Genomic DNA, 72,089 nt, shown 5'->3' with positions numbered 1-72,089 from the left:
ATAAGGAGGATGTCTAGATAATGCCTGGATGTCGCTTACCCTACGAGCTGAGGTTAGAGCTACCAGGAAGGCTACTTTGAGGGACAGGTTCTTTATGGAAGCTGATGAGATAGGTTCGAATGGGGCTTCTGTCATAGCCGTGAGGACTAGGTTCAACTCCCACGGCATGAATCTATCTTTCGCTATTGGCCTGGATCTACCTGCTGCCTTAATGAATCTACTGATCCAGTAATTACCCGCGATGTTGCAGCTAAAGAGGGCCCCCAAGGCTGATACTTGTACTTTAAGGGTACTAGTGGAGAGCCCCATATCCAGACCTTTCTGAAGAAACTCTAAGATTTGGTTTACAGGTGCTGAAGCGCCAGCGACCACTCCAGAGTTCTGCAGGAATTTTTTCCAAATTCTGACATAGATTTTGGTGGTGATGACTTTTCTACTTTTAAGTAGGGTGTTAATCAGGTCTGGGGAGAAGCCTTTTTCTCTCAGCAGTGTCCGTTCAAACTCCACGCCGTCAGATGTAGGCCAGCCACCTGAGGATGGAACACTGGGCCCTGGGATAGGAGATCCGGAATGTCCAGAAGGACCCAAGGGTCGGACACCGACATGGTCCTGAGGCAAGAAAACCAAGCCCTCCTGGGCCAGAATGGAGCGATAACTATCACCCTTGCTCCGTCTCTCCTGATTTTCTTCATCACCAGGGGTAGTAACGATAGGGGAGGGAAGGCGTATGCTAGCCCGATGTCCCACTTTATCAGAAAGGCATCTTCCACCAGGGGATTCTCTCTGGGATTTAGGGAACAAAATTGTTTTAATTTTCTGTTTTCCCTGGTAGCGAAGAGGTCTATGTCTGGTTGTCCCCATTTTTGTACAATTAGGTCGAAGATGGAGGTGCTTAGGGACCATTCTCCTTGTTTTAGTGGATTGCGGCTTAGGAAATCTGCTGTGATATTTTCCTTCCCTTTTATATGTAGAGCTGTTAAAGATTGAAAATGCTGCTCTGCTAGCCGGAATAGCGGTTCTGCCACATTCATCAGGGGTTTGGAACGAGTCCCACCTTGGTGGTTGATATAAGCCACGGTGACCTGATTGTCGGAGAACACTCGCACATGATGGCCCTGTAGATACACAAGTAGCTCCTTAGCTGCCTGCTCTACCGCTGTCAACTCTTTCAGATTAGATGACATTTCTATCTGATGACGTTCCCATAGGCCCTGTACCAGAATCTCCCCCATATGAGCCCCCCAACCGGACGGGCTGGCATCCGTGGTGATTATGCAGGATATGTCATACTCCCAGGGGACCCCTTTGGATAAATTATCCTTGACTAGCCACCACTCTAGGGACTCCCTTGTGTTTCGGGACAAGGTTAGCTGGCCCTCTAAGTAACCCTCAAGGATTCTCTGATGCCTTAAGACCTCGCTCTGCAGTTTTCTAGTATGAAACTGTGCCCACTGGACTGCCGGGATACAGGACGAGAGGGAACCCAGAAGGGACATGGCTTTCCTGAGGGACATGGTAGGGTTATTGGAAGCGTTCAGGACCTGATAGTGTAGGCGAACAAGCTTCTCCGGGGGCAGACGGCATTCCTGTTTCTCAGAGTCTAGGATCAGGCCCAAAAATTGTTGGACTCTCACCGGCTGTAACCGAGACTTTTTAATGTTAAGCAGCCATCCTAACCCCTCTAGGGCAGACATTGCCCTTTGTAGTTGTTCCAGACAATGTTCTGCTGTTTTCCCTACGATCAGGAAGTCATCTAAGTAGGGGATCACAAGAATGTCCGATTCACGTAGATGGGCCATAACTTCCGCTACTACTTTGGTAAACACACGGGGAGTGACTGCCACCCCAAAGGGGAGGGCCGCATATTGGAAATGTTGGACTGACCCATCCAGCTGAACCGCCACTCTGAGAAACCGCTGATGAGCTGCATGAATGGGAATATGGTAGTAAGCGTCTTTTAAATCTAACACCACCATAAAACAGTTTTGAAACAGTAATTTTATTGTTGATTTAATTGTCTCCATCTTAAACGGGCGTATGACCAGGAATTCGTTGAGGGATTAAAGGTTTATTATAGTCCTGAAGGACCCGTCTGGTTTGCAGACCAGGAACAGGGGGGAGTATAACCCTTTCCCCGTTTCTCCCTCTGGGACCACCGTTAGGACCCTCTTACGGCAGAGATCATGCACCTCGGCCTCCAGGGCAGCTTGTTCTGGTGTGGAAGACCTGAGTGGGGTGACTTTAAATCGATCTTGGGGGACCCGGGCGAATTCTAGGCGTAGACCCGCAGCTATCACCCCCAGTATCCATTTACTATTGGAAATCAAGGACCAGGCTGGGTAGAAGGCAGCTAGTCTCCCCCCTACCGGGGCAACTAGTCATTGGGGCGGTTTTTTAGTGTCACGTGCTGGACCTTCTTGACGCCCCCCTCCTCCGAACATGAAACCTGTACCTCTCTTTTTGTCCTCCCATCTGCCCTGATCTCTGGACGGCCTTCTACGGAAATAGCCTTTCCTGGTAAAGGGACGTCTGTAAGAAGGATTTGGTAGACTGGGGAACTTCTTTTTATCATCCCCGGCTTTCTCTAAGAGTTCATCCAAGACTGGGCCAAACAGATATTCACCCTCACATGGAATGGAGCAGAGTCGTGATCTGGCCTGGATATCTCCCGGCCAGCATTTTAACCAAAGGGCCCTTCGAGCTGCGTTAGATAAACTCGCAGCTCTGGCTGCCATCCTCGCAGAGTCCGCTGAAGCATCCGCCAAAAAAGCTGCCTCACTTTGGATGATTGGCAGCGTTTTCCGGATAAAAGCTCTTGAGACTCCGTCCTTTAGTTCGGAATCCAATTGGTCTAGCCAGACTATCATGGATCTGGCCGTACATGTGGCAGCTATCGCTGGTCTTAGAGCACCTGCTGACATCTCCCAAGTTCCCTTCAAAAAGGAGTCTGCTTTCTTATCTAGCGGGTCTTTTAAGGAGGCCATGTCGTCGAAGGGAATGGAGGATTTTTTGGAGGCTTTGGCTACTGCCGCGTCCAGTTTAGGGGCTTTATCCCATTTGTTTACCACTGGGTCGTCAAACGGGTACCTCCGCTTGAAGGCCGGAGGTAAGGAGCCTCTTTTTTTCAGGTCTCTTCCATTCCCTATCTATTAGGCTCTGGACCTTATCATTTAATGGAAAGGCCTTCGGCTTCCTGGGATCTAGACCCCCGAACATCACGTCCTGAGCTGAAAGTTCCGGTTTTGTGTCTGCTACCCCCATGGTGGACCTTATTGCTTTAACTAGCTTATCCATCTGGTCTAAGGGGAAGCAGAATCGACTCGTCTTCCTCCGAAGAAGACGAAGTGGAGGCCGGGGAATCTGAAGAGTCATCGATCCTTAGGGCGGTCGAGGACTCTGAAGCCGAGAAACTACATTCTCTTACCCTAGAGGAATCCTTTTTAGATAGGGCCTTTATCTCTGTCCTGATTATGTCCCTCAGGCTTGTGGTGAAGTCCGGCGTTTCTTCCGCTACCTGTATGGATGGGGGAGAGTGTAAGAGCCTGTCAATCTACCCCAGGGCCGACGTCCCCTTCCACCCCTACCGTTTGTCTCACGCATGGCTGACAACTTTTTAGGGTGGCCATCCGGCAAGGGGCAACTACAGAGGGCACATTCCCTGTGCTTCTGTTTTCCCGTAGCTTTCCTCCCCGGATCACGGCGGGAGGCAGGAGGGTCCTTTAGCCTGGAGGAACTTCTGTGGCTTCGTTCGCCCGTCCGTTTCTTCTTCTGCTGGCCACTCGCATGTGGTTTCACTGTGGCCTGTTTCTGTGGGTTCTCCTGCACCTCGTCCTCCTGCCATTTAAGGCCTCCTTGTCCGGGTCAGCAGGGTTCTGGCGCACACCTCCCACCCGGGACCCCCCCCGCAAGCTCCGGTCATCCCCCCCCGCCCCGGCCGGCACCCAACTTCCGGTTTCGGCGTCCCCGGCCCTGCCCCCTCCGCCACGTCACTTCCGCCGCCCGTCTGAGGCCTGCGGGGACACGCAGAAGGAGCCGGCGCGGCGCCCCCGGCTCAGGCCTGGCCACAGCCCCCACACGCGCCGCCTGCGCCCGCCGACCGGGCACCACCGCCGGCCCGGTCCGGAAGAGAGAGAGAGCGGACTCCGAGGAGAGCGCACCAGGAGGGGCCCGGGACATACATACCTCCTGGCGCGGCAATATGGAGGCGGCTGTCCACCGGACCCCTGGCTCCACCTGCTCTCACCACCGTCGTGGAGACCTACCCGGCCCCACCGTGGCGCTTCCAGGGACCCGAGCTTGACCGAGGTAGGAGACCCCCTCGCTACCTGGGTCGGTCAGCCGGCCTGGGAATCCCTCGGCGACTCCATGATGGATGATCTGAAGGAAGTCCCGTCCTCTAGGAACAGGAAACCAACTGATGCGTGGGAGAGGTGCCGCCCTTTTGTATCTGTAGGTTTCCTGTTCCTGAAGGGCGGATTCCCTCTCTCAGGTGGTGCTGCCATGGACGACCGATAAAATGGTAACAATAAACATGTCAACTGGTCCTGCAAAAACAAACCCATACGTGACCATCGGCCGAAATATGGAAAAATTATAGCTCTGAAAATATGGCAATGCAAAAACAGTAATTAGACCTACCGGTAATTGTATTTCCAGGAACTCATGCTGACAGCACCATGGAGGATGTCCTTATCCTCATTGGGACAGGAAACAATGAGAGGTTAAAAGGACCCCCTCCCATCTGCACACTTCAGTGTCTTTTCAAAGTACCACATCTTGAAGAATGCAACAAAAATTTTATTAGACATTCTTTATACAAACATTAGTATAATAGAATCTTCTTAGCAGGGAGGGAACTAGTAGTGCTGTCAGGATGGAAAATACAATCACCATTAGGTTTATTTACCGTTTTACAGTTCACCAATCCTGACAGCACCATGGAGAATACCAACGTATGATAATCTCGGGCGGGACTGCTGCATGAAAAACCTTTCTACCGAAGGCTAGTTGTCCTGAGACTATGTCTAGTTTAATGTTTGGACAAGGTATTTTAGACTAGACCAAGTTGCGGCTCTGCAAATCTGATCCGCTGAAGCCCCCCCCCCCCTTTCTCAGCCCATGAAGTAGCTATGGCTCTAGTTGAATGGGCTCTAAGAGTATCCGGGGGAGATCTTCCTTGAGTCTCGTAGGCTAGACCGATCGTGGATCTGATCCACCTAGCTATTGTGGATTTGGCTGCTTGTTTACCCCATATTTGAACCCTCATACTGCACAAACAAGTTGGTGTCCTGCTTCCAGCCCTTAGTTGTCTCTAGGTATTTAAGAACTGTCTCTATAACATCTTGGCAATGAAAGGATTTTTCCTTCAGGCATCTAGGGTGCTGGCAGATGGAGGGGAGAACAACCTCCTGAATCATGTTTGGAGTTGAAACTAAACAACTTTAGGGAGAAATGCTGGGTCGAGCCTCAAGCCCAGTCGATCCTCAAACACCTGTAAGCATGGGTCCTGAACAGATAGGGCTTGTAGTTCCCCTAATCCTTTTGCCGATGTGATCGCTACCACAAAGGCAGTCTTGAATGAAAGCCTACTAATGTCGCTGTCATGTCATCTGCTGGTTCATGTAGGTGTTTACACAGTGCGTTTATTACTAGATTAAGATCCCACCGCGGGACCGACATTCCTACACAAGGCTTCAGCCTCTGTATAGCTCTAGAGAACCTAGCTATCCAGGGGTGAGAGAATAGAAGAGTAAAAAAAAATAAGCTAAGGGCCGAGATCTGTACCTTCAGAGTACTTGGTCTAAGGCCTTTCTTGAAACATGATTGCAGGAAGTCAAGGATCCTTTGAATGTCCGGGAGGGAAGTATCTACTGATGTCTGTCCACAATAACTGCAGAACAGTTTCCAGATCTTGTTGTAAATAGCGGAGGTCACCGGCTTTCTACTTGCTTGTAGGTAGATATTACTTTGTCGGACAATCCTTATGATTTCAAGACCTGCCTCTCAGGATCCATGCTGAGAGCTGAAGACTGTCTGGGTAATGGTGGAGAACTGGGCCCTGGTGGAGGAGATTCTTTCTTTTTGGAAGGAGGATGGGGTCTTCTTCCGTAAATTTCATCAGCAGAGGGAACCAGCTCCTCTTTGGCAAGAAGGGCACCATCAAGACAATCTTCCCTCCTGTACTTTCCTGAGCACTCTTGGGACCAGAGGAAGAGGTGGAAATGCATATGACAGTCCCTCTACCCATGGCTGAGACAATGCATCAACCACTGCTGACCCATCTAGGGCAGGGTTTCCCAACTCCAGTCCTCAAGGCACACCAACAGATCATGTTTTCAGGATTTCCTTAGTATTGCTCAGGTGATAATTGCTTCACCTGTGCAATACAAAGGAAATCCTGAAAACATGATCTGTTGGTGTGCCTTGAGGACTGGAGTTGGGAAACCCTGATCTAGGGGATTTAGGGAGAAGAATCTTCTGACCTTCGCATTCTCTCTGGCAGCAAACAGATTCACTTGTGGTACTCCCAAGCGTTAGCACAGCATACTGAACACTTCCTCGTTCAGTTCCCACTTCTTGGGGAATTACTTTTGTCTGCTCAAGAAGTCTTCCACTTGGTTTCTGGATCCCTGCAGGTGTACTGCATAGACGGATAGGACCGTCGCCTCCGCCCATCTGAAGATCTTCTTGGCCACATGTTGCACTGCAGGATACTTTGGTCCCTCTTGATGTAGAAATGCCACCAACACTGTGTTGTCGGACAGGATCTCTATGTGTCTGCCCCTGACCAATGACTGGACCTGGAGAAGTACCTTCCACACTGCGTACAGCTCCCTGAAATTTGAGGACTTGGATCCCATCTCTAGACTCCATTTTCCTTGGAAATAGCTCCCTTCCGTCGGTGGTGACCATGATGCACGGGGAGAGAATCCATGGAACTCCTGGCCAGAGGTTTCGGAATGGTCCACCTATATAAGGATTTCCTTACCGGGAAAGATAGGAGCATCACTTTGTCCAGCGACAGTTGACTTTTGTCCCAGGCGGACAGAACCACACCTTGAAGTTCTCAAGAGTGGAACTGACTCCACCGTATGCAGAGGATACAAGATGGCATTAGTCCCAAGATTCTCATTGCTTCCCTGATGGAGCAGCGGCTTCTTGTAAACTGGTGAATTCTTTCTACTCTACCAAGGCATGTTGTTTTTCTTCTGGCAAGATGTTCTCAATCGGGAGTCTAGTAGGACCCCTAGGAATTTTTTCCTGGGCTCTGGGACCAGGTCTGACTTTTCCCAATTTATGACCCATCCCAGCTTCTGAAGTGTGGAGATCAAGATCTAGCAAGGGTCCCCCTAAGCTGTTCCTCACAGCTGGCCATTATCAGAAAATCATATAGATAGGGTACTATGATGATGCTGCATATCCTTAGGTAGGTGACTACTTCTGCCACCAGCTTGGTGATTACCCTGGGTGCTGAGGCTAGGCCAAAGGAAAGATAACAGAACTGTAGTGACGGACCCTCCACTGGACCCTCAGAGCAAACCTTAGGAATCTCTGGTAAGAAGCATGGACCGCAACATGACAGTACGCGTTCTTTAAATCTAGGGTACACATCACCATATTTCTGTCTATAAGAGGAATCATAGATTTGATGGATTCCATCTTGAATTTTTTGTAACTTATCAATTTGTTTAAGGGCTTGAGGTTTATTATCGTTCTGCTCTCTCCTGAGGGTTTCTTTACTGAGAAGTTGAAATAACGGCCCCTGTATTTTTCATGCTCGGGGACCAGGACTTTTGTCCCAATTTTTAATAAGTCGTGGATGTCTGTACACATGGGGGAAGCAGCTGAGTGAAGGCGGGAGTTCATTATTATGAACCTCTCTGGGGGTAGACAGGAGAACTCTATCATGTAGCCCTGAGAGACGATCTGTAAGATCAACAGATTCTTTGAGAACCATCTTATATGCACCCCTTTGCTCATGGCATCACTTTCTGCCTGAGCCTGAACCAAAAAGAAGGGGTTCCCTGAGGAGAAACCAAAGAAATACCAGCCCTTTCGTAGGCCCCAACCTAGCCAGAAGTTAGGCTATAAGGGGAAAGGGAAAACAGGCAGATAGAGTTACCCCAAGGGAGGAAGGGGTAAGAACTCCATTTTTGTCTAAAGCCTTTTCCAAAATATCATCCAGAACAGGCCAAAACACCTTATTACCTGAGAAGGGAATGGAACAGAGCTTATTTTTTAACCGAGTGTCCCCCGACCAAGTCTTTAACCAGATAGCCCTTCGGGCAGCATTGGACAAACACCCATTCCTGGCTGCAAATCGTACTGATTCTGCAGATGTGTCAGCCATGAGCCGTCTGCCAGTTTTAGGAGGGGAAGGGATTTTAGGATGGTGTCCCTGGGAGTCTTAGATCTCAAATGTTCCTGTAAGTCGTCGACCCATAAGTGCATGGACCGAGACACCGACGTTGCCACGATGTTGGCTTGGATTACGGTTGTCGATGTTTCCCAGGTTCTCTTTATGAGACCATCTGCATTCCAGTCTATGGGTTCTTTCATGCTGGAGTAATCTACAAATGGGACTGAAGCTCTCTTCGCCACTTTGGCCACGGGAGCGTCTATCTTGGGGAGGTCTTCCCAGGCTTTGACGTCCTCTGGCTCAAAGGGTAGGCAGAGCTTAAAGTGGGATGACTAGCCTTTTCTCTGCATCCTCCCACTCCTCCGTGATCATAGAATGAATGTGGGCATTGACCGGGGAAACCTCCCAAATATCTTGTCCTGTACAGAGAGGGGTTTTGGATTTCCTCCACCTGCATGGTATCTACACCCGAACGGAGGAGTTCATCCGTGTCCTCAGAGGAAAAGAGGTAACTCTTCCCTCCCTTTGGTGGGTCTGTGTTAAATATTGATTATTAGTTATTGATTTACATTCTTATTTTCAGTTCCATACTGAGCACATTTCTATTAGCTGACAGGTTCCTTCTGTAAATTTAGCTCATAGTAAATGTCAACCCCATATATAGGGAGAGCACGTGCTCTGTGGGACGTATATAACACATGGCCTGCAGGAAGGAGGGGCACAATTTACTCTGACACTACAATGAATGGGCAGCTGTTATGTAAGTTAACCTAATCACGTGTTTCTTGAGGAACTTCTACGATGCTTTTAACAGAGACACATGTTATTTACCATTCAGGATCCCAGGAAAGAATCGTTCAAACTTTGATATGGACAAAGTAACTATTACAAAAAACAATATAGGAAAGGACTATGCATATGTGTAGGATCATCACGCAGAATACAATTTATTCAAAAAATACATATAATTTTATTATTTGCAAAAGAGCATCAAAAAACACCACACAATAAGTTAAAAGCATTAAAAACAGTCATAGGGACAAGAACGGGTCACCAAGAGATCACAAAGAAGGTGATAACATATAACCGCTGGCTGCAGAAAAATATTGCACTAAGGTAAAACCTTAACAAATCCTATAGTCAAGCTACTAATATAGCCAAGTATGGCTCAATATACACAGACGAAAATAGAGGCAAAACAATAATAAAAAAAAAATTATATAAGTATACACAATAGAGTGAACTGTATTGCTCAGACCACTAATAGTTCTAAACAATGTGTCAAATTCAAAAGGGCATGCACCATAATCACAGGGTCAGAATATTCCTGTTAAAGAGATCTGGGCTACAGATGGTGAAAAATTCCGAGCCCCACAAAATAGTCCACCGTAAGTTTTCATAGGTGTCTCAAACAGAGAGAACTCATAATAGTGGAGAATGTGTAGCGCAAACCCAAGTAATGAGTCCAATACCTCACCAAAGAGCAGTCAGTCAGATAAACAGTAACAGTCGCCCCTTCGTTTTTTGGCCTATTTACTTGCATGTGGTGATCCCCGTGGTATTATTTTCTCAATAGAAGTGCCCACTCATTTTGTTTTTCAATGTAACTATTACTTTACTGCAATGACCTTTTTTGGTGGACAATCCAATAAACCACTACATTTTTTTTATAAGAAACATCATGACATTTTCTTTAGCGTATCACCTCTGGTAACAAGTCCAGAATTAAATAAATATACGAAAATAAGTATATTTAACAGTCAGTAAAGACTTCCCCTTTCTTCTGGTCAGATTCATCCATTTTGTCTTCAGATGACACTTCCGTCTCCCTTGGTCTTTTATGGGACCCTCTCTGGGATTCGGATTGTGATGTATGAGAATACACTATCCCGGAGATGGATGCCTGGACCTCCTCTCTTATTATGGACCTCATGTCAGACAGCAAAGAAGTCTGTTCCTCTCTGATCAAATATAAATACAATAATACCGTACATTTTCTACGGACAAGAATCGCAGAAATGTTCCTCGAACAGTGATCCGTATGTCATCCGTGTGCAATGTGAGGATGCAATTTTCTCGCATTTAAGCATCTGGACATATAATGGATTCATGGCCTCAAATATTTCTGAAAACATATATACAGTCTATATATATGCGCAGCCTCAGTGACCATCGCTGACGGCACTTAGGCTGTGTGGACTCCCCGCCTGACCCGCGGTGAACTGACAGCATGGGAAAATGTTCAGAAAATTTCCCAGGCAAATCATCTCCGGTCAGGTGGGGAGGCTGCGCAGGCAGCTTTTCCTTCATTCTTCCGTGGTTTGCAGCCGGGCCGGTCGCATTAGCATGGCTCCTGGTTGTAAACTATTTAACCCCTTCAGATGGATTGCAGTATGGGACTTGACTGTATGGCGGACAGGTATAGATATTGTTGCTTTTTTTATTTTGGATTTTTTACAGAACGATGGCTTCAATTGGATAGGGAGTTAAATAAAGATGGAAAAAAATGTGTTTATTTCATTAAAAGTCTTTATTCTTAATGTGTGTGTGCTTTTTTTTAACCCTTTCAGACTAGTGGATTAATAGTGGATAGGTGTCTTATTGACACCTCTCCATTATTAACCAGGCTTAATGTCACTTTACAATAGCAAGGTGACATTAACCCCTTATTACCCCATATGCCACCCACTACAGGGCAATGGGAAGAGAGAGGGTAAGTGCCAGAATTGGCACATCTTACAGATGCGCCTTTTCTGGGGTGGCTGGGGGCAGATTTTTAGCTGGCTGGGGGCAGATTTTTAGCTGGGAGGGCAAAACAATGGTCCCCCTCTAGGCTATTAATTTCTGCCCTCAGTCTCTGGTGGAGAAAATTGCGTGAGAGCCCACGCAAGTTTTTTCCGTGAATTAATCCTTTAACACCTACAGCTCCAAAATTTTACACACAACTAACATTATTAGTGAGGGCCATATATAAATCTAACGGATATGCAATGGCTTACTGAATGTAAACCATGTCTCATATCCTGTCGGATCCTGTAATTATATTACAGATGCCGACAAGGTGTATACATGTATTTTATCTATTCTATTTTAACCTGTCAGTATGATTTTACAGAATAGAGCACTGAATTGCCAGCTTTTCTAAATGACACCGGTGCGTATTTCTCGCAAGTCACACATATAGTCCATGTGTAATCTTTTTTTCTCGTACCCATAGACTTGCATTGGCGAGTCTCGGATGTAATACGGTGAAAATCGCAGCATGCTGCAATTTAATCCGTACGTACAGTATAATAGAAAAAAAACGCATGATGGGAGCTGCCCTCTAGATTAACATTGGTCCGAGTGCTATGTGATTTTTTATCGCATAGCACTCGTCCATATTTCTCTCTAGTGTGACTCCGGCCTTAGTGGGATCCACCATGTCCGATTCACTGGTATGCAGTTCCAGCTTACAGTAGGGCAGCCCACACACACAGGACCATATTTATACGATACCCATGCTTGGTGTAGGTCTTCGCCGAATCCTCTTCCTGCATTCCATTGTGGAACGCACGCTGGAATGCACCCCCGGACGCGAACATGAAGTTCTCTGCCCGGCCTGCAGACATGACGCTGTTGTGGAACGCACGCCGGCCGCGACCAGGGCTTGTAGGACGCCAGAGGCATGAGAAACGGCAACACAAAAAAAAAAAAAAAGACAATTTCACCTGCTGTTGATTTGTTCAATCTACCTCCCAAAGATGCAAGCCACCAATTAAACGCAATGAATTGTCCAAAAAATTTCAAATATAAATATTTTATTAAATAACAAAAAGGTCAACGACAAACAGGGCTAAAAGTGACAGACGATAGCTGCAAAAGCCAAAGGCAGTAGAGACAGAACAATGGGTCCTGAATTATGCTATAAATGACCCCATCTACAGACCAGTACAACAGGAGTCTATGCTGAGGGTATACATCACATGTTCCATGTATGGACAAAAGTAAACATCCTATGTAAGTGAAACAATGTTGCACGCTCCACATAGACATACATCAATACAAATGGTTATACCTATATAGAATAAGGTCAAGAAATAATACACTAGCCATATCAGATATCAGGACACCCCGCTGTCTCCTGCCCACCCCGACGCACATTTTGGAGGTTTCCTTCCTCAGGGGGCGTGCCATGATGACAGGATGTGGCTATTTATAGTTACTAGAGCCGAAAACAGCTAACCGTGACAGCTGTCACCGCCCCATCCGCCGACACACACTGGGCCCCGTATGATCAGACGTCAGACAGAGGGCGGAAGTGCAGGAAGCAGGGCGGAAGATGGAATCAGCACATGTGCAAATAAAGCACAGCAGCCATGTTAATTAAGTGCATAGAAGTGGGCACTTATACAGATTCTAATAAACAAGGAGCCGCTATACCAATCATCACAGAAGATTACATCTCAGAAAATATACAGCGGAGTAACAAAATAGCCAAAGCAAAAATAAACACGGGAGACAATAGAAGATCCACACAAAAGATATAAGCTGGCGTGTCGTAAGTCCAACATAAATTAGTCCGCGTGGGCACGTAGCATAGTAAACAACTTATCTTGTTGTACATGTAATATGCTGTCTAATCTTGAAAAAAAGTAGGTGTTCTCTGCCGAGTATAATGGCTGGAGATAAGATGGTCTCTCAGGTTCTTAGCCCACCTGAGCGACATAGAGGTCTCTGAGAAATAAGTTTACCAATATTAGAGTCGACCCCAAGGGTCGGCCACGCATTCTGTAATATTGAGCGTACCCTATTGGACTGAGAGCTGAATGTGGTGACAAACCTCACCTTTTGATCAGCTCTAGACTTGATCGCAGATCTAGTTTTATATAACAAATCAGGTCAGGAGGCATGGTTGGCTCTATGGTACGCTACCTTAATCATCCTGCGGCTATAGCCACGTGATAAAAACTGTTGTCGGAGTTCCTCAGCTCTGTATTTGAAGTCAATATTCAAAGAACAGATCCGATGGAGGCGGAGGAATTGCCCAACCAGAACAGATCTAATCATGTGACGTGGGTGCCCTGAAGGCATGGAGTAGAGTATTAGCAGCTGTTGCCTTTCTGAAAATATCAGTGTGCAATATACCCAAAGGGTCCCTCCCAATAGTGACATCCAAAAAGTCCAAAGACAACTACATACAAAATTCAGGTGGATATTGAAGTCATTGTTCAAGGTACGGATAAGTTGCTCAAGGTCGGTGGGGGTGCCTTGCCAGACGAAGATGTCGTCAGTGTACCGCATCCAAAGGGGGACGCGATCCATTGACCCTTGTTCGTCTGACAGAGGTCCCTCTCCCACAGCCCCAGGAGGTTGGCATAGGTGGGCTCAAAGTACACCCCCATAGCCGTCTCCTGGAGCTGTAGGTAGAAGGACCCCTTAAACACAAAAAGTTGTGAGGGTGAACTCCAGTAGCTCCAGCAGAAGGTCCCTCAGACCAATAGACAAGGAGGTGCTAAAAAAGTAACATACAGCAGATATACCATCCTTGTGTTTAAAGTTTGTATAGAGGGACTCTACATCCGCTGAAACTAGTAGGAGTATCACCCTCAAGACACAGGCCATCGACCCTGCGCAACAAATCACCTGTTATCCCTGATGAAGGAAGGGAGGCTGGAGACCAGAGGTTGAAGACGGTAATCAATCCACCTACTGACGTGCTCAAGGAAGTTCCCTCTGCCCGAAATAATTGGTCTGTCAGGCGGTGAGGAGACACTTTTATGAATCTTTGGAAGGAGGTATAAGGTTCAGATAGTAGGTTCAGGAACCACCAACGCCAATACCAAATCCTTAGAGATAGTGTCGTCCTGAAGAGCCCGTTTCAAGAGGTTATCCAATTGAGCACAATATACCGAGAGAGGATTGTATGTAAGCCTCCTATAACAGATAGTGTTATTAAATTGACGGAAGGCTTCTCTCATACGTGTTTTTGGGCCAGAGGACGACATTACCACCCTTATCAGCCAGATTGAGTAGTATATCCGGCAGGTCCTGAAGAAATCTCAACCTATCCCTCTCTTCCTGTGTTAGATTATCATTAATGACAAATTTTGAGATCTTAAAAAGCTCCTCCGTCACCACCTGGACAAACAAATCAATATTGGCACAAGATGACAGAGGCAAACTACTGGAGCGTGGGCGGATCGAAGGAGGAATCTTACCTCCTTCATATGTATGTTCAGTTGCCAGTTCCTCTAGAACAGTGTTCCCCAAGTCCAGTCCTCAAGAGCCACCAACAGGTCGTGTTTTCAGGATTTCCCTTAAAATTGCACAGGTGAGATCTGCTCACATGCACAAGCAATAATTGCACCACCTGGGCGATACTAAGGAGATCCTTAAAACCTGACCTGTTGGTGGCTCTTGAGGACTGGACTTGGGGGAACACTGGTCTAGAATCTTCAAAGCCTCGTCCTCCTTAGGAAACAAGGAATTGAGATCATTCGTATAAAAATACCTCAAACAACAATGACCTCGCAAAAATATGTAAATCTTTGATAGTGATGGATACATCGAATCTGGCCGCAGGTGAAAAAGAGAGCCCTTTACCAAGGAGTTGCAAATCCATTTCAGAAAGTGTATATTGGCTTAAATCACCTTATCTCTATTCCCCAATGAAGACGCAACATTTCTCTTATATGGATGATAGGAGTGATCATGAAGCCTCGTGCTCTCCACAGACTCAGTTGCTGCAGATACCGAAGACAGATCTGAACGTCCACTTAATGATGAAATAGAGATGTTAGAGGAAGTTTCATGGAGATTAGAATTATTTCTATTTCTCCAAAGATTTACCCTTTTGGACTGATAATCCTTAAGTTCCCTATTATATTTGGTCATTTGTGTTTCTTGAATTTTCTTGACCATCACATCCATGGATTTGTCAAGCTCAACTTCAAAATGTAGGATTTTTAGTGCCGGACAACCAGAACGTAGCTCCGCTTGTACAGTATCAATTAATCCATCCAACTCATTGATATTTGTAGTATTACGATCAATAAAGGGCTGTATTAAAATCATTGAGCAATTATTACATGCCTCCTCCCATTTATCAATAAATACTAGATCATCGATTGGGAAAGATAGAATCACTAACTCTCAGACCTCTAGGGATCATTTTATTAGTCTTATATTTTTCAAGGAACAATCTGTTCCACCATAATCTAGACCGTTTATCAAGCATTGCCTTGATACCGGAAAATTTAACATCCCATGTAGAATCACCCAGCTGCTGTGCATCAGCCCCGCCACTGCGAAAAACCTGGTCCATCTGGTTGAGCCATGACTTCTCCCTGGCTTGAAAATCCATGGTGTTGACCAATATACCGTGGCATTAAGGTTCGGCTCACATTTATCCTGTGCTCTACGCCGAGCGCTTACACCGGGGTTTTCCATCTAAATCTCTGAAATATGTGATTCAGATGGAACACCTGGAGGAAGATTCCTTAGAATGAGGCAGATAGCATCCAAAGTGCCTCTATCTGGCCTATGACGAGAAGATGTCCATCCTTTTAGGCATGCGAGTGCCGTCGGCCACAGTTTTGTGCCCCTCTATATATATAAAAAAAAAAAAAAAAACACCCTCTCTTCTGAGCACCACAATGTGCCTATACCGCAGTTACCGTCCACATATTTGCATTTCTGTAGCAATGAAAGTCCACCTAAATTATGGGTGCATGAGCTGGGTACAATGGACTGGCACTAAAACAGCACTTTGCAATTTTCACTCAGCAACATCCACTGATCCTGTTTCTGGAAAACACCCATAGAGTAAAAAATGTCACACCTGTAGATAAATTCCCAAAATGGGGTTACTTGTAGGGTGAAGGGAGGGGGGATTTTGTGTTCTTCCGGCACTTAGGGGCTTTGTATATATAACACTCAGTCCCTCACGAGTTTTGCTGAATGGCTAGGCAGTACTGTAGAGCCACATAAGGGATATATCTACATTCAGCAGAAATTGTGGGACAAATTTTGGGGCCATTTTTACACATTTCCAACTGTGAAAATGTAAATCTGGGGTAAAAACAATATTTTGGTAGTAAAAGTGTTAAACTTTTTTTCTTCACTGCCCAATAGTATAACATTCTGAGATATGATCATTGCACCCCTAGATTTATGATCATTGCACCCCTAGATTTATTAATTGAAAGGTATAGTTTGTAAAATGGGGTCTCTTCTGCTGTTCTAGCACTTCAGGGGCTCTGCCAAAGCGACATGCCACCTTCAAACTAATCCAGCAAAATCTGAACTCCAATAAGGAGCTTCTTCCCTTCTGAGCTTTGCACTGTACTTCAAAAGTCGTTTGCAACCATATATGGGATATCTGCGCACAACAAATGTTGGGTCATTTTCTCCTATCCTTGTGAAAATGAAAAAATTTGGGGCTAAAAACATTTTTATGGGAAAAATATATTTTTCATTTTCACAGATGGGTGTGAAATTCTGTGAAGCACCTGTGGGTTCAAGGTGCTCACGACACATTTACATAAATTCCTCGAGGGGTCTAGTTTCCAAAATGGTGTCACTTGTGGGGTTAGCCCACTGTTTAGGCCTATCAGGGGCTCTCCATACAAGATATGATATCCGCTGCCCATTTCAAAGTCAGCGATCCAAAATGTCACGCCTTCCTTTCTTAGCCCTTTCTGATTGGTGTCACTTTGGGGTATTTTCTTTCATATAGACCCCTCAAAATCAATTCAAATGTAATGTGGTCCCTAAAAAAATGGTTTTGTAAATTGTTAGAAAAATGAAACATACGATAACTTGTCAACTATTAACAAAAAAAAATAGGTTTCAAAAATTGTGCTGATGTCAAGTAGACACGTGGGAAATGTTATTAACTATTTTGTCTGACACAGCGCATAAAAATTATACGTTTGAAAATTGCACATTTTTCGCCAAATATCCGATTTTTTCACAATATAACGCAAGTCTTATTGAAGGAATTTTACTTCTATCGTGAAGTACAATAAGTCATGGAAAAACAATCTCTGAATCAGTGGGATCCGTTAAACGGCTCCAGAGTTATTACCACACTAGATTATGGCCCGATGCTATCGCATCGGGAGAATGCGATAGCATCACACCTCTTGCCATGTTAACCCTCAACACACACACACCTCAACACACACTCCTCTCACCTTTCACCATCTCCACTCACGTCCATTCACTCCTTCACTCCACATAAGTCGCCGGAAGAACATGTCGCCGGCGTGGACGACATCGGGATCCAAAATGGCGTCAGCGAAATCTCGCGAGTTTTCGCCGACGCCATTTTGGATCCCGACGTCGTCCTCGCCGGCGACATGCTCTTGCGGCGACGCCATCTTGAGTATCACGGGATTTCACGATACTCAAGACGGCGTCGCCGCAAGAACATGTCGCCGGCGTGGAAGGACGTCTGGATCCAGGATGGCGGCGGCGGAAGATGTCAGGGATCGTGGATCAGCGGCGATGACGGCGTGAGTATGAGAGACGGAGTGAGAGAACGGGTCGTATGTGGAGTGAAAGAGTGAGTGGACGTGAGTGGAGATGGTGAAAGGTGAGACTAGTGTGTGTGTTGAGGAGGAGTGTTGAGGGTTAACATGGAAAGAGGTGTGCGGTGACGTCACCGGTTACAACTGGACGGAAGTTGTTACAACCGGAAGCTGCTTAGGGCATTTATTATTATAGATAAATGACACTGCTCAGAATTGTAAAATTTGGCCTGGTCATGAAGGTGAAAAAAGCCTCTTGGGTGGAGCGGTTAAAAACAAATTTGAATTTTGTTCTTATGTGGCTGTCTGCCAATGGATGGTCCTCAAAAATGGTGACTGCCATGGCACGGCAATGTGCCCTCTAAATGAAAGCGCCACCAGGATCATTTGTCCCAAATGCCACTCTCAAAGCAGTGATTGGAGAAACAGACGCTGGCTGTATCACACAGATGGTACCCATTGTGTATGGTGCAGGGAGGGGGAAAAACCCCTCAAGCAGCATAATATTTAACCCTTTAACTGTCAGCACAACAGTTTTCTCAAGATAAATCTAAGCTATTTGACTGTGTAACCCAGCTTGCTGCCATCACATTGCTTACAGGGAGGGAAATAGTTGACTGAATAGCCATAACCCTGGAACAATAATAGCTGGAAAGACTACTGTGGATCAAACAGAATAATGAGGTACTTTGTTGTCCCCTAAAGTAAGAAAAGACTGTTGCTAAGGAACAACGACCAGCAAGATATCACATTATTCACATATCATCCAGCAGAAACCACATTATTCAGATTAGAAAAAGACAGTACAGCTCGTCAGAACAAAAAAAAAAAAAAATGTATTATAAAAGAAAATGATGTCCCCACAATACATAAACAATATTGATGAGTGGAATAAGAAATCTGCCCACAATGGTTTCCAATCATAGAGAAAAGTGCTCTGCCGTGAGATCATGCTTCTTGCCAAGAAGACCTTGAGCAGGCTCAAACTCTAAAGGCACAGTATGGAATTTCTTCTTCATCTCCCTCTCGAAAAGCTGAAACACAGAAAAGGAATTCAATGTACACTCATAATATCGCTACCTTTGGAGGTCCAATCTGAAAATGCCAATATTTCTACAGCAAACAGAAATCCCAAAAGGTAGAGACCCTTGGTGAAGAGCAATAATGCAAAACAACTTTAATTGCTTCCCTTTTAATGGAGATTATGGACTCATGGCAGCTACAGAGCGGATGAGAGAGGCCAAACTGACTGCAGCCAAGTCCATTTATACAGCTCTTAATAGACCTCAATGTAAGCAAGACCTCAGAGGGATGAGCTGGGGACAGGACTGCACGCCCTCCCCAGCTCCTCCAGAGCTGCAGCACAAGTTTAACTGTTTGTATATTCCAGTGTGATCACTTTATCTGCGCCATTTACTATTACTGCACAACACCTTATAGGAAAACGGTGCTGAACTAACAGAAATGGATTAAATGGGCAGCAGAGGGATTGAGACCAGAGACCGATTACTTTAAACTGCTTGGATCGCCTCATTAGGGTCGATAGACCTGCCCAGTACACAAGTGTGGCATTTCACATAGGAAAGCAGTACCTGGCTTTATCCAGCTAACGCCTACTCATAAGGTTTGGCATCCTGTGCATGGATCTAAACATTGTTATTCTGGCATGTGTCCCTTGTGGCAGAGACCATTAGTCTCTTTAGACCTCATCAACTGATCAACTGGAATTAGTTACTGTGAAACGACAGCAAAGAGGTTAATATGGTAATTCCCAGTATGTGCACAGTTTTTCTTACCGCATATGATGACAGCTCCAGGAGTTCAGAGATGTCACTCTCTTGTGAGGACAGGGCCCGACTAATGACATTGGCAGCTCTCACAACGTTTGGATAGTAATGCTTCTGTAAAGCCTATTTTTAATACAAATGAGTTTATATTTGAAAAAAATAAATAAAAAGCAATGACTAGCAGAGCTGAGAAGGGGAAAAGGAACTGTAATTTAAAAGAGAATCTTCATTATTAGGCCCAAAAATAATGTTGCATTGATTTTTTCATAAGTCTTAATAGAGCTCTTTTTTTCCCCTCAAAAACAGGTCTCCTTATCTGTATATCCCAGAGAAACCAACAGAGGGCGCTTACTGCTAATAACAGAAAGATGTATATCTTTGTATCGTGTTAGCCAGTAGATAGAAAAATATTCAGAATTGAGACTCTCAATTCTGAATATTTTTCTTACTGCTAATAACGGAGTTCTACAGATAGCAGTTTGCAGTAAGCTCAAGCGCCCTCTAGTGGCTGCTGCAGAAAGTCACATGGTTTTACCGATATAAAGTACGACTACCACCTTTAATGCCTCTCTTGCAGTATTCTAGTAATTTCTAAGTCCCCAATTCCATCTGCATAGCACAAAAAGTAATTTAGAATATTCTCATACGGTGTAGTCTGGTTCAATCGGAGTCGCTGGTTTCACTTTGGCACCTCTTCTCTCGTCACGAGAATCATCCTCCTATCCTGCTTCATGTGGATGACATGTCCTACATCATCCACACAGTGTCACATCGTGCTCCTGAGCAGGCATAGTTCTGCTGATGGGCAGAGTAAAGTATTGTAGTGCATGCGCGCCGGTATTACTGCCAAGTATTACAGTACTTTGGAAGGCACACAACAGCCATCGTCCCCAACATGTATTCCATTCTCTTCTGTAACCTGCTGCTTTAAAGAATTTTTTCAATAAAGAGATTTGCAAAGTGCCTCGTCAGGGAGAAAGAGGACATGAACTCTATAGTGCCACCTGTTGGAAGCAGGTGGCGCTATAGAGTTCAAGTCTTCTTCCTCTCTGAAGAGGCAATTTGCATACTGAATTTCCCAGAGAAGCTTTGCACAGCGAATAAGTCTCCTTACCTTGACATGTCAGAGCTGGTATGTCACTGTCCACAAGGAGAAACGCTACCCCTTAGACTTCAATAAAGAGAAGACTTTTAAAAGGGACGGTGAGTGAGGCCTTATTCCTCCTACATCAAAGTACTTTGCTCTGCCTCAGCAGGGCAGAGTAGTTCACTTGTGCAGGAGCACGACTGGGGACACGGTGAATGAAGTAGGACGTGTCATCCACATGAAGCAGGGCAGGGTGACGATGCTTGCTATGAGAGAGGAAGCCCTGAAGCCAATCCAAAGACACTAATCGGACAAGACTGCTCCATATCGGGGTATGAGAAGTTATATTGTGCTATACAAAGGAATTTGGGGACTTACAAACAACTTACTAAGATGTGAAAAATATTCAGGATTGAGAGTCCTCAGTAGTTGATACCTTTTAATGGCTAACTGAAAAGATGGTAATACATTGCAAGCTTTCGAGACTACTCAGGTCTCTTCATCAGGCTAGACTAATACAAAATCTGAAGTCACATATTTATGCACAATACAGCCTAGAAAAAAATGCAATAGATAAGACAAGTGACGTGAAGCAGAACTATCAATATGGGAGAGGGAGAAACATAAATATAAACATTGGACCAGTTCATAGATAAGGAGTCTGGATGTTTTATGGTCCTCTGATTGGGGTCTAGTTCTGTGTGTGGCAAAACATTTCTGTATCCCTGATCACAGCAGCATGGATATGAAATTACTGGTATTGAAAGGTAACTTCACATCTCAGAGAGAGACGAGTTTGGGAGTACAAATTTATGACGAACTTTGACACTCTCAGTGCTGGAATGAATGTGTCGCATGGATTTATGTCTTTTTACATCAATTAAGGAATTTCCTTTTAAAACCTTGCGGGGCAACACAGAACTAGACCCCAATCAGTGGACCATAAAACATCCAGACTCCTTATCTATGAACTGGTCCAATGTTTATATTTATGTTTCTCCCTCTCCCATATTGATAGTTCTGCTTCACGTCACTTGTCTTATCTATTGCATTTTTTCTAGGCTGTATTGTGCATAAATATGTGACTTCAGATTTTGCATTAGTCTATGCCTGATGAAGAGACCCGAGTAGTCTCGAAAGCTTGCAATGTATTACCATCTTTTCAGTTAGCCATTAAAAGGTATCAAATACTGAGGACTCTCACTCCTGAATATTTTTCTATCCACTGGCTAACACGGTTAAAAGATATACATCTTTCCTGTTACTAAGATGTGGTAAAAGACGCTTTAAGGTGCTGATACTTTACATACGGAGAACCTGGTGACGGGTTCCCTTTAAGAGGACTGGAGCTCTGTAAAGAAAAAAAAAAAAGGGGGGGGTTCCCTAGATGTGAAGAACTAATCAGCAAAGCAGTTTGTTACAAAGCAGCTGTCTGGGAATTTTCTTAAGATACCAAATTAAATAGCTACAACAATTAGAAGGAGAACTAACTAAACTTTATTATTACGGGGGATTTTATAAAATCAAGAGAGCCCACCACTCATCTGCCTCTTGGCTTCTTTCATGCCAGATGGTAGTGTGCTCCTAACTAGAGTTGAGCTAATTTGTTCAGAATCAGTCGCCAAATCTGAGTTTGCCATATTTGCGTCCTAGTCATGCCGAATTTATGTTTGATGATTGGTTCTGAACATATTTGTTCATTTCTAGTCCTGTTAACTCCAATGACGTTTGGCTGTGTTCGGCAAATACTGCAAAAACAATAATCGCTGCCGATCATAATCGGAACAGAATTTTGAAAAACTTGCTCAACTCTACTCCTAACCGATATACAGTTTGGACCAATAAAATTGCTGTGCTGCTGACCTGATCTATGTGCTCTCCAGTACGGCAGACAGAGGTTGCCTTTCCTCTTCAGCTTTGAAGAAGTGCAGGTCAGTAGTTGACCAGATCCAGCAATCTGGAGAAGGATTACAAGCTCTATAGCCAAGAACTTATAAGTAATACGCTCAATGCCTAAGAGATCAGCTAGTGGTTTACAACATTAAAAATCCCTCCTATTGCTATCCTCAGAGATCTTACAGTCCTTTGTACCACTCTGTCATAAGGTGTGTTTATTGGGAATCCTTGATGAGGAGACCTGGACTCACTACTCTTGCAGTCTTCTCGGTGAAACATTGTTTTTTTGGCTTTAAGGCCACAAAATGGATTAAAAAAAAACAAAAACGAATTTCACACTGGGTCAATAAGGTAAAGTCTGCAGCTTCATATGTCAGGGTGTTATATAAAATAGGGATTTTTGTGTACTCACCATAAAATCCTTTTCTCTGAGCCACTCACTGGGGGACACAGACAGTGGGTGTTATGCTGCTGGCCACTAGGAGGACACTAAGTAAACCAAAAAAAGTTAGCTCCTCCCCTGCAGTATACACCCTCTCGCTGAGATTTCTCCAGTTCGGTGAAAAAAAGCAGTAGGAGCATAAACAGTCAATAATAACCATAACTAAGTCAAAGCCTAAGAATGCTACAGTGAGCCAATAGGCTAAACAGGGTGGATGCTGTGTCCCCCAATGATTGGCTCAGAGAAAAGGATTTTACGGTGAGTACACAAAAATCCCTATTTCTCCTACGCCTCATTGGGGGACACACAGTGGGACGTCCTAAAGCAGTCCCTGGGTGGGGAGCATACATCTGCTAATACCCCATGTACCACCGAGTCAACAGTGAGGTACTGCCGATTGCAGGCTGCATCCGCAGAGGCCTGAGAATGAATTAGGCAATGTTTGTAAAGGTATGCAGGCTGGATCAAGTCGCAGCCTTGCAGACAGGCCTGAGAAAGAAATTGGTAATATTTTGTAAAAAGTAAGCGGACTGGACAAAGTCGCAGCCTTGCAGACCTGTTCTGCCGAGGCCTGGTGCCGAATAGGGGCCCACTGACCAGGTAGAGTGCGCCTTAATCCCCAGTGGGACAGGCACGTTCCTGATACAGTAAAACTACTGAATCGCCAGGGGAATCCACCTGGCTAGCCCCTTCCTATGCCCCTCTGGAAGCATGAACAGGGCATCTGACTTGTGGAAGGGAGCCGTCCGCGAGATGTACCTTCTGAGCGCCCTAACCACATCCAGGGTGTGGAGGGCCTTCTCAATGCGATGGACTGGCGCCGGACAAAAGAAAAGGCAAAACAATTTCCTCGTTGAGCTGGAAAGAGGAGACGAAATTGGGCAGGAAGGACTTGGACGTCCTGAGAACTACCTTTTCCTGATGAAAAATTCAGGAATAGAGAACGGCAGGACAGAGGTGCCAATTCCAAAACTCGTCTGATTGACGTAATTGCCACTAGAACAACCACCTTCCAAGAGAGGACGGACAGACACGTCCTGCGGCGGTTCGAAAGGAGCCTCCTGTAAGGCCCTGAGAACCAGGTTAAGGTGCCATGATTCCAATTGCCTTCTATAAGGAGGCACCACATGGGAAACTCTCTGAATGAACGTCTTGACTTGAAGTTTGGTGGCAATTTTGCGTCGGAAAAGCACTGACAAGGGTGAAATTTGGTCCTTGAGCGAGCTAAGCACGAGGCCTGATTTTATACCAGATTGAAGGAATTCCATTATGGCCAGAATGGAAAAAACACCAGAGGTGATCGACCATGATCCTTGCACCATGAAAAGAAGGTTGTCCAGGTGCGCTGATAGATGCACATGGACACAGGTTTCCTAGCACTAATCATGGTGGAAATCAAGTCATGAGAGAACCCAGCCTGTGCTAAAATCCAGGATTCACCGGCCACGCTGTCAGAGACAGGGCCCCGGAGTTCTGGTGGTAAATCGGGCCCTGCGAGGGTAGATCCATGCAATCTGGAAGTCGCCAGGGGACGTCGGCAACTAGTTGTATTAGTTCTGCATACCATGCTTGGTGCGGCCAATCTGGCGCAACAAGGATCACTGATACTCATTCGCTTTGATCTTCTTAATGACCCTCGGAAGCAAGGGAAGAGGGGGGGGGGGGGGGGGGGAGATGTATGGAAGCCGGAACCGGTGCCATGGCAGAATTAGGGCGTCCACTCCGATGGCACATGGATCACATGATCGGGCAATGAACCGAGGAACTTTGTCGTTTAGTCTTGAGGCCATGAGATCCACATCCGGAGTCCCCCAACGATGACAAATCTGTTGAAAGACTTCCGGATGAAGAGACCACTTCCCCGAGGCAATGCCTTGACGACTGAGAAAATCTGCCGGCCAATTTTCTATGCCCAGTGGAGGATGTGATTCGCTTCGTGCACGGCCATTCTGCTCCGGGTACCTCCCTGGTGGTTGACATACGCTACAGCCGTGGCGTTGTCGGATTGGATCCTGATGAGACCTGCGAGGAGACAGTGGAAGTTCCATAGAGCTAATCTGATCGCTTGCATCTCCAAAATGTTGATGGGGAGGCTGACTCTTGGTTTGACCAATGACCCTGTGCCGTGTGGCGACAAAAGACCGCTCCCCAGCCGAGGAGACTTGCGTCGGTGGTTACTACCAACCATCTTACTGGGAGAAAAGACCTCCCTTGAGTCAGGGAGGACCTCAGGTTCACCACCTGAGGGATTGCCTGACCCGCAGGGACAGAGGGATCCAACGGTCCAGGGAGAACAGGTACTTGTCCTAAGCTAACAGCAATGCGTGTTGTAAGGGGCAGAGGTAGAACTGTGCAAATGGAACTGCTTCCATCACTGACACCAACTTTCCTAGAACTCTCATGCCGAAACGAATGGAGTGAGAAAACACCAAGGTTACTTACCGGTATAGCCGTTTTTTCCGGAGCCCATGACGGCACACATGAGAGAGGGGATCCGCCCAGTCAGGACAGGAACCCTACTGAAGATAAAAGGGCGGTACCTCTCCCTCGCTTCAGTTGGTTTACAGAGCATGAGAGGCCCCCCGGGTTAGTACACATGGTAAAACTATCACCACATTATATCTAACTAAAAAACCACCCAAATTATAGTGCACACCAAAGGAGTGAAAAGGGGGGGCAATATACAGGTGCCGTCATGGGCTCCGGAAAAACCGGCTACCGGTAAGTAACCTTGGTGTTTTCCCGTCTCCCATGACGGCACACATGAGAGACTTTTGTAGAATAAGACCTTAGGGAGGGACCACCGCTTGCAGCACCCTTCTACCAAAGGTTAGGTCAGTAGAGGAAGACAGATCAAGTCAGTGGTGCTTAAAAAAGGTCGAAGGTGAGGACCAAGTAGCGGCTTTACAAATTTGTTCAATTGATACCTCAGCCTTCTCTGCCCAGGAGGTAGCCACGGCTCTGGTGGAGTGAGGCTTGATGCCTTCTGGAACCGGAGCACCACTTGCGGAGTAGGATAACATAATGGCCTCCCTGATCCATCTGGCAATGGTACTCTTAGCTACCCCGTGCCCTTTTCTACTACCCTGAAAGGCTACAAAAAGGGACTGACTAGTTACTGACATATATTGTAATATGGCTCTTCTTACATCTAATGTATGGAACTTTTGCTCCCCAGGGTTTCTAGGATTGTTACAGAACGATGGCAAGGAGATCTCCTGAGTCCTGTGAAACTTTTGGACTACCTTGGGGAGATAGGCCGGGTCTGGTCTTAGAACCACTCGGTCCTCCAATATCTGTGTATATGGAGAACATATAGACAGAGCTTGAAGGTCGCTGACTCTTCGGGCTGATGTTAAGGCTACCAGTAAGACAGTTTTAAGTGTAAGTAGCTTTGGTGACAGCTCTAGTAGTGGTTCAAAGGGGTCTTTGGTTAAGGCCTCTAAGACTAGGTTGAGGTCCCAGGGTGATATCTTTGGGATAATGACCGGCCTTGACCTGCCACAGGACTTTATGAATCGGGACACCCACCTATTGGCTGCTAAGTTGCAGTTATATAGGACCCCCAAAGCTGAGACTTGGACTTTGAGTGTATTAGTGGCTAACCCCAGTTGTAGCCCCGACTGTAAGAACTCTAGGATAGGTCCCACTGGTGCTACATCCCCCAAGGGTCCCCCCAGGAAGTCTAGGAACTTTTTCCACGTTCTACCGTAGATTTGGGATGCTATAGGTTTCCTACTTTTCAACAGGGTGGAGACTAACCCTGGAGAGAATCCCTGGCGACTCAGTAGCGCCCTCTCAAATTCCAGGCTGCTAGATGAAAGCCCTTCACCTGAGAGTGGACCACTGGTCCCTGGGAAAGCAGGTCTGGAATCTCCGGTAGTATCCATGGATCTGTCACTGACATGAGCCTCAGAAGGGAGAACCAAGGCCTTCTCGGCCAGAATGAAGCTATAAGAATTATTCTCGCTCGATCCTCCCTGATTTTCCTGACCACTACTGGGATCATTGTTATCGGGGGAAATGCATAGGCCAGGATGAACTTCCAGGGTATTTGTAGGGCATCTACTGCGAAGGGGTTTTCCCTTGGGTTTAGTGAGCAGAACTTCCTGACCTTCCGGTTCTGTGCGGTAGCGAACAGGTCTATTTCTGGTTTGCCCCAGGCCTGAACTATTTGTTGGAAGACTTGGGGGTTTAGGGACCATTCCCCTTGTTTTAGGTGCCTGCGACTCAGGAAGTCTGCCTGTATATTTTCTGCCCCCTTTATGTGCAGTGCTGTGATGGATAACAGATGTTGTTCTGCTAGCTGGAAGAGTAGATCTGATATTTGCACGAGGCCCCGAGATCTCGTTCCCCCCTGTTGATTGATGTAGGCTACTACTGCTTGATTGTCCGTCATGACCCGGGTGTGGCGGCCCCAAAGTAAGGGAAGGAAATGTTTCACGACTTTTTCCACTGCCCATAGTTCTTTTACATTTGAACCGTGATCCCTTTCTAGCGAGGACCAGGTCCCCTCTATTGAGTGGGATCTCAGTTGTGCTCCCCATCCTGTGGCACTCGCGTCTGTTGTAATGATGTCCTCGACTGGTTTTTGCCACGGGACACAGGCTGTTAGATTCTTTTCTACCGTCCACCAGAGCAGGGAATCTCTTACAGCCACTGAGAGACATAGTTTGCCTTCTAAATGCCCTTTTAATTGTTTCTGTGCTGACAAAACTTCCCACTGTAGTTGCCTTACATGGTACTGCGCCCATGCTACTGCGGGTATGCATGATGTCAGTGAGCCTAAAAGGGACATTGCGTTCCTCAGTGTCATATTTGGTCTTTGTATTGCTGTGCGAGCTAGGCCTCTTATCTTGGTCACTTTGCTCTCTGGTAGGAGGCAGCGTTGTTGCTCGGAGTCCAATATCAACCCTAGGAAGGATTGCTCTTTTGCTGGGGTTATCCTTGATTTGGGGATGTTTACTATCCATCCTCGTCCTACTAGAATTCCTATCACTTCCTTCACTTGATGTGTGCAGTGGGAATCCGACCTCCCTATTACCAGAAAGTCGTCTAGGTATGGGACGATCACCATGTCCCTGGAACGCAGAAAAGACATTACTTAGGCCATCACTTTGGTGAATACTCTGGGGGCTGTAGACAGGCCAAACGGAAGGGCTGCGTATTGGTAGTGTTTCACCTGCCCCTGGACATGGAGCGCTACTCTCAAATATTTTTGATATTCCCGATGAATTGGGATATGATAGTAGGCATCTTTTAAGTCCATCACTGCCATGAGGCAATGCTGGAACAGAATCTTTGTGGCCGTATTGATTGACTCCATTTTGAAGGAGCAATTGTTTACCCACTGATTGAGTCTCCTCAGGTTGACAATGGTTCTCCAAGAGCGGTCTGGTTTTTGTATTAAGAGGGTGGGGGGGGGGGGTGGGGGAGTAGAACCCCCTTCTTTGTTCTTGCACTGGGACTTCCTGTAGGACTTGTTTTTCAACTAGTCCCAAGACTTCCGTCTCCAGGGCCAGTTGTTGCTCTTGGGCTTTCCTTCTGGGTGTTATTATGAAGGTATGCCTGGGCGGACGGATGAATTTTATTTTTAAGCCGTCCTTGATTATATTTAGGACCCATGTACTGGGGGAGATATTTGCCCAGGCGGAAAGGAAGAGAGAAAGCCTTCCCCCTACCTCCGGCTCAACGTCATTGGGGAGATTTTTTGGAGGAAGTGGAGGGCCCTTTAAACATATAGCCCGATGCTCTTCTTTCTTTAAAGTCCCAGCTTTTTCTATCTCCCGGGGGACGACCCCTGTTAAATCTCCTCCTCCGAAAGGGCTGCTTTTTGGGTTCTCCCGGAAATCGGGGAAAGCTCTTCTTCCTATCCCCCGCATGTTCCAAAATCTCTTCTAGTTTTTTCCCGAAGAGGAATTGGCCATCGCATGGAATGGAACATAACCTATGCTTCGATGGTAAATCTCCGGGACACCCTTTAAGCCACAGGGCTCGTCTTGCCGCATTTGACAGACTTGCTGCTCTAGCTGTCAACCTTGCAGAGTCTGCAGAGGAATCCGCTAGGAAAGCCGCTGTTCCGTGCAACAGTGTCAAATTAGACAAAATTTCGTCCCTAGGAACTCTATCCTTGATCTGGTCCTCTATTTGTTGCTGCCAGACCATGAGGGCACGAGCGGTACAGGTACCAGCTATCGCTGGCTTCAATCCACCTGCTGAAGCTTCCCAGATGTGTTTTAGGAAACCGTCTGCTTTTTTATCAAGCGGGTCTTTCAACACGCCGGAATCCTCTAATGGTAGGGATACTTTTTTTTGAGGATCTGGCTATGGCCCCATCAATTTTAGGGACTTTCTCCCAGGTTTCTGAATCCTTCTGCTCAAAAGGGTACCTCCTTTTTGATGTGGAAGGTAAGCCCCCTGACCTCTCCGTTTTTTTCCATTCCCTGTCAATTAGTGCTTTTATTTTATCATTTACAGGGAAGGTACGTTTTCGTTTTTCCTCCAGTCCTCCAAACATTACATCCTCTAATGATTTGGGAGCCTTTTCCTCTTTAAGGCCCATTGTAGCCCTAATTGCTTTGACCAGCTTTTCCACGTCCTCCGCTGGAAAACATGGACGGCCGCCTATATCGCTGTCCGAGGAGGATTCTGAGGACTGGGTAGAGGAAGAGGAGGTGGAGGGGGACAAGGGTCTATCCCGCCCCTTCTGCCTTGGCGAGGCCTCTGAATCGGAGCTCCTTCTACGGTTTCTTTTCTCTTTCTTTTTAAGGGCTGCCTTTAGGGAGCCTTTCACCTCCTGTTGTATTAACTCTTTCAGGCTAGCCACCAAATCAGGGGTCTCCTCCTGTATAGTTTTGTTTATACAGTCAGTGCAGAGGTCTTTCTGCCACTGATCTGCCAGCGGGTTTTTACATAGGGCGCATTCTCTATTTTTGGTTTTGCTGCTGGCCTTCGACCCCTAGTGATCAATCATAGAAAAGGGAACCCCGTTACTATAAGGGTGACATTCACGAAGATCACTCACCACCGCTGTCAATCAGGGGTACCGATCTCGGAGGCTCCTCAGATGTACACGTGACGTTCCTCCTGGACGTCTCAGAGTCACGCCGGTCGCGTTTACGACTGCCGCTCCCACCACTCGAGCGACTGCTCCTGGTATGCTGGCGGCTCGGCCTGGCATCTGGCGAGAGCTCTTGCTGCTGCTGACGCTGTTGCTCATCTTGCCCCACTTCCATCCTGAAGCCTTGGGCATGAGTGCGTCTTCTGTGGTCATCCCCCTTATGTAAGGGGGATCCACTGCACTCTCCGCCTCCTCCGGTTACCCCACAGCCCCTCCCCCCCGCCATGCCGCCGGAATCTCCTTTCGCCCGCTGGTGTTGTTCTCTATGGGCGCCGCCATCTTGGATCGTCGGCGCCGCCTCCCAACGTCACGCGGGCACGCCCCTTCCCAGCGTGCCCTGCGCGTGACGTCAGAGGGGCGCGACCCGGAAGCGTCCGCCTCCTGACGCTCCTGCGCCGCATCTGGGCCTGGCAGAGGGGGAGAGGGTGGCGCGTCAGCCACGGTAGAGCCCCAGGACCCCAGCCGTGCTGCTTCTGCGCCTGCTCGGACGCTGAGCCCCCTGGGGACCCGCGGACGACGCTTCCCCCTCCCGACGCGCAGCGCTCAGGAAAACCAGCCTGATCTTCAACGCCGGAACGGGAGAGGGGCAGGTACGTGTGACCGCCGTCTTCAGCACACGGGTCCCTGTCAGGACAGGAGACCCAACTGAAGCGAGGGAGAGGTACCGCCCTTTTATCTTCAGTAGGGTTCCTGTCCTGACTGGGAGGATCCCCTCTCTCATGTGTGCCGTCATGGGAGATGGGAAAACAGTCGCGCTGCCTGTTGTAAGGCTTGGGTCTCTCCTGGAGGGAGAATGACCAACCTGCGGGAAGTGTCCAAGATCATCCCTAAAAGGGAAATCTGCTGAGCCGGTTTTGGGAAAGACTTTTCAAAGTTTATCTTCCACCCCAGGCGACTAAGTGTATTTACTGTTATCCATGGATTCCTCGCAGGCTGGAAGGGACGGACCCTTGATGAGCAGGTCGTCTGGATACGATAACACCATCACTCAAGAGTGGAGAATGGCCAAGACAGCCGCCATGACCTTGGTAAAGACCCTGGGGGCGGTGGCGAGTCCGAAGGGCAAGACAACGAACTGGCAGTGTTCCTTGTGAATTGCAAAATGCAGGAACTGCTGGAAGGACGGGCAGATCGGAATGTGAAGGTAAGCGTCCTTGATGTCGATGAATGCTAGGAACTCTCCTTTTTCCAGGGAAGCTACAACTGATCGGAGAAATTCCATTCGGAATCACCGTACCCTGACAAACTGATTTAACAGTTTGAGATCCAGAATGGGTCACATTGTCCCGTCCTTTTTTGGAAACACAAAAAGGTTTAAATATAATACTCCGCCCGCCAGCCGCGGAGCCATAGGGCTCTTCTAATGGAGATCGCATTAGCAGCAGTTTGAGCCACGCAATTGGCGGCATCAAAAGAAGCGTCTACTACAAAGTCAGCTGCGTGAACTATCTGCCTGGCGACAGTGGTTGCCTCCGGAGGAAGACTGGTGCCTTGGAAGGAAGTAATCAGAACTTCTGCCCAAGCGGCCATTGCCTTAGTGACCCAAAATGCTGCGAAAGATGGAGAAAACTCTGCTCCTGAAGCTTCAAAAACGGAATGGGCAAGGTAGACAATTTGACAATCGGAGGGGTTTCTGACTGAGGAACCCTAAGAAACAGATAGGAGCCTTTTAGAAGCAAGACGCGATACAGGAGGGTCCACCGGAGGGGACTGTAACCAATGGTACATTAGGTCTGGATGAAAAGGGTATTTAGCCTGAGTAGACTTTTGCCCTGTGAACCGCTCATGTGGTAAATAACGTGCGCACCCGCTAGGTTTTCTTAAATGAGCTAGGGTGTGCTGGAGCAGGCATATTTTCCTCATCCAACCTCAGAATCCTGTTGACTGATTCTATAAAAGAATCAAGCGACTCTTGATCAGTTGGGGGATTCTGAGGGGCTGACGTGCCAGATTCGAATTCAGAGCTGTGCTCGCTGTGAACCTCAGGAGAGGGCAAGCGAGAGACAGGAGTCGCCGATGCTGAGGCGCTGACCGTCCCTTGGACGAGTATCGCCCCTGCTGGGGGATGGTTCCTGGCCGACGCCAGAGCCCTCCTCAGGAGATAAGGACGCTGTCTGCCTGGGTAAGAGACTCCACCAACCGTGACAGGGACGCAGCCCACTCAGGGTTACTAAACACAGGAGGCCCGTCAGCAGCGGCGGCAAGGGACATTGGAGCGCAGGTCAGGGCGCAGTGCAGGTCGCAGTCCGTGCATAACGGATTAGCCTGTGCACTGGATAAGGCAGACTTGCAGGTGGTACACACGGTAAAAAACGCAGTGGGCTTTTTAACAGCCCATTTAGCCTCCTTAAAATGAGGCATAGCGCTCCTGAAAGGGTTAACGGCAGAGTCTGTCTGCAGCTGCAGGGAATGTGCCGTGAAGGGGTTAAGCTTTAATCTGAGGGCAGATGCAGTTTACCCGGTCCTGTGCTGGGTCCCCCCGGTAGGAAAAAACAGTGGCCTTGTGGTGTCACCCGGTATCCGGCTGTCCAGAGCAGGCATAGCGCTCATGAAAGGGTTAACGGCAGCTGAAGACATGGCCCCCGAGAATAGAATTGCGCGTCTCATAAGTAAAAAGAGGCGCCGACGTTAGCGCAGGCGGCGCTAATCAAATTGCAGCCTAGTAGGCCGGGGACAAAATTTTTGGACTACCCGTGGTAGGCACTGGGGGCAGAGAGAGGGTGGCGCTAGTGGGCGCCGCCAAATTGCCCCCTAGCAGGCCAGAAATGCCGTGGACTAAGCGCCGGTGCACCGCCGCTGACGTTGAGTCAGCGCTTCTCCCGGGGGGGAGGGACCCGACCCCATACCTCCACTCCTGTGCTCAGGCAGGTCGTCGCTGTCCAGGGTCTTCTTGTCTCATCCTCCGGGCGATGTAGCAGAGCTGGAGGAGATCTTAAAGGGGTATGCTCAATCGATCCACCCTGTGGTAGGGGGGATGGAGAGCTCTGGGGCTGATTCAGAGCATCCGAAAAAGCGCTGCTCAAGTCCTTCTCCATGCACTCCTGTGCTACGTCCTGTTGCGCTTACCCTCGTATCCGTGGAGTACCGACCATAAGGGAACCATCGTCAGAGGAATCAGCTCCATTCGTCGCAGGAAAGTGTACAGGGAGGTATACTCTGCGTGCTTGCCTGTTGTTGGTTCGGGGGAGAGCGGGCCGTAGCAAAGAATCGTTGCCCCCTTCACTCAGTTAATTAAAAAATACAAGTTTACAGAACATTCAAAAATAAGAATAACGGTGGGGTCTGAAACCAGACCCAAGTGCCTCCTACAGACAGTAAGCAAAGAACTGGAGAAATCTCAGCCAGTGAGAGGGTGTATACTGCAGGGGAGGAGCTAACTTTTTTTTCTGGTTTACTTAGTGTCCTCCTAGTGGCCAGCAGCATAACACCCACTGTCTCTTTGTCCCCCAATGAGGCGTAGGAGAAAACAGAATGCCCTAGAAAATTTGTGTGGAAGCCTTGGTTTGATTTCCTCTTTGACTCACGATAGTCCATAGGCAATGATGTTTTTTCTCTCAGGATTAAAAAGTGTGTGAAATTTGTTGCCTTTAGTTTAAAGAAGTGGTCCACTACTAGGAAACCTTCTTGTTATGCCGTCACTTGGCCCCCCCAATAAAAGAATAAATCTTATACTCACCTCCAGTGCCATTCCTGCAGTGTCAGCAGTCGCTCTCCCCGGGTCTCCTGTGCTGATGTTGTGACAAGCATCTCCAGCGCCAAATCAGCGCTGGCATCACTGTCCCTGTTTTTGGACAAATCGAACATGAAGACAAAGTCCGGGATCAGACGCAAGTGGCCCAATACCGCACGAGAGCCACAGGGAGAGCAACTGCTGACACAGCGGGAAAGGCACCGCAACGGGAGGGGAATATAACCTTTATTATTTTATAAGGACCACTCATTTTGATCAAGAAGGGGTTGTCCTAGTAGTGGACAACCCTTTTAAGTTATTAGATCCATGGAATGTTAGAGTCAAAGTTAAAGGGGTTAAGTGGATTTTAATCAACAAGTCTTGGAAAAAAAAAAAATTAAGTTCAATAATTATATGTATTAAAAAAAAAACAAAAAAAACACCACAACATTCCTCTGCTGAGATAATCTTATATCTGTGCCCCCGCTGTGTACTGCGTAATGGCTGTGTCCGACCGAGCAGGAACAGGGTCCGACTGTACCACAGATCATGGGAAGGGGGGAGCAAAAGATTATACAGATATATGAGAATCAAGATTGTATTGATGAGCAATGCTGTTTTTTCTATAATGTAACCTTGTTATGTCGTATAGTCTTCAATAAAACAAATTTGGGGGGGGGGACTTTGTTTTTGAGAATTAAGAGGATTTTTAGTAAGTAAATTGAGAAGTTGGTTGTCTTTTTTACAAGCACTTTGCAATTTCACCCATTTTTTAGATTAAGCCTTTAAAACTAAAGTGAAATACATTATACATTCAATTTCCATTTACACACAATTATGTAAAACAGAGCAGTCTGTCTTGTAAGCATTCACTGTGTGCTTTCATTATCTTGTCTCTACAGCCGACATATCATCCAGAGATGCACGGTGTGAGATGTTAAACTTTGGGGGAAAAAAAAACAACGCAATTCAACAAAGGTAAAGGGTGGACACATGTACAGTCATATGTAAAAGTTTGGGCACCCCTATTAATGTTAACCTTTTTTCTTTATAACAATTTTGGTTTTTGCAACAGCTATTTCAGTTTCATATATCTAATAACTGATGGACTCGGTTATATTTCTGGATTCAAATGAGGTTTATTGTACTAACAAAAAATGTGCAATCTGCATTTAAACAAAATTTGACCGGTGCAAAAGTATGGGCACCTCAACATAAAAGTGACATTAATATTTCGTAGATCCTCCTTCTGCAAAAATAACAGCCTCTAGTCGCTTCCTGTAGCTATTAATGAGTTCCTGGATGAAAGTATTTGTGACCATTCCTGTTTACAAAACAATTCCTGTTCAGTTAAGTTTGATGGTCGCCGAGCATGGACAGCCCGCTTCAAATCATCCCACAGATGTTCAATGATATTCAGGTCTGGGGACTGGGATGGCCATTCCAGAACATTGTAATTGTTCCTCTGCATGAATGCCTGAGTAGATTTGGAGCGGTGCTTTGGATCATTGTCTTGCTGAAATATCCATCCCCTGCGTAACTTCAACTTCGTCACTGATTCTTGCACATTATTGTCAAGAATCTGCTGATACTGAGTTGAATCCATGCGACCCTCAACTTTAACAAGATTCCCGATGCCGGCATTGGCCACACAGCCCCAAAGCATGATGGAACCTCCACCAAATTTTACTGTGGGTAGCAAGTGTTTTTCTTGGAATGCTGTGTTTTTTAGCCTCCATGCATAACGCCTTTTTGTATGACCAAACAACTCAATCTTTGTTTCATCAGTCCACAGGACCTTCTTCCAAAATGTAACTGGCTTGTCCCAATGTGCTTTTGCCTACCTCAGGCGACTCGGTTTGTTGCGTGCTTGCAGAAACGGCTTCTTTCGCATCACTCTCCCATACAGCTTCTCCTTGTGCAAAGTGCGCTGTATTGTTGACCGATGCACAGTGACACCATCTGCAGCAAGATGATGCTGCAGGTCTTTGGAGGTGGTCTGTGGATTGTCCTTGACTGTTCTCACCATTCTTCTTCTCTGCCTTTCTGATATTTTTCTTGGCCTGCCACTTCTGGGCTTAACAAGAACTGTACCTGTGTTCTTCCATTTCCTTACTATGTTCCTCACAGTGGAAACTGACAGGTTAAATCTCTGAGACAACTTTTTGTATCCTTCCCCTGAAAAGCTATGTTGAATAATCTTTGTTTTCAGATCATTTGAGAGTTGTTTTGAGGAGCCCATGATGCCACTCTTCGTAGGAGAATCAAATAGGAGAACTACTTGCAAGTGGCCACCTTAAATACCTTTTCTCATGATTTGATACACCTGGCTATGAAGTTCAAAGCTCAATGAGGCTACAAAACCAATTTAGTGCTTCAGGAAGTCAATAAAAAGTAGTTAGGAGTGTTCAAATCAAGAAAATGACAAGGGTGCCCATACTTTTGCACAGGTCAAATTTTGTTTAAATGCAGATTGCACATTTTCTGTTAGTACAATAAACCTCATTTGAATCCAGAAATATAACTGAGTCCATCAGTTATTAGATATATGAAACTGAAATAGCTGTTGCAAAAACCAAAATTGTTATAAAGAAAAAAGGTTAACATTAATAGGGGTGCCTAAACTTTTACATATGACTGTATATATTTCTCTCACTACATAGTCTGCTCCCTTCCTATAACAATGTTCAAAGCTTGAATGAGAAGATGATTGTGTGTTTTAGAAGCTACAATATGTGGATGATAGGCTGCAGTAGCAGGAACCCGCTGCAGGCTGAGACCTGCCAATCTAAACTGCGCCTCAATTCAGTCTAGTAATTGATAAAGTAATGCATGAACCTGCAACATAAGGGTTATATGCATAGACAAATTAAATTGGACCTGGACAACAAATAACAGAGGTTTGGACAAGTGCAGTGCAAGAATTTTTTCTCTTTTCCACCACTCCATTAAGCTAAAAGTATACATCTTATGGGGCGTGGCCTGGACCTCATGTAGGGAGGACGTGGAGTGAGAGAGCTCCTGCCCGGATCCGACAATAAATCCTGATTACCGGCACTGCTGACGAGTCCCACTGACCTGGAGGGCTGCAATATCTCCCTGGGCGTTTAGACAGCGGAGGATCCTTGGGCCATGTCGAACCGCAGCAGTAAAAAAGATAAGGAGACGCCGGGGCGCACCTCTGCTACATCCAGGATGGCACCAGCAAACAACAAGTCGGCTGGTAGTGGAGCGATGGGAGCTGCTGGCAGGCTGGAACGATATGCAAGGGTGCCTCCTGCTGCTGCTCGATCGCCCAGTGCACAGACTGAGGCAGACGCTGGATGCAGCGTGGAGCTGGAGGATCATCTCTCCAGGGAGGGAACAGTGAGTAAACTGGGCCCCCCTTCAGCCCAACATGTGCAGACACAGGGGCCTGTGCTGGAGGAGGAAGGAGTGGGGGATGGGGAGCAGCCGGAGTCTGTGACTGCTGAGCCCACACTGGGAGAAATCCTCGCAGCAATTAACTCCTGCAATACCACACTGGCCACTCTAAGTAATCAAATGGAGATTGTCACCAAGGACATGGCCTGTATTAAACAAGAGCTGCGAGGGGTGACTGCCAGGGTGGGGGAACTGGAGGAGCGTGTTGGTGCGACGGAGGATAAATTGCCACCAATAACACGGGAGCTGGGAAAAGCCACGCAAAATATTACAATACTGCTGAACAAGGTGGATGATTTAGAGAACCGCTCCCGTAGAAGTAATCTGCGACTGGTGGGGGTTCCGGAGAGGACGGAGGGGACTGACTCACTTGGCTTTTTTGAAAAATGGCTAATGGACACCTTTGGTAAAGATGTTTTGTCCCCATTCTTTACTATTGAGAGAGCACACAGGGTCCCTACGCGTGCCCCCCCGCCGGGAGCACCCCCGCGTCCCATCTTGCTTAAGCTCCTACACTTTAAAGATAGAGATGCTATCCTGCGCAGATCCAGAGACATTAAGGAACTTGCTATTAATGGGAGGAAAGTCTCCATTTTCCCTGATTTTTCCCTGGAGGTGCAGCGTAAAAGGGCGCAATTTATTGAGATTAAAAAACGCCTACGTGACTTACAGGTGACATATTCCATGATGTACCCTGCTAGACTGCGGATTGATGTGAATGGAGAAACGCACTTTTTTGATACGGCGGGAATGGCGCTGTCCTGGCTGGATATTAATGAGAGGTCCATGAGGAGGAAGAATACTTGAAGTTCTCCCTTTTTTCGCCACCAGGTGTTGTTACTCCTTTTTGTCTAGGACGCTATGCTGGTATAATTACTACTGTTCATTCCATTTCGGATTCAGGGCGGGAGCTGACCGGATTGCTGTGGACACTCGTTACAGTGACAAGCTGTGGACCCTTCTCCCTGCATGGACTCTGGGCGAGTTTTCTAGCCCTGATTCTCTCTATTTGAGAGAAATGTGCAAGTTACACTTGTGTTTGGGGGTAGGGGCGCTGTGCACTGGTGTGCGGTGCTCCCTCTCCCTCCTTTGTTTTTTTCGTTTGTTGTTGTATTCCCTAATTGTTCTGTGGGATGTGATGTGCGTCAGCCGTGTCGCCCAATTCATTGTACTGAGGGATGGTGGAGATTGCCTCTCTCCCTCGGGAGTGGAGTATGTTCCGATTTCTCATTTTTTAGTCTGCTCTTATGGCGATATCACTTAATATTGTAGCGTGGAATGTTAGGGGGCTCGGGGATGCAAATAAGAGATGTGCTATATTTACTAATATGCAGAAGTTTCTCCCGGCTATCCTGTGTATGTCTGAGACCCACATGGTGAAAGATAATATTCATTGGCTAAGAAAGGGATGGGTTTCACATGAATATCATTCCACGTACTCGACCCATGCGCGGGGTGTCAGTGTGCTGGTGCACAGGTCCATCCCCTTCTCATGTACTAAATCAGTGGTTGACCCTGGGGGCAGATTTGTATGTTTGCTTTGCACGTTATACGGTATACAATTTATTTTGGTTGCCATATACATCCCCCCGCCCTATTCAGTCGAACCAGTAAAAAGAATCTTGTCTATTTTGGGTTCCTTTCCCCCTGCGCCGACTCTTCTAATAGGAGATTTTAATACATATTTGCATCCCTATTTGGATAAGTTGCATTCGGGAAACATATCAGAGGATGCAGCCTCAACCTCATTTGCTAGAACGTTAGTGGAGCTGGGTATGGTAGATCTTTGGCGTGTCCAAAACCCCACAGCCAGACAGTTTTCCTGCTACTCTAGCTCCCACCACGCTATGTCACGGATAGACCTGGCCATTGGGAATACACTCATGACCCCATATGTACGAGGGGTGGCCTACCTGCCTAGAAGTGTATCTGATCACTCGCCGCTACATGTCACACTTTCATGGGGACACCCCCTCACCCTATCTAGACCTATCTGGAAGCTTAATCCCTTCTGGATCCAGCTTATAGGGGGATCTTTGCATGATGCCATTCTAGAATATTTTCAACTTAATGAGTACTCTGCATCATCACACATAGTCTGGGATTCCATGAAAGCCTATGTCAGGGGCTTATATATTAGAGAAATATGCACACGGAAAAGCCAAAATAGACGCTACACCCAGAGTCTGATCCAGGAGGTGTCTGTTGCGGAGGCTGCGGTGATACTCACCCCGACAGAGGAAACTAAAAAAGCTTTGGAGAAGGCACAGGGAAAACCTCATGTCGGCGGCAGCAAATAAACGTTATTTCCTCAAACAAAAATATTTTATAGAGGGGGAGGGAGTAGGACATTTATTGGCCACGGTCATTAGAGCACAGGACGGATCTTCATATATCAATAGGCTAAAAACGGACTCGGGTGGTCCTGTGACAGACAGTGCGGACATAGTGAGTGAGATAAGGAGGTATTATATGCGACTATACACATCAGATTGCAGTCTCACGGAGACTGAGATTGAGCAGTACCTGGATGCTCTCTCTCTCCCTGCATTGGCTGATAGCGATAGGGATTCATTGGATCGGGACATCCTGTTGGAGGAGTTGGAGGAGGCGCTTGGTCAGATGCAAAATGAAAAGGCTCCAGGAATGGATGGCCTGCCTGGCGAGTTTTACAAAACCTATGCACCCTTACTGCTACCTAAGCTACTTAAGGTATTTGAAGAGGCTGAAAGGCAGAGGGTCCTCCCGCCATCTATGAGGGAAGCTTTGATAGTTTTAATATTAAAGCCCGGAAAGGATCCAGAGGTTCCGGATTCATATCGCCCGATTTCCCTATTATCAACAGATGTTAAATTATTGGCCAAGGTACTCGCCAATAGGATGTCCCGAGTTATCTCATCTGTTATACAGAAGGATCAGACGGGATTTATCCCAGGCAGAGCCACATCTATGAACCTTAGGAAACTATACTTGGGGATTCAACATAGTTCTGGGGAGTTGGGGGGAAGAGCAATTTTGTCCTTAGACGCCGCTAAGGCGTTCGATAGTTTGGAGTGGGGTTTGTTGTGAGCGGTACTTCGGAAAATGGGCTTTGGACACAGATTTATAAATTGGGTGAGGCTGTTGTATGGCTCGCCGGTGGCGAAGGTTGGGGCTAATGGCAGGGTCTCTGAGTCTTTTCCTCTTGGGAGAGGTACTAGACAGGGGTGCCCGCTCTCGCCCTTGCTATTTGCTACTGCGGTGGAGCCATTGGCAGTTGCAATTCGGAAGTCCATAGAAATAATGGGATTCAGATGTGGAACTGTGGAGTTGAGGATATCATTGTACGCGGATGATTTACTTCTATATTTAGATAAGGTACATTCCTCGATTTTGCCGGCAATGGAGGTCATTCGAGAATTTGGGCTGAGGTCTGGTCTTCGGATTAATTGGTCCAAATCAGCTTTAATGCCGATAGACCCTCTCCCGGCGGATTTCTCAGATTTGCAGATACCGGTCCCTGTAGTTCGGAGGTTTAGGTATCTGGGTATAATTGTTAGTCCTGCCCCGAAGGATTTTCGGGCTCTGAATCTGGAGCCCCTGTTGCAGCGATTTAGAGCAAAAGTACATACTTGGTGTCGCCTGCCGTTGTCGAATATTGGTAGATCTAACTTAATCAAAATGGTAATGATGCCACAATTATTATATTTGATACATAATTCTCCGGTGTGGATCTGTAGGGACTTTTTTGCAAAAATAAATACATTATTCCGGGAATTAATTTGGAAGAAAAAACAGGCTAGGATTCGCTTGGAGATACTGCAGCGAGGGAAGGAGGAGGGAGGATTGGCGGTGCCAAACCCATTCATATACTTTATAGCCTCCCAGATGCAACATCTTAAGGGTTGGGGTAGAGACGGGGCGTGTGACAATGGTGGTGATATTGTGAGGGAAGGATCGGTATGGAAATATCCAGGGTGCCGGTTGGAGGTGGGAAGACGGCAGATAAATGGGGCACGATACCCCACGTTGGCTATGATTTTCAAGGTGTGGGATAGGGGTAAGTCTCTTTTGAAGATAAATGGGCCTACGGAATTGTGGCCATTGTGGCGAAATCCGGATTTGCAAGAGATCAAAAAGCTGGTGGGGTTCGGAAGATGGGAAGATAAAGGGATTTATCTGGTGTCACAAATTTTGCAAAATAATACTCTTAAGAGTTTTGAACAATTGAGAACAGAATTTCACCTCCCGCACGTCTTCTTTTATCAGTACTTACAGCTAAGACATGCATTGGAAAAACAGAGAAGGACAAATCCGGTGATAGTGACACATAATCAAACACTACATATGCTACTTACATCTGAGTCTTCTAGGGGACTTATCTCTGAATTATATAAAAGATTATTACCTGCCCATCTGGAGACATATCCACTGACTGCTGCTAAGAATAAGTGGGAACGGGACGTTGGCCCCCTGACGGAGGACCAGTGGTCCGATATTCTAGAACAGGTCCCTAAAATGGCGGTTTCTGAGTGCCAGCGGCTTTCGCAAATATATCTCATTCACAGGGTATATAAAACACCCAGCTTATTATTTAAAATGGGACTTAGGCCCAATACACAATGTGTTAGGTGTGGGCAGGATGATGCCCACTTGATGCATGTTATGTGGGAGTGCGGGCACATTGGGGATTTCTGGAGGCAGACCCTGGGACTCATAGCCCAAGTATACCATATCACAATACGACCGTCACCTCGTCTATGTTTGTTGAATTTGTGGGAGGAGGGGGTTGACCCGGACTCTGCAGTGGCCCTGGGAATAGCACGCATCCTGTATCAGGCAAGAAAGATACTTGCATATCATTGGTTGGATCCTATGCCACCAACATTGTCAGAGCTTAAAAATAAACTAAATAATGTCATCAGATTGGAAAGGGGGGCTTATTTAAAAAGAAATGCATTAAGAAAGTTTTACAAAATTTGGCAGCCATGGATGGAGTCACCGGGTCTCCCCTCGGGCGCACTGGTACGGGATGCGATGTTGGACCAGTTGCTGTTGTGCTTGCGATGAGGGGATGCTTGGGGGGTGAAAATAAAGTCTAGTGCCCTTTGTGGCGAAGTAGATTTTGAGTGGCGCGGTGGGAGGGAGCTGGGGTGGATTGGACCTGATATCCGTGGGGGGGGGGCGAAATATGATGCGGAGTGGCGCGGCTGGCGGGGATGGTTTTCCCGCTGAAATGAGGCACTGATGTATAATTTTGATTTTTGTTTATTTGTGGAGCCATGTTGTTTATAGGCTCAATTTTATGCAAATATCTGTGTTTTGAGATTTCTTCTTTTTATTTATTCTTACACAGGAAGAGTTTTACCCTTTAAATAATATTTGCTCTCAATGTAAATTTTACTAGCTATATAAGATGTCATATTCTTTCTGTATTGATTCCTGAATGTTTAATAAAAAAGATCTGATTCAAAAAAAAAAGTATACATCTTATAATAATTTGAGTTTTGGCAGGATTGTTACAGAGTTAGAAGGCTTACCTCCAGCTCCCAGAGAGAAGATTCCAAAGCGCAACTTTTAGCTGGATCTTGCTCCTCCATGACAAATGGATCTGATGTCAAACCTAAAACAAGTGAAACATAAGATCATTTCTATGCAAGAATCCTCCATATAGCTTACCCATATGACTAAGTGTTAAAAAACACACAATATTCATCATATTAACCCATGATTTTAGTCTAGGGTTGCAAAAATCAAACATTCACTATATGACGTAACAGAGGCCTTGTGCAACCACGATTCCAACATTCAAGTACCGGCAAAGAATGTTCACATAACACTGGTCTGACCACCATGGAGTCACAAAGTGGACAATGGTCCATGGGCCTGCAAAGCTTTTTCTCAACTCCCAAACGGAATAGTCGCCTCTTTTTTTCCCACTTATAAACCATGTCCTTCATCTTTAAGATCATAAGAAAGAGGATCCTGCAACCCCTTATATCCTCAGAAGTGCCCCTGCATACATCAGAAAGTGTGTTCTACTTGTCCCGCATTACACTGCGCGGTCAGGTCCAAAGGGTGTTTCCAAATTGTGATCAGCGCCGCCTCGGTCACTTCAAACGCCACCTCCTCTAACATCCACGTAGTGCTTAAAGGCTTGCGCCTGCGCAAAGAAGTCAGAGCTTTGCAGACGCGCCTCACTGTGCCCTATTGAACAGCGAGTGATTCCACTGTGCAGGTGTGAGACTTCTGGATCACAGAGAAACATCATCCACTTACACGCAGTTAGAAGAGGTGGCGTTGGAAGGGATTGAGGTGCCGATTACAATTTGGAATTACCCCAGACAATTTACATGCAGTGCAGGACAAGTATAAAATACTAAGGTACACAAGGGCACTTCTGAGGATATAAAAGGAGTGCAGGGTCATCATTCTTCTGATCTTAAGAAGTGAGGGACAGTTTAAAGAGAAACATGGATTTTTGTGAGTACTCACCGTAAAATCCTTTTCTCCGAGACGCTCATTGGGGGACACAGAGACTGTGGGTGTGTGCTTCTGCCGTCTGGAGGCTGACACTAAGTATACAAAAAAAGTGTTCGCTCCTCCTCCGCCGCATACACCCTCGCCCCCAGACCAGGCGTAACTCAGTTTAGTGCATAAGCAGTAGGAGAACGCGCCTTAAACTCAGGCAAGAAATTATACGTCTGAAAAAGGGACCACCCTGATCCTTACATAAGGATTTGTATAATTCAAAATAAACAGATGCCAACTGGCTAATAGGGTGGGTGCTGTGTCCCCCAATGAGCGTCTCGGAGAAAAGGATTTTACGGTGAGTACTCACAAAAATCCATGTTTCTCCTTCGTCTCATTGGGGGACACAGAGACTGTGGGACGTTCTAAAGCAGTCCCTGGGCGGGATCTTAGCTCACCCAATCCATGCTATTTTGCGCCCCTGATTAGAGGTGCGCAACTGCTGCCTGGAGAATCTTTCTTCCCAGGCTTGCATCCGAGGATGCCTGGGTATGTACGTTATAATGTTTGACAAACGTATGCAAACTGGACCAGGTAGCTGCTTTGCACACCTGTTCCGCTGAAGCCTGGTGTCGCAGTGCCCATGAGGCACCCACTGCTCGAGCCGAGTGTGCCTTGATCCCTGCCGGAACCGGCGTGCCACTGATTTGATATGATTCTTGGACTGTCAGACGAACCCATCTGGCCAAAGTCGCTCTGGACGCAGCGAGTCCCTTCCGCCGCCCTTCTGGAATCACGAATAGAGAGTCTGTCTGGCGGAATGGCGCTGTCCTTGTCACATACCTCCTAAGGGCTCTTACCAGATCCAGGGTGTGCAATGCCTTTTCTACCCTATGCACCGGTGCCGGGCAAAACGAGGGTAAGACAATGTCTTTGTTGATATGGAATGCAGAGACAACCTTCGGCAAGAAGGGGGGAGCTGGCCTTAAAACTACTTTATCCTTATAAAAAGTCAGGAACGGCGGTTTACAAGATAAAGCCGCCAGTTCCGAAACCCGCCTAATAGATGTTATCGCTACCAGAAAAACGACCTTCCTGGACAGGTAAGGTAAGGAGACTTCTTGTAACGGTTCGAAGGGAGGCTCCTGAAGGGCCCTGAGCACTAAGTTCAGGTCCCATGATTCCATCGGTGCCTTATAGGGGGGTACTAAATGTGCGACCCCTTGCATAAACGTCCTAACCTGCCAGACCGAAGCGACCTTTCGTTGGAAAAGCACCGACAGGGCCGAGACTTGCGTTCTGAGCGAACTCGGAGCCAATCCCGCGTCCAGCCCTGCCTGCAGAAAAGCCAGTACGTTGGGGATCGAAAAAACCAGAGGAGCCACTCCGCGATCCCTACACCAACGGAAAAACACTTCCCAAGTCCGATGATATACCTTCGCCGAGGAAGGCTTTCGGGCACTCACCATCGTGGCCACCACATCGCGCCTGAATCCTGCCTGTGTTAACAGCCAAGATTCAATGGCCACGCCGTCAAACACAGGGCCCCCAAGTTCGGATGGCAGATCGGCCCCTGGGACAGTAAGTCCGGCCGATCTGGGAGACGCCAGGGTACGTCCACCACTAGTTGAACCAGATCTGCATACCAGGCCCGCCGAGGCCAGTCTGGGGCCAGCAGAATTGCTGGAACCTTCTCTCTCCTTATCTTTCTGATGACTCTTGGAAGCAGAGGTAGCGGGGGGAACAAGTACGGGAGCCGAAACAGGCTCCACGGAAGCACCAGAGCGTCTGCTGCGATTGCCTGCGGGTCGAGGGATCGAGCGACGAACCTTTGAATCTTGGCGTTCTCTCTGGATGCCATAAGGTCCACGTCTGGTGTCCCCCACCGTTGGCAGATCTGTTGAAAAACCTCGGGGTGCAGGGACCACTCCCCTGCCGCGACCCCCTGTCGGCTGAGAAAATCCGCCGCCCAGTTTTCGATTCCCGGAATGTGCACCGCTGAAATTACCACGTGGTTTTTCTCGGCCCAACGCAGTACCAGCCCGACCTCGCGCATGGCTGCCTGGCTGCGCGTGCCCCCCTGATGGTTCACATACGCTACCGCTGTAGCATTGTCCGACTTAACGCGCACCGGCCGGTTTGTCAGCCAACGCTGAAAATGTTGCAGGGCCAATCGTATTGCCCGTATCTCCAGAATGTTGATCGGGAGAATTACCTCCCGAAAGGACCACCGCCCCTGGGCTGTGTGACTCTGGAAAACTGCTCCCCAACCCTGCAGGCTTGCATCGGTCGTCACCACCAACCACTGTTCCGGGGGGAAAGGGTTTCCCCTGAACCAGAGACGAGTCGCGAGTCCACCACCGGAGTGATCGTCGGACCGGTGGAGACAAACTGCACCGATGATTGAGGGAAAGCAGCCTTCGGTCCCATGCTGACAAGAGCGCATGTTGAAGCGGACGGAGATGGAACTGGGCAAACGGGATTGCCTCCATCGCCGCCACCATTCTGCCCAACACACTCATGCCGTACCGGATGGATCTGGAGCCCGGCTGAAGAAGGTTCCGTACCCCCTGTTTGATCCTTTGTGCCTTGTCCTGAGGGAGGATCACCAGCCCCTGGGAGGTGTCGAAAACCATGCCTAGAAATACGATTCTCTGGGCCGGAACCAAGGACGACTTGTTCCGATTGATCAGCCAACCTAGGCGGGCCAGGGTATCCAGAGTGATACCGACATTCTCCTGGCACGCCTGAAACGACGGCCCCTTTACCAAAAGGTCGTCCAGGTAGGCTAGTACCGTTATGCCCCGAGCATGCAGGATGGCCATAACCACCGCCATTATCTTTGTAAAGACTCTGGGGGCAGTGGCCAGACCGAAGGGCAGAGCAACAAATTGGAAATGTCGCCCTCCGATCGCAAAACGCAGGAACCTCTGGTGTGGAGGAAAAATCGGGATGTGTAGATATGCATCCTGCACATCGATCGAGGCCAGGAATTCCCCTGGATCCATGGCTGAAATGACCTAACGGAGCGATTCCATCCGGAATCGCCTGACCCTGATAAATTTGTTCAGGATCTTTAAATCCAGTACTGGCCTTACTGTCCCGTCCTTTTTGGGGACTGAAAACAGGTTGGAGTAAAAACCTTGCGTCTCTTCGCTTTTCGGCACTGGGACAATGACCCCGTTGCGCTGTAGCGTCATTATAGCCTGCAACAGACCTTCCGCCTGCGATTCTGTTCCGGAAAGCCGGGAACGGAAGAAACGCCGTGGCGGGAGTCCGACAAACTCTATCTTGTACCCGGACGATATCAGTTCTGCCACCCAAGCGTCGCGTGCCACTGCGACCCAAACGTGGCTGAACCTTAGTAGGCGTCCGCCCACTCTGTCGTCCGTAGGTACGAAGTGCCTCGAGTCATTTTGCTGGAGGCTTTTGTGATCTGGCCCCCCTCGCTCTGGGCAAACGGCCTCGGCCTCTACCCAGCGGATTGGCCCTGTAAGAAACTTGCCTTTCCCTAATCTGACCATCATTTGCGGAGGTGGATGCCCTGGCCGAAGTCCACCTCCAGGAGCTACGAAAGGGCCGAAAACGCCTCTGCGTCTGCCGGCCAACTCTTCTGCTGCGGTAGAAAACTACTCTTCCCCCCTGTGGCTTCTGAGATAAGCTTATCAAGCTTTTCACCGAACAACCGATTGCCTTGAAAAGGCAATGAGGTCAAGGATTTTTTAGAGATAGAATCCGCTTTCCATAATCTCAGCCATAATGCTCGCCTTACGGCGATCGCATTTGCTGCTGCCACAGCAGAACACTCGGCCGCATCCAGAGCGGCGCCGACGAGATAATCACTCGCTCCTGATATCTGATTTGTCACCTCCAAGATTTCCGCGGGCAGATCCCTGTCTTGGAGGGCCCTATGCAGAGTGTCTGCCCATGAAACCATGGCCTTAGCCACCCAGGTAGCCGCAAAGGAGGGGGCCAGAGCCAACCCTGCTGCCTCATACACTGAGCGGGCAAGCCCCTCTATGAGGCGATCAGTTGGGTCCTTAATAGAAGAACCGCTGGGTATCGACAATAGCGATCTTGATGCTAAACGTGACACCGGTGGGTCCACTACTGGCGACTCCACCCACCCTTTATGGAGTTCAGGAGGAAACGGATACTTTGCTTGCAGCGCCTTTTGCATTGCAAAGCGCTTATCCGGGTGTTCCCTATGTTTCTGGACTAGCTCCTCGAACTCCGGATGTGTGGCAAACCTTCTATGCGGACGCCTGGTTTTTTTGAAGGAGACCTTGTGACCTGAGGCCGTGGACACATCATCCTCGATCTCTAAAGTCTGGTTGACCGCCTCAATGAGGCTGTCCACCGAGTCCTGGTATCCCAGGCTTTCTGGATTCCAGGCTTCCTCCTCCTCGCCCTCGTTCTGATCGCTTCCTGAGCTTGGCGACAGGGAACGAGATGCCCTAAAAATCGCCGCCGACTCCCCAGAGGGCCCGGCCGACGGAGAACGAGCTCTCTTACCATGAGCTTGTCTGGTGCTGGAGCGGCCCCTAACGGACGAAGGGTCCTGAGACGTGGACGAGCTGTCTTCCGCTGGCAGACCACCATCCTTGACCCTGCCCGGGCCCCGAAGGGACTCAATTGCCTTCGTAAGGGACATCATAGAATGCGATAAAGACACTGCCCATTCTGGGGGGTCCTGACCCCTGGGCTCTGCAACAATGGGGGGCTCCTGGGCTCGCTCCGACTCACAGGCTTCGCAAAATTTACCCGGCTGCGCCTTAGGCAGCCTGACCCCACAGGAAACACAAACAGCGTATAGGAAAGAGTGAGCTTTCCCTTTGCCAGACATATTGCAGGGTAGGAGGAGGAGGGTAACCCCTTCCTTGACAACCAGTGCGGCACTCGAAACGGGGTTGCACTCACCCACCGGTAACATCCCACCTCTTCCACGGGGTGCTCTGGACGCAGCGAAAACCCTGAGACGTGGACGAGCTGCTTCACGTGCCGTTACTCGCCGGGGGCACTGCGGTGCACTCTGGAGAGAGGCGGCGGGGCTTCCGACCGCACTCCGGCGAGGAAATGCGAGGAGGGGGAGGGGGGCGGGAGCCTCCGGTCACTGTGCGCGCCCGCCGCGCTCCCCGGGCCGCCGGAAGTCAGTGGGCGGGGCTTCCGGCCCCCACCGGAAGCGGCGGGCGGAACTCGCGGCCCTCCCCATACAGCGGGGACCGCGGCCGCCGGCGGAGCTTCAGCCGTACTCCGGCGGGGACCTGCGAGGAGGAGGAGGGGGAGGGGGAGGGGGCGCGCGCTCCCCGGTCACTGCGCGCCCGCCGCGCCCCCGGGCTGCCGGAAGTCAGTGGGCGGGGCTTCCGGCTACCACCGGAAGGGGCGAGCAGGCCTCGCGGATCTCCCCATACCGCTGGGACCGCGGCCGCCGGCGGGACTTCTGGCCGCACTCCGCATGTGGCACTACTCGCACCGGGTTCCACCGGGGAGAGAGTCGGGCCCCGTGAGAAAAAGTAACCCCGTCGGGCGGGGGAACAGACAGCCCTGCGGCGCATTCTGGGGGGTCCCATTCCGGGGGGTGACCCTACAAAAAAAGGTGAGCCTGGCCGCCGGGAGGGCTCTCTTGGGGTGCTCTCAACCCCATCCCTGGGCGGGGAGGGGGAGGCTACTGGGGGTGGATGCTTCGATCCCCTGGCTCACCTGCGCCTCCAACTGCACCCCTGGTGTCACTACCTAGGGGTGGAAGGGGCAACCTGAAATCCCGCGTTGCAGGAGAGGAACAAACGTGGAGTCCGTTGGGGATCGCCCATCGCTCACACGTGCTCGCCCGTTGTAGTTCATGGGGAAATCGAATCCTCTTATCAGGATGCGTTGCCCCTCTTTACAAAATAAAAAAGAAAAATGGTTGTCTGGGGAAAAGTCCCAGATGTGTCCCTCGGTGCGGGAGAGAAAACACGTGGAGGACTACTCACACGTGGTCGCCCGTTGATGATTTGGGGAGATCGGACCCTCTCTATAGGATCTGTCGCCCCGTCTTATCTTCAAAGAAAGGAAAAAAAAAAAAAAAAAAACCTAGTCTGGAGCTCCAGACTGCGTGTGCCTCCATCAGACACTAAGCAAAAAACTGAGTTACGCCCGGTCTGGGGGCGAGGGTGTATGCGGCGGAGGAGGAGCTAACTCTTTTTTTGTATACTTAGTGTCAGCCTCCAGACGGCAGAAGCACACACCCACAGTCTCTGTGTCCCCCAATGAGACGAAGGAGAAAAACAAGTGGCAACAGTTCCCTTTAATTTGAACTGCTCTGACCTTCAGCTGATGGGCGATGAATGAGGGGTCGACAAGCTGGATGTCTTCGGATCAGGTTACAAACCAATGGAATAATCATCATCAGGACTTGGGGTGGTGCAGTCAGACACAGTCGTGAGAGACGTTTGACAAAAGCAGCAACAAGGTACACAGGTAAATGCCTAGAAGAATATATAAAGCAAAAGAAATTGGAAAAGCATTTAGAAAAGAGTTCCTGAGTAACTGCCCAGTAGAGTTAACCCCTTAAATAAAAGGTGGCGTAAATCTTACGTGGATGACAAGAACAAGTCGGCCAAATTAAAGAAGCGGGCTCGATATTTCACATGAAAAACTGATGGATCCAGCAGGGAGTACAGTTTTTTATAGAAGTCAGGGTATTCTCTGAAAGATCAAACAAAATATAGCACATCAATGATAGACTTCTGCCTATGTGAAGAATGTGGGTAATGACTGAATGTTCTGCACTAATCTCAACGATACTTGTGAAAGTCTACAACTGCAAAGACAAGGAACGGTGTAATACAAACACTGCAAAGACTTAGAATATTAAAGCCATTTACTTACAAATTGTGCTCGTGAATCAGGAAAAAAAGCCCATTTAGTGCAAGAAGGCTTATGGCTCCACCTGAGCAAGTGTTTAAAAGATAGAAAGGGATTTGTTAGCAATTACGGCAATTGTAAATTCTAAGAAAACTAGAGATTGCATTTCTGCTTACCAACATCATATGCCACTGTAAGAAAGTCTATCATCAAAGCAGGTTTACACATGTGAGGCAAAATGGACTCATGGAGGATCAAGAGCACCTTCTTGTATAGACTCGCTGATAGCTGGAAGAGAATGGTAGACATGAGGATGAAATGTGACAGTTAATCGTAATGAATAAAGCATTACTCCCAGAACATACTTTGTGCTTGAGGAAGCTCATCCAGACTCTCTCAAAGGTCTTCTTATGTTCCTAGAAGACAAACCATGAGCTATCACTGGCAGGTCAACAATCTAAGAGGACAGATACACAAAAACTTCAGGATTTACCTTCAGTTTTGCTGGCTTCCAATCATCCACTTTTTCTATTTAAAAAAAAAAAAAAAAAAAAAAAAAAAAAAGTTATGCAGACAAATCATAAGAAACACTTCCATTCACAGCTAGTAAAAACATAGGTATAAAATACCGGTACACAAAATCCGCAGCTCAATCAGCAGGGAAGACATGTTTATAGAACAGCACAGCTTCAAATTACAGATTTTTTTAGGGGGGGAAAAAAAAAAAATATATATATATATATATATATATATATATATATATATATATATATATATATATATATATATATATATATATATATATATATATATATATATATATATATCCTCAGCCATGATTGTTTCCCCCACTAAACAGTCTCTACAGCTGCATGTCTTGCGGCTGTTAGGCAATCCCTGCACATGTTGCAGCCGTTACAGCCGCGAGACATGTAGTTGCAGGACCTTGAACATATTATTCGAGCACGCCGAATACACTCGGTTAGCACTCGAACATGCTCTGATAACACCTTATCTGCGCACATTTGCTCATCACTAATCCTAATGTCTTTCCAATGTTCCCAATAGGGCTCCATGCACTTAGCAAATGTCAAAAGTGTGTTTTTGGCATCTATTAGGCCAATATGTGTCCGTGTACCGGATTATAATAAATTATATATCTATGTCATGTTTAAAGGTACTGTCACACTAAGCGCTATCGCTAGCAATATTGCTATAACTTGTGACATTATAGCGATATTGCTAGCGACATTGCTGTGTCTGATACTTACCTCCGACCCGCTCCCCCGCCGGTTATCGCTGATCGAGCGAGAACGTCCTGGACTGTTTCTCGTCGTCAGCTTCCTGTGGAGAGACGAGCGTGGAGCCGGGCGGGAGGACGTCAGGATCGCCTAGTGTAGTGACCACTTAGCGATGTACCAGCGATCCTGACCGCGTCATATCGCTGGTACATCGCTAAGTGTGACAGTACCTTAAGTTGGAGCCTTTCATATAAAACAAAACTAGGTGAGCAGAGCTTGATACGTAGTGTGTGTTGTAAAGTTGACATTACCTTGGTACTCGTGGGAAAACATGAAGATCTTCATCATAGTAATAGCAGGATTTTGCTATTGCATACAACAGAAAAGTGATGGTGTCGCCCACAGCAATCAATGAGATGCCAGATAAAGAGGAAAATGGTGACTTAATTGGTCACTATGGTGAAACCCTGCACGCTTCCCCTCATACTAGTTTTCATAAATCACTGTAACATACATCGATCACTACCAAAGGTCTTCTACAATGACAGAACTTTCATTGTTTAAACTCTACATACAAGGTATTCTTACCTTTTTGAGCTATGAAGAAGTTTGATAATTCACTCTCTGCTGGCATGTTAATAGATGACAGAAGACCAAAAACATTGTTCAGAAAAAAGGATGGTAAAGGCTGAAAAGTAAAAGACAACATATTTATTGTTAAATATTCACTAACTTAAAGGGGTTGCTTCACCGCAGAATTTCCCTGTAATTACCCTCCCGACTTTAAAGTAAGCCATCATGAGAAAATTCCATTAACCAACGTTACAAAAAGAGAAGCATTAGCCACAATCCAAAACATTGCACATTTCTAAAATTTCACCGTCAAACAAGTTCATTAAATTTGTAAACAAACTGCTTTTCTTAATCTTAAGATCAGATGTTACAGTCAGTATATCCGCCTCAGCAGTGATTGAAGATCAGAGTTTCCCAGCATTCCCTGCTCGTTCAGTGCCTGTATGAAACTTGCCCACTACCAAACTGACTACTATTAAGGCTGTTTCCTTATGGTTTTTACATTGATTTCATGATATTCCAGTTAAAACAGAGTGCTTCTGCAGCACATGTGGAATATCAGTGTTAAAAAAAAAAAAAAAAAAAAAAAAAAATGCAACTAAGTCAAACTTTTGAATACAGCAAGAATAAAACTGCTACCAAGGCAAATCTCCAGACAACTTACCTCTTTGGTGTTCGGGTGTACTTGTGAAACTCTTTCATTGATAACAGACATGGTGTAGTATCGGACATCATCATATTCCAGATATTCTTGGAAACGAGATATTAAAGGGGAAGAATCCTTCTCCTCTTGGAGGAATCTATCTACAGTGAGCTACAGTAGAAAAAAACAAAACATAGATCCACATATAGTATCAGAACGACATGGAATACAGGGGGTGAAATAAGTATTGAACACGTCAGCAATTTATGGAAGGAACTAAAGCTCAGAGTTCAAAGAACGAGCCCACAGAACCTTCAGGATTTGAAGAATGTGTGGAAGAATGGGCCAAAATTACACCTGAGCAAAGCAAGTGACTAGTTTCTCCATACAGGAGGTGTCTTAAAGCTGTCATCACCAACAAAAGCTTCTATACAAAGAATTAAATTTCAGTAAGCATTTCAATACTTTTTCCCTGTGCCATTTCTCAGTACTACACGTAACTTCATTTATGGACATCTGTGGTTTGATTTATTTGCCTGTATGAATTGGATGGGTTGTTACAGACATCTGGGGAGAATTTCATGTCAATAGCACATTTAGAAATATATTTACTTAGGAAATTGGTGACATGTTCAATATTTATTTCACCTGCTATATCTTTACCAGGGCTATGGAGTGGTAAGCCAAACCCTCCAACTCCTCAATTTCCCTGACTCCCGACAACACAGCATTGGCTCACTACTGAGCATGTACATAAAGTGCAGCACAGATTCTTCTCCACTAAAATACTAGATCCTTAGATCAGGAACAGAACAGACTTTTATAGGACTTTTAATAACTTTCCTAAATTCTTATGAAAACATTTACAGCACATCCTGCAATGTACTACTGAACCCAAATTATTATACATTTTATGATATGTTCCCACGCTCAGTAAACACTGCGGGTTGGATGCTGCGTATATCCGCAGCGTCCACCCTGCTGCGGCCAGATGTTACAGCATAGTGGATGGGATTTCATGAAATCCCATGTCTACTATGCGTGCAGGGACGCATCTGGCATCCCTGCATACATGACAATGTGGTGCGTCTTTCCAGACCGCAGTCTATTTATCTTGCGGAGATGCACCGTCTCCGCAAGATAAGGGTGAGTACACACGGTGCGGATTTTTCCGCGCGGATTTGCAGGTAAAATTACCTGCGGATTTGCCTGCGGTTTTCCCCTGCGTTTTGACCCCTGTTAAATGGAGCAGGTGTCAAACCGCTGCGGAATCCGCACAAGGAATTGACATGCTGCGGCTTTAAAACCGCAGCAAATCCGGGCGGAGAAATCCGCAGATTGTGCACTGCGGTTTTTAAATTCCATTGATTTACATTGTACTGTACATGGCTTGCGGATCTGCAGCGGGTCCGCAGAGGCAAATCCGCTGCGGATCCGCAGCAAAATCCGCACCGTGTGCACATACACTAATGTCACCCATACAATGTATAGGAGTGGTGATTCCGCAAGGTTCATTGAACACATGCGGAATCACCTTTGTTAAAAAGCTGGCAGCGCTTTGAACGGAGCGGACACATGCTACGTTCAAAGCGCTGCCTAATACTGACCCTGGGAACATACCCTTAAGGGGGCTTTACACATAGCGATATAGCTAGCAATATCGCTAAAGCGTCACCGATTTTGTGACACAGCAGCGATATTGCTAGCGATATGGCTGCATGTGATACTTACCTCCGACCGGCTCCCCCGCTGGTTATCGCTGATTACGCGAGATCGTCCAGGTCCATTTCTCGTCGGCGGCTTCCTGCTGGCGCCGACGAGCAACGCGTGGACGCGGGAAGGAAGACTTCTTCATCGCCGCGTCTGAAAGGTAAGTAACGACCGCTGCTGCGTCGCTATATCGCTGGTGAGTCTGCCTGTTTGGCAGCTCATTAGCGACCATTTAGCGATGCACCAGCGATCCTGACCGGGTCATATCGTGGACGGGATAGCTGGTGCATTGCTAAATGTAAAGGGGACTTTAGGAGTCAGAGTCGGTCCATTTTATACAGACTCCACCAAAATGATCCCGAAGCCCTGATCTTTACAACTGGCTTACCTTCAACAAGCGACGTGGAAACCGATAACTATCCCTCCAACTGGTGCTTTCCAAAGGGAACTTTCCTTCAAGCTGAATAACCTTCATAAGCGTGCACATTGCCAATTCCTGTAGTAGGACATAAAGAGCAGTAGGAGCTTACTCTATTACATTAACAGACATGCCTATTAACATACTTTATGATATCACTAAAGTATACAACAGAATAGAACAGTGGCCTATAACAACTTATTCTGCAAGTCTCAAACTAAGTCTTTGTGGAGAAAAAGTAAACTCAAACCCATCTGGGATTGTGATGGGGTTATAAAAATGAATGAAACAAAAACACATTTCAATTTTAGGCCCCCACTATTTTTATCACAGGACATGGCATGCATTGGCCTCAGTTACACTGATCACCCTTGACAAGTGGCTTCCGTTTTTAATGGAAATCAGAATGCCCCTATGCCTCTGCCCTTTGTTGAGTTACAAGGTTGCTGTGGTTACATCACAACTAAAATTGTAGCACATGACCACTGCAGTCCATCACTAGTATTTGTGGATGTAGAGACAAGGGTTAGCCAACAGAAGAACAAAAATGAAGATGGAAAACCCCTTTAGAAACCTTACTACTGCTAGACCTTCCTTAAACAACAAGATCTACACAGGCATACTGACCTGAACCTGGAAAGAAGCAGCATGAAGAAGCTCCACTAGACAGGACACACAGCTGTTATAGCGGTGCCGTATCCACATCTTGTACTTCTCTTCTGCACTCAGCGACTCTGTCCATACAAAGATTTCCAGAATTAACTTACACAAATATATTATAAACCAAAAATATTTTGATAATAAAATAAAATCAAAACATTTAAGCATTCAAACTCAGTCTGGAAAGAAATAGACGCTTTGACGAGAAATGTTAAAGGAGTTGTCCGGTCCAGACCGATAAGTCTGCAGTCACTGTGTGACTGCAGACTTATGAATTCCCCCAGCGCATGCTGCCGTTCTATACACTCAAGAGCGTGACTGAACCGGCAACACCCCGCCCCTATGACTGAATACCAAATGCTGGCAGGGAGATTAAAGATCATTTTCTCACCGCTGCATTTGGCTACGTGCAGGCACCGGGCAGAATCATAACACTGTGAACCTGCAGTTTAACAGCGTTATGCATGGTTCTCTTTAATAGGGAACCTGTCATCAGGTTTGGCCGATATAAGATTCAGCCACTGCCTTTCAGGGCTTATCTACAGCATTCTATAATGCTTTAGATAAGCCCCCGATCGTACCTGCAAGATAAGAAAAATAACTTATTACATCCACCCGGGGGGGGGGGGCGGTCCAGTCTGATGGGTGTGGCAGGTCTGGGGCATCCCATCTTCTTGCAATGCCACCCTCCTATTTGCTTCACAGGCTCCCCGGAATTGCGCTCCTGCGCAGGCACAATTGTCTGCCCTGTTGAGGGCAGAGTAAAGTGCTGCAGGGCCTCTCTGACTTTTCCTGGCGCCTGCACACTGCAGTACTTTGCTCTGCCCTCAGAGTAGATAAGTAGGCCTGCGCAGGAGCGCGATGATGGGGAGACATGAAGCAAGCAGGAGGGTGGCGATCATAACAAGATGAGAGGTGCCAGACCCGGACCTGCAACACCCATCGGACTGGACTGCCCCCCGGGTGAGAATAATAAAAGGTACTTTTCTTATCTTTCAAGTTGGATCGGGGGCTTACCTACAGCATTATAGAATGCTGTAGATAAGCCATGAAAGGCGGTGGCCGCATCTTATATCGGCCAAGCCTGGTGACAGGTTCACTTTAAGAAAGAAAAATGTTTTAAGAAAGAAAAATGTTGTGAAGAAGAAACGGAGAGTGGTGGTCATGGGGGATTCCCTGTTGAGAGGAACAGAGGCCGCTATCTGCAGACCGGATATAACTTCAAGAGAAATGTGCTGTCTTCCAGGTGCAAAAAATAAAGATGTGTCTGACAGGATATCAGGACTCTTCAGATCTACAGATGACTACCCATTCCTGCTACTACATGTGGGGACAAATGACACCGCAAGAAACGACCTGGAAACCATCTGCAGAGACTTTGAAGACTTAGGCAAGAAAGTGAAAGAACTGGGAGCGCAGGTGGTCTTCTCTTCCATCCTCCCAGTGGATGGCCATGGAACAAGGAGGTGGAATAAGATTCTGCAGGTGAACAACTGGCTACGTCGATGGTGCCGTCAGCAACGATTTGGATTTCTGGATCACGGAGTGAGGTACCTTTACGATGGACTACTTGCTAGAGATGGGATGCACCTTACGAAGACTGGAAAACATGTATTTGGAAGTCGTCTTGCTACACTTGTAAGGAGAGCTTTAAACTAGAACAACATGGGAAGGGAAGCAAAAGACTAGAAAAAGCCATACACCTGACAAATGCTATTGAGAACTCTGCTATTAGAAGTGGAAAGGAAGAACATGAAGAACAAAGACAAAAGAATCTAATTAATAAAAATATTGGAGAAAGAGAAACCAATCACAAACTAAAATGTTTTTATACTAATGCACAAAGCATGGGCAACAAACAAGGAGAACTGGAACTACTAACGCAGGAAAAGAAATATGATGTCATTGGAATCACTGAAACTTGGTGGGACAATACACATGATTGGAATACAAGACTAGAAGGATACAACTTATTTGCAAGAAACAGACTTGATAAACGAGGAGGAGGTGTCGCATTGTATGTTAGAAACGCGTATATCTGCACAGAGATTGAAGCTTCAGAGACTGGGAGTTCTGTGGAAACTGTTTGGGTAAGAATACAAGGACAGAACAATGGAAAGGACACCATTGTAGGCATTTACTACAGGCCACCTGTGCAAGCTGAAGATATGGATGAACTCTTTATGCATCAAATGGCCAAGTTCTCCCAAAAATATGACATAGTTGTCATGGGAGATTTCAACTATCCAGACATTTGTTGGGAATCTCTCTCAGGCAAAACTAACAGGTCAAGGAAATTCTTATCCTCTCTTGCTGACAACTTTATCTTCCAAAAGGTAGGGGAGAAAACAAGGGGAACTGCTACCTTGGATCTAATCCTTATAAACAGGAAGGAAATGGTTGAGGAGGTAAAAGTGGCTGGGACCCTAGGAGGTAGCGACCATTCTATTTTAGAATTTTGGATAACTAGAGGAGGAAGACCTGTGAAGACTCAGACGTCAAGGTTAGATTTCAGAAAGGCAGATTTTAAGGAATTCAGAAAGAGAATTGGAGGGATCCAATGGCTGGATATCCTTAAAGACAAAAATGTCCAGGAAGGATGGGAAATCTTGAAAAATGAAATTCTCAAAGCACAATTGTTAACAATTCCGAAAAGAGGGAAGAATAGGAAGCATTTAAGGAAGCCAGGATGGATGAACACAGAACTTAAGCACATGCTAAACAGGAAGAAAAAAATGTTTATAAAATGGAAAGAGGGAGGCATATCTAAAGAAGAATATAATGCTGTCTGCAGAACCTGCAGGGCACAAATCAGATTAGCTAAAGCTGACAATGAATTGAGGCTTGCAAGAGATGTCAAAAGCAATAATAAAGGATTTTGGGGATATGTCAAAAGTAAAAGAAAAGTCAAAGATGCTATAGGATTTTTACAGGATGAAAATGATGAAATGGTAAGACAGGATGTTGAGAAGGCCGAACTTTTAAATTCCTATTTTGCATCTGTTTTCTCTCAGAAAGGAAATGTGACATCAACTGTTCTTCACTGTCCTATTAAGGGAATAGAAGAATCCAGGATATCTATAAACCGAAAGATAGTGAGGAAACACTTAGCTAACCTAAATTAATTCAAGTCTCCAGGTCCAGATGAATTACACCCCAGAGTACTGAAGGAGATAGCAGAAGAAATTTTTGAAGCCCTCTCCATAATATTTGAAAATTCTTGGAGAACAGGAGAAGTCCCAGAAGACTGGAGAAGAGCAAATGTTGTTCCTATCTTCAAAAAGGGGAAGAAGCTGGACCCAGGCAACTATAGGCCGGTGAGTCTGACTTCTATACCAGGAAAGATCTTTGAACAAATTATTAAACAACATGTATGTCAGTAACTGGATAAGAATGAAGTGATTAAACAGAGTCAGCATGGGTTTGTAACTAATAAATCATGTCAGACTAACTTAATTTCCTTCTATGACGGAATCACTGATTGGGTGGATCAAGGAAATGCTGTAGATATAGTATATCTTGACTTCAGCAAAGCATTTGACAAAGTATCTCATACAATCCTTATTGAAAAAATGACTAAGTATGGAATGGACAAGGCAACTGTTAGGTGGATTCATAACTGGCTTAGTGCTCGGACCCAAAGAGTGGTCGTAAATGGCTGCACATCCAGTTGGAAGAATGTCTCAAGTGGGGTACCACAGGGCTCTGTACAGGGCCCTTTATTGTTCAACATCTTTATCAACGATTTAGATGAAGGAATTGAGGGTAAACTGATTAAATTTGCTGATGACACAAAGCTAGGAGGGATAGCTAATACTAGAGAAGAGAGAGAGAGGATTCAAAAAGATATAAATAAACTGGAGAAGTGGGCAGCAACTAACAGAATGGTTTTTAACAGGGAAAAATGCAAAGTACTACATCTGGGCAATAAAAATGAAAAAAGCATATACAGAATGGTAGGAATAGGCCTAAGCAACAGCACATGTGAAAAAGACTTGGGTATACTAATAGATCACAAACTGAATATGAGTCAACAGTGTGATGCAGCAGCAAAAAAAGCAAATGCAATTCTAGGATGTATTAACAGAAGCATACAGTCTAGATCACGTGAAGTCATTATTTCCCTCTACTCCTCTTTGGTCAGACCTCATCTGGAATATTGTCCCAGTTTTGGGCACCACATTTTAAAAAAGACATCAACAAACTGGAGCAAGTTCAGAAAAGAGCAACCAGAATGGTGACCAGTCTGCAAACCCTGTCTTATGAGGAAAGGTTGCAGGATTTGGGATTGTTTAGTTTGCAAAAGAGAAGACTGAGAGGAGACTTAATAGCTGTCTACAAATATCTCAAGGGCTGTCACATTGTAGAAGGATCATCTTTATTCTCATTTGCACAAGGAAAGACTAGAAGCAATGGGATGAAACTGAATGGGAGGAGACACAGATTAGATATTAGAAAAAACTTTTTGACAGTTAGAGTGATCAATGAGTGGAACAAGCTGCCACGAGAAGTGGTGAGTTCTCCTTCAATGGATGTCTTCAAACAGAGGCTGGACAGACATCTGACTGGGATGATTTAGCGAATCCTGCTTTGAGCAGGGGGTTGGACCAGATGGCCCAGGAGGTCCCTTCCAACTCTACGATTCTATGATTAGGATCAGCCTACCACAGAAAAAAGGCTGCCATATTTACCAACAGCTAGATAATACTAAAGCACTAAAGGATGCAGCAGACCCCTATAATAAAGGCAGAGGCAGACCAGGTACGAAATACTGATATCACAACCACTCAAACATAGTGTTGGTTGCATAGTATTTTAAATGCACACAGATAAGACTTGTTTAGGGTGCCAGTCACACAAATAAAGGTAGCACAGTGTCTGGCTTGTGCACCCCAATGAAAGCCACCTCAATTCCCCAAGCAAATAATAAAGGGCCCTGGCTGCAGCCTGAAAAAAATAGTGTGCAACCTGACATTCAGTTGTGCGTTGGATCACTTTTACTAGTGATTTAACAAAAATAAAAAAAAAAAAAAAGTGGTAGATCAGCTCACGAAACAGCTGGGAGTAGGAAAAAAGGAGTTATCAGAAGCCGGACCCCGTCAGAGCAGCCGCACATGTACAAAAATTGAGAGACACAATCCAGAGAAATAGAGGCTTTCTTTGAAAAGTAAAACTTGGCATTTATTCAAGTACAAAAAACTGCAAAAATACAGGAAACGTAGTATAAAATACTGTTGATACGACCTACTAGTTTTCGATAATCTGTGTTATGGTCAGACAACATTGTCGAAACTAGTAAGTAGTATTTTATACTATTTTGCCTGGAATTTTTTTTTTTTTTTTATACTTGAATAAATGCAAAGTTTTCCTTTAAAAGAAAGCCTCGATGCCCGCCCCCTTAATCGTCTCTCCCTTCATTTAACCACAATAACCTGTCAGATCTAGACATTGGTTACAAAGAATAGTTTAAAACAGAGCTGTTCTCACAAACCGGCAAATAATAGTCAGCATTGGTGCAATCAGGTGATGCCTTCTGCTGAAACATTTGAGAAAGATTCTCCTGCTATACCTTCATTAGATCCAGTCCATTTTATCTGTCTATATACAGTATTAAGGGCCTGTCACGCTAAGCGATATCGCTAGCAGTATCGCTATAACGTCGCTGGTTTTTGTGACGTTATAGCGATATCGCTGGTTATCGCTGATCACGCGAGAACGTTCTGGGCCGTTTCTCGTCAGCTTCCTGCTGTGGAGACGAGCGACGCGTGGACACGGGCGGGAGGACGTCAGGATCGCCTCGTCTGACAAGTAAGTAGCGACCCCCGACCCCTGCGATGTCGCTGGTGAGATCTGCTTGTGTGGCAGCTCACTAGCGACCACTTAGCGATGCACCAGCGACCTGAACGCGTCATATCGCTGGTGCATCGCTAAGTGTGACAGTACCTTTACTTACATCAAAGAAACAGCTTGGAGTCGTTTCACTCTCCTGCAGCACTGAAGGTTATGCTCACCTGACAAGCTCTCGTCTTCAGCTGGAAGGTCGCCAATGTGGAGTTCTCCCTTCTCAAGTAAAGATTCAAAGAGTTTTGAGCAGGTCCGAATTGCAGCGAGGACGTCATCTTCATTCTCTGACTGAAGGAGACAAACAATACACACTTTTCATGACAGGTTCATGTGTAGGATACTGAAGGGGAGGAGAGAGAAAATGCAGTTGTATTTAGCTCCTAGCTCTTCTTTTGGATAACAAGGCTAGCGCAATACCACCATAGTGGAGTGGTGCACACACTATGCAGCAGGAGCCGGATAGTCATAACAGCCGGGAATGCTAGGCAATAAAGGAGATTTGCAGGTCTTCGGTCACGATTACTGAGCTGGCCGATGGACTGGAGTGCTGCAAATCAATTTTCCCATCTCTAATACTAGCGATTGGTCTGTGCCCACAAAATTATGGTCTGAACAGGCTATTAACCACTGCTGACAGCAAATCAGAGTTCAATCAATGCAATGGTCGGCTTGTGAAAACAGGCTAATAGTATTACTTCCCTGGGTAAAAGTGCCTCATCACATTGTAAAAGGAGCATTTATACTGTAGCTATAAATACGAGATTTTGGAGAAAGAAGAAAAAAAAAAACATTTGGTGTTCAATGTTATGATGCTCAATGATGGAGAAACATAGATCTGCGTGGATGCCGATACAGATGACAGCAACGATGGAAGAAGGAACCCGCCTGCTCTCTCCCCCGCATCTAATGTCTCAGCAGAACGCGTGCGATGACGTCACTATTTTGCACTTCTTGTGCCAAGCAGTGAAAAGCTTCAAAGTGCTCACTGCCGAAACCAGAGCAGCAGGGCAATGAGAAGTGGGTATTATTTTTTAGGTGGGGGTATCATACTGTGTTTGGGGGGCACTTTTCTTGGCATCATACTTTAATAGGCGTAAAATTACTTTGTAAGGGCTGCAAAGTTGTGAGAATTGCTCTTTGACTCCATCGAATATTAAAGGGGGAACCTGTCAGCAGGATTTTGCTGAGTAAACTACAGTCACTGTCAGGTTGGCGCTGTTATACTGATTAAAATGATACCTGGGGTGAAGAAATCCGTCTTGTGGTTCTTGTGTAATCAGTGTTAGAAGTTTTCAGTTAATGACATGCCCGTGCTCCAGGGCGGGGCTGTAGGCAGTGTTATCTTCCTGCTCGAAGACAGACAAAGACCTGCCCCAAAGCACAAACAGTCTGTCTATCATGAGGAACATGTTCGTGCTTCGGGGCGGCCTGTAGACAGGTCTTTCCGTGGTTTCTCTGGCAGAAGATAGAGCAGGAACATAAGAGGCTGCCTACAGTTATGCCCTGGAGCAGAGGAATATCATTAACTGAAAACTTTAAACACTAATTACACAAGACAGATTTCTTCCACCCAGGTATCATTTTAATCAGTATAACATCAGAAACCTGACAGTGTCTGTGGTTTACTTAGAAAAATCCTGCTGACAGGGGTTCGCTTTAAGTTTTTTTTTTTTTGTTTTGTTATCGAATTAGATGCTCCGTTCATGTGATCTGACTCTTGGCCAAGTTCATACTAGGTATTTCTTTAATGCTAGTTTTCTGCTGCATTTTACAGCACCAGCAAAGTTTATTAGAGTTCAGAAATCTCATGCACACGCACCTTGTTATTTTTGTCATCAGGATTTGTGCCTTGCATGGTTTTTTGGACAGAGAGCATGCCACCTCTTTCAGCATTTTTCACCCATTGACTTGAAAGGGTGGTGAAAAAAAGCGTACCAAAACACACAGGTATCGCTAGGTTTTTTGTGCCAAAACCTGATTCTATGGAACAGGACTTTTTTTTCTCAACACTAAACTTTATCAGCATGCACAAGAGACAAATCTAGCATGACAACACCGCCGCAAGAAAAACATGCTTTTTTCCCTGCAGCTTCTTTCCTGCCAAGAGATCAGGCTTTGGTGCAGAAAAAAAAACCGCTGAAAAAACGCCTAGTGTGAACTTACCCTTATGCTCCACTACTTAAAATGTCCTGTACTTTGTTCATGAGACAACCTCTAATTTTGTTTAATTATGAAAAGGTTCATCATTATATTTGAGGATAAAATGAAATAATTCCTCAATTGTAGACTTACTTTTTAATAAATACTAAGGTTGGCCCACGACTTTGTCTATGCTTTTAATTTTGGCCCTTTGTGTTTGAAATCCTTAATCTAGGTGTAACTCAGTTTTTTTTTTAGCAATTTTACACATTTTGCTATGAACACTGCATATTTTTCGTTTTTTGCAAGGTTTCCCTCTCCCATTAGTATAACAAGTCCACAGAAGCAGATCTTCCATGCAGGAGAGTGATGGTGCGTGTAGGGAAAACCTAGTGTTCCCACAGATCAGGACATGATCCCCTAATAGAGGGGCTTCTCCCCCCAGATAGGACCCTTCAGACCACAGTCATCCCATGGAGACCACTCGGGTTATCAGATTCACCCAGAGCCCCTCAGGGGGCACAATGCATCACTGATCCAGAGATTAGTGGGGTCCCTGCAGTCACATCCCACCATTGCCTGGAGCCCCCTTCTCGGGGACCCCAGGAAGCCATTCTTAGCCGGAAGCCAAGCACAGCTCAGGTAATGAAGGCTGTGGACAAGTCTCTGGTAATGGCGGCGCAGTGGAAACAGGACTCGCACATCACTGCCTCACATTCTCCCTTACCTCAAGATGTTCGAGGATATCGAACACATAATTGGCATTCGCCCGGCTCTGTAGCACCTCCCTGAGCTTCGTGTCCAGCTCTTGCCTCACGGAGTCGCCGTCCTTACCCCGGAGCCGGTTTGCACGCTTTACCTTGCGCGCCGCCATGTTTGATCACGTGTAGGATTAGTGTAGCCTTCCTCTATGATGCGCATGCGCGGCTAGCGTTCAGTATGGCGGAGGAACAGCAATGTGTCTGGTGTTAACCGCCGCCTGTAGTGTGCTCTCCATCTACGAGAGCGCGGAGATGCCAGGACAGCACCCACATATACATATGTCCAGTACCGTGACAGGGGCCGCTCTGCCTGGCAGAGTCCTCCCAGACAATGAGTCAAAGAGCAGCAGCTGCCGCCACCTACTGGAGGGGGAGAGGCCCAGCAGCCAGCACCGGTGCCCGCAGTACAGTCAGCGCACACCGGGGAGTATACCCTGTATACAGTCACCGCATGCCAGGGATACACTGTATACAGTCACCGCACACCGGGGAGTATGCACTGTATACAGTCACCGCACACCGGGGAGTATGCACTGGATGCAGTCACCGCACGCCAGGGAGTATACACTGTATACAGTCACCGCACACCGGGGAGTACGCTGTATACAGTCACCGCACACCAGGGAGTATACCCTGTATACAGTCCCTGCACACCGGAAAGTATGCACTGGATATAGTCACCGCACACCGGGGAGTATACACTGTATACAGTCGCTGCACACCGGGGAGTATACACTGTATACAGTCACCGCACACCGGGGAGTATACCCTGTATACAGTCACCACACACCGGGGAGTATGCACTGGATACAATCACCGCACACCGGGGAGTATACACTGTATACAGTCGCTGCACACCGGGGAGTATACACTGTATACAGTCACCGCACACCGGGGAGTATGCACTGGATACAGTCACCGCATATCGGGGAGTATACACTGTATACAGTCACCGCACACCTGGGACTACACACTGTATACAGTCACCGGGGACTACACACTGTATACAGTCACTGCACAACGGGGAGAATACACTGTATACAGTCACCGCACACCGGGGAGTATACCCTGTATACAGTCACCGCACACCGGGGAGTATACCCTGTATACAATCACCGCACACCGAGGAGTATACACCGTATACAGTAACCGCACACCGGGGAGTATGCACTGGATACAGTCACCGCACGCCAGGGAGTATACACTGTATACAGTCACCGCACACCGGGGAGTATGCACTGGATACAGTCACTGCACACCGGGGAATATGCACTGGATACAGTCACCGCACACCATGGAGTATACACTGTATACAGTCACCGCACATCGGGGAGTATGCACTGGATACACTCTCCGCACACCAGCGAGTATGCACTGTATACAGTCACCACACATCGGGGAGTATGCACTGGATACTGTCACCGCACACCAGGAAGTATACACTGTATACAGTCACCGCACACCGGGGAGTATACACTGTATACAGTCACCGCACACTGGGGAGTATGCACTGGATGCAGTCACCGCACACCAGGGAGTATACACTGTATACAGTCACTGCACACCGGGGAGTATGCACTGGATAGTCACTGCACACCGGGGAGTATACACTGTGTACAGTCACCGCACACCGGGGAGTATACCCTGTATACAGTCACTGCACACCGGGGAGTATACCCTGTATACAGTCATTTCACACCGGGGAGTATACCCTTTATACAGTCACTGCGCACCAGGGAGTATACCCTGTATACAGTCACTGCACACCGGGGAGTATACCCTGTATACAGTCACTGCACACCGGGGAGTATACACTATATACAGTCACCGCACACCAGGGAGTATACACTGGATACAGTCACCGCACACCAGGGAGTTTACACTGTATACAGTCACTGCACACCGGGGAGTATGCACTGGATACAGTCAACACTGTATACAGTCACCGCACACTGGGGAGTATGCACTGGATACAATCACCGCACACCGGGGAGTATACACTGTATACAGTCGCTGCACACCGGGGAGTATACACTGTATACAGTCACCGCACACCGGGGAGTATGCACTGGATACAGTCACCGCATATCGGGGAGTATACACTGTATACAGTCACCGCACACCTGGGACTACACACTGTATACAGTCACCGGGGACTACACACTGTATACAGTCACTGCACAACGGGGAGAATACACTGTATACAGTCACCGCACACCGGGGAGTATGCACTGGATACAGTCACCGCACACCAGGGAGTATACCCTGTATACAGTCACTGCACACCGGGGAGTATACCCTGTATACAGTCACTGCACACCAGGGAATATACCCTGTATACAGTCACTGCACACCAGGGAGTATACCCTGTATACAGTCACTGCACACCAGGGAGTATACCCTGTATACAGTCACTGCACACCGGGGAGTATGCACTGTATACAGTCACCGCACACCAGGGAGTATACACTGCATACAGTCACCGCACACCGGGGAGTATTCACTGTATACAGTCACCGCACACCGGGGAGTATACACTGGATACAGTCACCGCACACCGAGGAGTATACACTGTATACAGTCACCGCACACCGGGGAGTATACCCTGTATACAGTCACCGCACACCGGGGAGTATACCCTGTATACAATCACCGCACACCGAGAAGTATACACCGTATACAGTAACCGCACACCGGGGAGTATGCACTGGATACAGTCACCGCACGCCAGGGAGTATACACTGTATACAGTCACCGCACACCGGGGAGTATGCACTGGATACAGTCACTGCACACCGGGGAATATGCACTGGATACAGTCACCGCACACCATGGAGTATACACTGTATACAGTCACCGCACACCGGGGAGTATGCACTGGATACACTCTCCGCACACCAGCGAGTATGCACTGTATACAGTCACCACACATCGGGGAGTATGCACTGGATACTGTCACCGCACACCAGGAAGTATACACTGTATACAGTCACCGCACACCGGGGAGTATACACTGTATACAGTCACCGCACACCGGGGAGTATGCACTGGATGCAGTCACCGCACACCAGGGAGTATACACTGTATACAGTCACTGCACACCGGGGAGTATGCACTGGATACAGTCACTGCACACCGGGGAGTATACACTGTGTACAGTCACCGCACACCGGGGAGTATACCCTGTATACAGTCACTGCACACCGGGGAGTATACCCTGTATACAGTCATTTCACACCGGGGAGTATACCCTTTATACAGTCACTGCGCACCAGGGAGTATACCCTGTATACAGTCACTGCACACCGGGGAGTATACCCTGTATACAGTCACTGCACACCGGGGAGTATACACTATATACAGTCACCGCACACCAGGGAGTATACACTGGATACAGTCACCGCACACCAGGGAGTTTACACTGTATACAGTCAGTGCACACCGGGGAGTATACACTGTATACAGTCACTGCACACCGGGGAGTATACCCTGTATACAGTCACTGCACACTGGGGAGTATGCACTGGATACAGTCACCGCACACCAGGGAGTATACACTGTATACAGTCACCGTACACCAGGGAGTATACACTGTATACAGTCACTGCACACCGGGGAGTATACACTGTATGCAGTCACTGCACACCGGCGAGTTTACCCTGTATACAGTCACTGCACACTGGGGAGTATACACTGTATACAGTCACCGCACACTGTGGTATATTCCCTGTATACAGTCACTGCACACCGGGGAGTTTGCACTGGATACAGTTACCGCACACCAGGGAGTATACACTGTATACAGTCACCGCACACCAGGGAGTATACCCTGTATACAGTCACTGCACACCAGGGAGTATACACTATACAGTCACCGCACACCGGGGAGTATGCACTGGATACAGTCACCGCACACCAGGGAGTATACACTGTATACAGTCACCGCACACTGGGGTGTATACCCTGTATACAGTCACTGCACACCGGGGAGTATGCACTGGATACAGTTATCGCACACCAGGGAGTATACACTGTATACAGTCACCGCACACCAGGGAGTATACCCTGTATACAGTCCCTGCACACCGGGGAGTATACACTGTATACAGTCACCGCACACCGGGTAGTATGCACTGGATGCAGTCACTGCACACCGGGGAGTATGCACTGTATACAGTCACCGCACACCTGGGACTTCACACTGTATACAGTCACCGGGGACTACACACTGTATACAGTCACTGCACAACGGGGAGTATACACTGTATACAGTCACCGCACACCGGGGAGTATGCACTGGATACAGTCACCGCACACCGGGGAGTATTCACTGTATACAGTCACCGCACACCGGGGAGTATACACTAGATGCAGTCACCGCACATCGGGGATTATACACTGTATACAGTCACAGCACACCGGGGAGTATGCACTGTAAACAGTCACCGCACATCGGGGAGTATGCACTGTATACAGTCACCGCACACCGGCCAGTATACACTGTATACAGTCACCGCACACCAGGGAGTTTGCACTGTATACAGTCACCGTACATCGGGGAGTATACACTGTATACAATCACTGCACATCGGTGAGTATGCACTGGATACAGTCACCGCACACCGGGGAGTATACACTGGATACAGTCACCGCACATCGGGGAGTATGCACTGGATACAGTCACCGCACACCGGGGAGTATACACTGGATACAGTCACAGCACATCGGGGAGTATACACTGTACACAGTCACCGCACACCTGGGAGTAGGCACTGGATACAGTCACCGCACACCGGGGAGTATACACTATACACAGTCACCGCACATCGGGGAGTATATACTGTACACAGTCACCGTACATCGGGGAGTATACACTGTATACAGTCACCGCACACTGGGGAGTATACACTGTATACTGTCACCGCACAGCGGGGAGTATGCACTGGATACAGTCACCGCACACCGGGGAGTATGCACTGGATACAGTCACCGCACACCGGGGAGTATGCACTGGATACAGTCACCGTACACCTGGGAGTATACACTGTATACAGTCACCACACACCGGGGAGTATACACTGTATACAGTCACCACACACCAGGGAGTATACAATGGATACAGTCACTGCACACCGGGGACCACACACTATATACTGTTCAATCACTGCATACAGGGGACTACACACTGTATACAGTCACTGCACACCGGGGAGTATACACTGTATACAGTCACCGCACACCGGGGAGTATGCACTGGATACAGTCACCACACCGGGGAATATACACTGTATACAGTCACCGAACACCTGGGACTACACACTGTATACAGTCACTGCACACCTGGGACTACACACTGTATACAGTCACTACACACTTGGGAGTATACACTGTATACAGTCACCGCATACCGGGGAGTATACACTGTATACAGTCACCACACACCGGGGAGTATACACTGGATACAGTCACCGGAGAGTATACACTGTATGCAGTCACCGCACACCGGGGTGTATACACTGGATACAGTCACCGCACACCGGGGAGTTTACACTGGATACAGTCACCGCACACCGGGGAGTATGCACTGGATACTGTCACCGCACACTGGGGAATATACACTGGATACAGTCACCGCACAACGGGGAGTATACACTGGATACAGTCACAACACACAGTCGCCGCCGCTGGATCCGCCACTGGACCCCCGCCAGGACCTGCCGCCGTATCACCGCCAGGACCCCTATAGCATAATACACCCCCATACTGGTACAATGCACCCCCATAGGGGTATAATGCACCCCCTCCCCATAGTTGTATAATGCACCCCATTAGTGGTATAATGCGCCCCATAGTAGTATAATGCGCCCCTTAGGGGTATAATGCGCTCCATAGCAATATAATGCAGCCCCATAGTAATATAATGCAGCCCCATAGTAGTATAATGCGCCCCATAGTAGTATAATACACCCCATAGTATAATGCAGCCCCATTGTAGTATAATTCACCTCCATAGTAGCATTATGCAGCCCCACAGTAGTATAATGCACCCCATAGTAGAATAATGCACCCCATATTACTAAAATGCACCCTCTAGTGTATAATGCAGCCCCATAGGGCTATAATGCAGGCCCATAGTAGTATAATGCACCCCCACAGTGGTATAATGTATCCCCATAGTAGTATAATGCACCCCACTAGTGGAATAATGCACTCTCATTTAAAGCACTCCATAGTATAATGCAGCCACATTGTAGTATAATGCACCCACAAAATATAATGCACGTCCATAGTATAATGCACCCCCATAGTATAATGCATCCCAATAGTGGTATAATGTAACCCAATAGTAGTTTGATGTACCCCCATAGGGGTATAATGCACCCCATAGTAGCATATTGCACCCCAATATAGGAGTATAATGCACCCTATTAGTGGTATAATGCACCTTCATAACAGTATAATGTGTCCTATAGTAGTATAATGCACAACCATAGAAGTATAATGCACACCCATAGTATAATGCACCACCATACTGGTATAATGCACCCCCATAGGGTTATAGTGCAGCCCCATAGTAGTATAATGCAGCCCCATAGTAGTATAATGCACCCCATAATTTAATGCACCTCATTAGTGGTATAATGCGCCCCATAGTAGTATAATGCACCCCATAATATAATGCACCCCAATAGTGGTATAATGCACACCCATACGGGTATTATGCACCCCCATAGCAGTATAATGCAGCCCCATAGTAGTATAATGCGCCCCATAGTAGTAAAATACACCCCATAGTATAATGCAGCCCCACAATAGTATAATGCACCCCATAATATAATGCACCCCAATAGTGGTATTATGCACCCCCATAGCAGTATAATGCAGACCCATAGTAATATAAGGCAGCCCCATATTAGTATAATACGCCCCATAGTAGAAAAAAAAAACCCCATAGTATAATGCAGCCCCACAATAGTATAATACACCCTATAGTATAATGCACCCCCGTAATATAATCCACCCCATAATGTAATGCACCCCCATAGTATAATACACCCCCATACTGGTACAATGCACCCCCATAGGGGTATAATGCACCCCCATAGGGTTATAATGCAGCCCCATAGTATTATAATGCAGCCTCATGGTAGTATAATGCACCCTATTAGTGGTCTAATGCGCCTCATAGTAGTATAATGCACCCCATAGTAGTATAATGCTCCCCATAATATAATGCACCCCAATAGTGGTATAATGCACACCTATAGGGGTATAATGCGCCACCATAGAAGTATAATGCAGCCCCAGAGTAATATAATGCATCCCCATAGTAGTATAATGCGCCCCATAGTAGTATAATAAGCCCCATAGTAGTATAATTCACCCCATAGCAGTATAATTCACCCCATAGTAGTATTATGCACCACCATAGTAAAATGCACCCCTATACTAGTATAATGCACCCCATATTAGTAAAATGCACCCCTTAGTGTATATTGCAGCAC

At 47.0% G+C, this 72,089-nt stretch overlaps 1 protein-coding gene across 1 annotated transcript; it reads right to left on the bottom strand.

Moving 5' to 3' along the window:
* Positions 1 to 16,355: 16,355 nt before the first annotated feature.
* Positions 16,356 to 64,879, bottom strand: NOC4L (nucleolar complex associated 4 homolog). The gene is made up of 15 exons (XM_073559008.1): positions 64,551 to 64,879; positions 61,852 to 61,972; positions 55,808 to 55,914; positions 55,151 to 55,258; positions 53,074 to 53,223; positions 52,425 to 52,524; positions 51,089 to 51,123; positions 50,961 to 51,011; positions 50,772 to 50,883; positions 50,620 to 50,680; positions 50,326 to 50,436; positions 50,056 to 50,216; positions 42,819 to 42,901; positions 19,671 to 19,784; positions 16,356 to 18,908 (listed from the first exon to the last, which is right to left on the bottom strand). The coding sequence occupies exons 1-15, from the start codon at positions 64,695 to 64,697 to the stop codon at positions 18,795 to 18,797; spliced, it is 1,575 nt and encodes a 524-aa protein (XP_073415109.1). The 5' UTR covers positions 64,698 to 64,879; the 3' UTR covers positions 16,356 to 18,794.
* Between the last annotated feature and the right edge of the window lie 7,210 nt (positions 64,880 to 72,089).

The sequence above is a fragment of the Dendrobates tinctorius genome, unplaced genomic scaffold (genome assembly GCF_039654945.1).
Source record: "Dendrobates tinctorius isolate UK_male_01 unplaced genomic scaffold, ASM3965494v1 ptg000265l, whole genome shotgun sequence".
In the NCBI taxonomy this organism is placed as follows: Eukaryota; Metazoa; Chordata; class Amphibia; order Anura; family Dendrobatidae; genus Dendrobates; species Dendrobates tinctorius.
The sequence above is the reverse complement of the archived record's forward strand: the minus strand, read 5'-3'. Positions and strand labels throughout refer to the sequence as shown.

Coding starts and splice junctions, on each gene's coding strand:
- NOC4L (XM_073559008.1), bottom strand. CDS start 64,697: ATGGCGGCGCGCAAGGTAAAGCGTGCAAACCGGCTCCGGGGTAAGGAC. Junction 61,973..64,550: donor ATATCCTCGAACATCTTGAG/GTAAGGGAGAAT, acceptor TGTCTCCTTCAG/TCAGAGAATGAAGATGACGT. Junction 50,437..50,619: donor CTGATTCACGAGCACAATTT/GTAAGTAAATGG, acceptor TTGATCTTTCAG/AGAATACCCTGACTTCTATA.